The sequence below is a fragment of the Aristolochia californica genome, unplaced genomic scaffold (assembly GCF_029961685.1).
Source record: "Aristolochia californica isolate CCGP_79_NKW_82.1479 unplaced genomic scaffold, dmAriCali1.0.hap1 SCAF_3, whole genome shotgun sequence".
NCBI classification, from domain to species: Eukaryota; Viridiplantae; Streptophyta; class Magnoliopsida; order Piperales; family Aristolochiaceae; genus Aristolochia; species Aristolochia californica.
Window position 1 is genome coordinate 28,534,442 of NW_027181992.1, and position 72,089 is coordinate 28,606,530.

Sequence of the window (72,089 nt, forward strand, 5' to 3'; positions counted from 1 at the left end):
ACGTTAACCTAGAGTCATTCTCATGGGGTCATAACTTCTACAGGTACAAAGTCTGATTAAAAGTAGGATGGGTAATGGAGGGTGGGTTGAGTCCAATTCAAAGAAGGTTGAGTCGCCGCCTGCATGAGCATCCATTAGCCAACGAAACCCAACCCCCATCACCGACGAGGTATGGTTTGTAGTGACTGCAAAGTCACCAGGGGTGTTCGGTGAATTATGAGTTAGGTGTGTTTTTGCATTGTTAGGACTAATCATCTACTATGGAATTAGTTTGATTAATTTTTAAATATTGTAGAATATTGTTGAATAATTTTGAAGTGCAATGGAATGATTTTTCCATGTGGTGAGGAGATTCAAATATTATAAATAACCACCACATGGTATTTTTTATTGAGTTTCCATGTGTCCCTAGGGATGGTTAGAGAGTCTGATTAAGAGTAGGTTGGGTAATGGAGGGTGGGTTGAGTCCAATTCAATCTAGGCTAGGTCGCCTGCACGGGTGTTCATTAGACAACGAAACTTGACCCCCAAAATTGATGAGGTACGATTCGTAGTGACTGCGGAGTCATACGGGGCTCTCTACCAGGGATGTTCGATGAATTTGGACTTAAATGTGTTTTTGCATTGTTAGGACTAGTCATCTCCTATGGAATTGGTTTGATTAATTTTTAAATATTTTAGAATGTCGTTGAATAATTTTGATGTGCTATGGAATGATTTTGCCATGTAATGAGGAGATTCGGGTGTTATAAATAACCACCACATGGTATTTGTTTTTTTCTATGTTTTATTGTTTCCATGTGTCCCTGAGGATGGGTAGAGAGTTTGATTAATAGTAGGTTGGTTAATGAAGGGTGGGTTGAGTCCACTTCAAACTAGGCTGATTCGATTGCAACCCCCATCAGTGACAAGGTACGGTTCGTAGTGACTAAGAAGTCATATGGGGTGTTCGGTGAATTTAGATATAGATGTGTTGTTGTATTTTCAGGACTAGTCATCTTCTATGGAATTAGTTTGATTTATTTTTAAATATTTTAGAATGTTGTTGAATAATTTTTAAGTGCTATGGAATGATTTTTCCATGTGGTGAGGAGATTCAGGGGTTATAAATAACCACAACATTGTATTTTTTTGTTTATGTTTTATTGTGTTTCCATGTGTCCCCTGAGATGGGTAGAGAATCAAATTAAGGGTAGGTTGGTTAATGGAGAGTGGCTTGAGTCCACTTCAAACTAGGCTGAGTCCCTTGCACGGGCATCCATTAGCCAACAAAACTGGACCCCCATCACTAACAAGGTACGGTTCATAGTGACTAAGAAGTCATATGGGGTGTTCAGTGAATTTAGATTTAGATGTGTTTTGGCATTGTTAGAAACAATTAGTTTGATTAATTTTTAAATATTGTAGAATATTGTTGAATAATTTTGAAGTGCTATGGAATGATTTTGCCATGTGGTGAGGAGATTTGGGTGTTACAAATAACCATCTCATTGTACTTTTTTGTCTATGTTTTATTTTGTTTCCATGTGTCCCTAGGGATGGGTAGAGAGTCTAATTATGAGTAGGTTGGGTAATGGAAGGTGGGTTGAGTCTAATTCAAACTAGGCTGAATCACCTGACGGGCGTCCATTAGCCAACAAAACCCGACCCCCATCACTGACGAGGTACGGTTCGTAGTAATTGCAGAGTCATATGGGGCTGTACTAGTGGTGTTTGGTGGATTTGGACTAAGGTGTGTCTTTTCATTGTTAGGGCTAGTCATAAAAATTAGGACAAATAATTTTTTTCATAAATAGACTCTTACTAATGTATGTATATTTTGTAGATAATATGGGGGGGAAGGAGGTGTTGGAAGATGGGCTCAAGCTCAAGGCTGGAAGCCCACACGTCAAAGAAGTTGCATAGTGGTTATTTTTTGGTATGTTCCATAAGGATGGCATGAAGATGTAAATATATTATCTTAGTATGTCTTTTAATCTATTGAGTTGTAACCCTAAGGGCTTTGTAACACTATAAATAAGAGAATTGGCTAAGAGGTAAGGCATTCAAGCCTTCTCCTCTCTTTGAGAAAATGTCCAGCCACCCTCTCTTCTCCCTTGATGCATTCTCTCCTTCCCTTAATCCAAACTCTCCTCTCTAACATCCTTCTCCTTTCTCTCTCTTCTCTCTCTTCTCTCCTTCTTCTTCCACGTTAAACTAGAGTCATTCTCATGGGGTCATAATTTTTTCAGGTACAAAGTCTGATTAAAAGTAGGATGGGTAATGGAGGGTGGGTTGAGTCCAATTCAAACAAGGTTGAGTCGCCGCCTGCATGAGCATCCATTAGCCAATGAAACCCAACCCCCATCACCGATGAGGTATGGTTCGTAGTGACTGCAAAGTCACCAGGGGTGTTCGGTGAATTATGAGTTAGGTGTGTTTTTGCATTGTTAGGACTAGTCATCTACTATGGAATTAGTTTTATTAATTTTTAAATATTGTAGAATGTTGTTGAATAATTTTGAAGTGCTATGGAATGATTTTTCCATGTGGTGAGGAGATTCAGATATTATAGATAACCACCACATGGTATTTTTTTGTCTATTTTTTATTGAGTTTCCATGTGTCCCTAGGGATGGTTAGAGAGTCTGATTACGAGTAGGTTGGGTAATGGAGGGTGGGTTGAGTCCATTTCAATCTAGGCTAAGTCGCCTGCACAGGCGTTCATTAGACAATGAAACCTGACCCCCATCATTGATGAGGTATGGTTCGTAGTGATTGCGGAGTCATATGGGGCTCTACCAGGGATGTTCGATTAATTTGGACTTACGTGTGTTTTTGCATTGTTAGGACTAGTCATCTTCTATGGAATTGGTTTGATTAATTTTTAAATATTTTAGAATGTTGTTGAATAATTTTGAAGTGCTATGGAATAATTTTTCCATGTACTGAGGAGATTCGGGTGTTATAAATAACCACCACATGGTATTTTTTTTTTGTCTATGTTTTATTGTGTTTCCATGTGTCCCTGAGGATGGGTAAAGAGTCTGATTAACAGTAGGTTGGTTAATGAAGGGTGGGTTGAGTCCACTTCAAACTAGGCTGATTCGATTGCACGGGCATCCATTAGCCAACAAAACCCAACCCCCATCACTGACAAGGTACGGTTCGTAGTGACTAAGAAGTCATATCGGGTGTCCGGTGAATTTAGATATAGATGTGTTGTTGTATTTTCAGGACTAGTCATCTTCTATGGAATTAGTTCGATTTATTTTTAAATATTTTAGAATGTTGTTGAATAATTTTTAAGTGCTATGGAATGATTTTTCCATGTGGTGAGGAGATTCAGGGGTTATAAATAACCACCACATTGTATTTTTTTGTCTATGTTTTATTGTGGTTCCATGTGTCCCCAGGGATGGGTAGAGAATCAAATTAAGGGTAGGTTGGTTAATGGAGAGTGGCTTGAGTCCACTTCAAACTAGGCTGAGTCCCTTGCACGGGCATCCATTAGCCAACAAAACCAGACCCCCATCACTGACAAGGTATGGTTCGTAGTGACTAAGAAGTCATATGGGGTGTTCAGTGAATTTAGATTTAGATGTGTTTTGGCATTGTCAGAAAGAATTAGTTTGATTAATTTTTAAATATTTTAGAATGTTGTTGAATAATTTAGAAGTGCTATGGAATGATTTTGCCATGTGGTGAGGAGATTCGGGTGTTATCAATAACCACCTCATTGTATTTTTTTGTCTATGTTTTATTGTGTTTCCATGTGTCCCCAGGGATGGGTAGAGAGTCTAATTATGAGTAGGTTGGGTAATGGAGGGTGGATTGAGTCTAATTCAAACTAGGCTGAGTCACCTGACGGGCGTCCATTAGCCAACAAAACCCAACCCCCATCACTGACGAGGTATGGTTCCTAGTAATTGCAAAGTCATATGGGGCTGTACTAGTGGTGTTCGGTGGATTTGGACTAAGGTGTGTTTTTTCATTGTTAGGGCTAGTCATAAAAATTAGGACAAATAATTTTTTTCATAAATAGACTCTTACTAATGTAGTTAGATTTTGTAGATAATATGGTGTCAGTTTTTGGGTTCTTTTGTTGATGCAATGGAAAATTGATGGAGAAGTTAGGATATTTATATAGTTATGATGGAGGTCAATCGTGAATCAAAAGGATTGCAGTTTTGACTAAGCTTAGTGAGTTCTTAGTAATGATGTATGGAGTCACAAAGTGGGATGGTGATACTCATCCAATGATTATCAGGTCAAAGTTTCATTTTTTGAAGGGCTTAAATGTGGAAGATGATCATGCTTTGACTGAATTATTTGAGATGGCTTCAAGTAATCGATCTATGGTTGAGATTTACTTAGAAAAAAAGGTCTTAAGACAAAGAACCCCTGGAAAGGAAGGTACGATGAATCAAAAATTTATTGGTGAAACATCCTATCCCCAAGAATTACCACGTACATTTGATGATATAGAGGAGTAAAAATTTATGTTCGCATATTTATGATATGAATTGTTAAGATTAGATGACTTTTTTTTAAGTACAAACTATTATCTATATAGGTTTAATACACAAGGGCATGAAGTGGGATTTTTGAACCCCTTGCCTATTGCATCACTATCTAAGTGTGGAACATCTTCTCCCATGTAATTTCTTTACCCTTTCATTATTAAATGTGTGATATTTATGCTATCCCTATTCAGATTTTTATGTTTATACAGGGTTGTTAATGATGATGATAGTGATAGTTTTAGTGACAATGATATTGAATGGGAGGGGGATGAGATATTCGAAGCCGGGGTTCACAGTAATAGAGTTTAAAAAATAGATGGAATTGGGCACCCGGAGATATATATGAAGATGTCTGGGAGGTTAATACTAGATATATCAAAGATGATTCTAGAATAATTAATATTTCAGACTCAACATCAAATGATATAAGCGTGGGTAAAATATTTGAGGATAAGTCCCAAATGCAATTTTTTTTAGAAAAATACTCGATTGAAAGATATGTCTATGTATAAGACATTGATGTCTAGCAGTTATGATTATGAAATTAAATTAGGTGAAAATGGATGCCCTTGGAGTGTTTTTGCATCATGTGATCGAAAGGTTCATCAATTTAAGATAAGAAAATATGGTGGAGTTCACACATGTGTTAATACTTCTATTCGTCTTGATAATCATCAGTGTACATCATCTTTCATTTGTAAAGTCATTATGCCAACAATGAGGACAAAATTTACTTTGATTCCTAATGATATTCAGAAGATCATGAAAGATAAATATCATATCTATGTCACGTATGAGAAAGCATAGGGAGCAAAAGGCGAGGCAATGAAATCAATTTATGGTGATTAGGCTGAATCATATAATTTTTTTCCACGATTTTTAGATGCAATAAAAGAGTCAAATCCAGCTAATGAATATATATTGTGTTGTGCTGAATTTGGCCATGAAAGGATGTTTAAATGTGTATTTTGGGTATTTGGACCATCCATTGCAAGATTCCAATACTGTAGACCCCTTATTAGTATTGACGGAACACATTTATATGGGAAGTATCCTGCATGTCTATTGATTGCTATTACTCTTGATGGAGAACGATGGTCTTTTTCCTCTAGCTTTTGCTATTGTTGAATCAGAAAATCAAAAAAGTTAGTAATGGTTTTTAATTTGTCTAGAAAGGAAGAAGACCATTTACTCTAATTTCAGATCGTCAAAAGTGTTTGATAAGGGTGGTCCCAAGACAATTTCCACCTCTAGGATGTTTTCATCAATTTTGTGTGCTTCATATAGTTGGCAATTTCAAGAAGATGTTCAAAAATGAAACTTTGACTACTCTCATATGGTCTACAGCAAAGAAGACAAATACTATAGAATTTGATCATACAATGGAGTTGATTGGGCAAAAAAGTGAGTGACCGAAAGAATTATTGACAGAAAGAGAATTGAGTCATGAATTTTGGTCATTGGCTCATGATGGCAATGTTCTCTTTGGTGTGATGACCACCAATATGCCTGAGAGCTTTAATAGTGTTTTAAAAGGTACTAGAAATCTTCCAATTCAAACATTGGTGGCATCAACCTTTTATAGATTGAATAATTTTTTTTGTAAAAAGACATGAATTTGCGGGAAAGATCATTCTGTACTCCCTCTATTGATGCTTCTCAAAAATATAAGATGGATACAGCAAGAGCATGTTGCAAAACTGCGAGTTAGGGATTGGTAACTTACTTTTGACAAATACCAAAATTATATTAATCTCGAATTTATCTAGAGAAGTCACTAAGATTTTTTTAAATGCAATTTAAAATAAAATCAATTCAAAGAAAATACTCAAAGGAAAATAATGTTGTTGTTTGAAGATCAAATTAATGAGAAAGAAAACTTCTAGGAAATCAATTTCACCTAATCTCTCACTATGTTAGCTAATTCCAACTCATCCAAAAGCCTCCTTTGATAGTCAATTGGAAATATTCTTGTTCATACTTTTACACAAGAGTATGCAAATTAATAAAGCAAAAAAGCATTAAGACTAACAATTTTAATACTACATAAGTTCATACAAGTCTTTCGACGTCTATATTTACTTATGCCAAAATATCCAAGATCTATCCTATAATTCCCTCTTTCGATAGCAAATCACAAGATCAAAATCATCTAATTAATGGCCATTCAATTAGAAGCAATAAGCCTATAATAAATCAAACAAAAATAAAAGATAATTACTTCAACTTAGCATAGAAAAGCAAGCATAATTTGTTTACATCATTTTCCTAGAATAAAGAAAATTTAGTTCATGCTAAAAAATAAATTTAACATAAAAGAATTCACCATCTTTGTTTTTCTTAGGGGAATAGAATAAAAATGAATGTTGAAAATATTGTTGCTGTCCCTCCTCCTTCCTATGCTGTGAGCGTCTTCTGGTTCTGCCCAAAATCCTCTTTCATCTGCCATGAGCGTCTTTTGGTTCTGCCTAGAATCATTTTCTCTTCTGTTGTGAGCGTCTTCAAAACTCAGAATATTTTTTATCTTCAGTAGGTTAATGACGGATTGATGATTAGAGATGGCAGACGATTCAATGGACAAAGTGATTGAGCTTGGTCTCACAATCAGACTACTCCACCAACCAGAAATGCAAGCTTCTTCTCACTGTAAGTTCTTCTCTCTACCATAAATAATTTTCTCCTTCCGTAGCAGCTGCCCTCTCTGTTTAGAATATTTTTTCTCTTCTTCTTCCGTCCATCTTTCCTCTTTGTTGCAGTGTCGTCAAAACTCCCTAGTATTTTTTTTGTTGTCGCGTCTTCTTGTCCTCTCTAAATAATCTTCCTCTCTCCCTCTCTGCTTGCCATGTCTTCTTTTAACTGCCCATGTAATTCATCCAGGAGGTCCTCCACTACCGGTATAGGGAACTTATCCTTCATGGTTTGGGCCTTTAAGTCCCTATAATCGACACAAAATCTCCATGTGCCATCATGTTTCTTCACGAGTAAGATTGGTGAAGAGAAGGGGGAGCATCTGCTGCAAATAAGTCCCTGTTGTAGCATGGCCTGCCACAACCATTCGATTTCATCCTTCTAGAGGTGTGGATACTTGTACGGCCTAACCACCACCACATTTGAACCTGGTTTTAAATAGATCCTATGGTGATAGTGCCTCAAGGGAGGCAATCCAGAAGACTCATGGAAGAGGTTTGAGAACTCGTCGAGGAGTTTTTCCATAGTGCTGAATGAAATGGAGTCATACCAATTGAAAATTTTACTGCTTTACTGATCCCATAGTTAGGGACTTTCTCCCCATTGGCCATTGAAACTGGGATTTTTGGGTGCGGATGGATCTGCACCCGAAGATGCTGAGCAACTGTCAAGCTGAGAAAATTGTGCCATCCGCACCCGAAGATGCTGAGCAACTGTCAAGCTGAGAAAATTGTGTGTTCTTCCCGAATCCACGAGTCCCACGAGTTCTTGATCCATGACTCGAGCACTGACTTGCATAGTTTTGGCAGATTTATGTCTTGTAATGGCATTCAGAGAGATTTCTGGTGGGTCCTCCTCAGTAGGACCATCACTATTTTCTAGTTCCTCATCTTCATCCACTTCTAGCCAGAACAACTGTTGACATTCATCACAGTTTTAGCACAGGTTCTAGGACCTCCGGTTCGCCAGCTCCAAACTTGTTAATTTTCAGATATACTGAGCTGATGGATTACTAATGCGTGTATCGGCTGCCAGAGTAGTGATTATTTCTTGGTGGTGGTAATGCTGGATATGCCACCTGAGGGGAAGTATTTCACCTCCCTTGCCGATTCATGAAAGTGTTCCATTCCCCTTGCCAAACTGGCCTTCAATGTTGAAGCCATTGCCTTTATTCCATCGCTCGAGCTAAATTCATTGCCCAAGCCAAATTTGAAGGTGAGTGAAGTTCCACCTCTAACCTTAGAGATTCATTGAAGCCTACTACAAATAAGTTGACCTGCTGGTCGACTCACACCATCCGGCCAGATCTAGCCAATTTTTCTTGGAACTATTTTTGATACAGTTCCACATATGCGGTTTGCCTCAACAACACCAAATCTTCCAAGGGGTTGCTGTGGGTGGGAGGGCCAAATCTAATTGTGCATAACTCTTTAAATTCTCACCAATCCAGCACTAATCTTTCTAATTCCACTTGATGAAACCATAGTTGTGCTTCATCTAGCGTGTGGAAGGTGGCTAGCCCCACCTTGTCAAACTCAGCAGTCCCTTGATTTGTAAAAAAAAATTCACATTTATGCAACCAAATTAAGGGGTCGATTGACCCAGTAAATCAAGGAAAATCCAATTTTGTATACCTGGTTATTGTGCCTCCACCCTGTGTTGCATGAACAGCAGTCCACCCGACAACTGCTCCTCCATTCGCCTGTGCGAATTATTCTCCCCCCTTAGGTGTGGGGTAGTGTGTCTTTTTGCCCTGATCTCAGAAATCATGCTAGAGAGTCAGTTGAGTTGCAAGTTAATGCTAGGAATTTGTTCTAGTTGTGGACCATAACTGGAAAGTCTCTCCCGTTGTTCAGCTTATGCATCCTACACCTCTGATTCTGCTTATCAGCTCTTCATTGATGGATGTATCCCCCATGTTACCTTGCTCTGATACCAAGTTGTTATTGTCCCTTGCCATGGATCGAGTAACTCAGCGTGGGATTGGTGAATCTAGAGTTGTAAGAGAGCGGCTGCCCTCGGTACCCTCCTTTTTGCTGTTGCTCTCGGTAGAGACCTAGAGAGGCCTTGTGGCTGCTGGATTAGAGGTAAAAGATCCTCCTTTTTGCATCTATGCTGCTGTTCTCAGTAAGGGGCTGGGAAGCCACTTGCTGCTCACGGAAAGGAGGGGGATGGCCCCTTTCTGCTCACGACTGAGAGGGGTTAGGACCCTTCTAGCTGCTGTCCGGGTTAGGTTCTGAAAAGCCTCTAACTTGGGCAGTCCACGGATTATAGGTCAGGAGTCCCCAACCTTGCTTCTCTCTGGTTTAGATGTTGAAGAACCTCTGGCCTTGATACTCTCGGTATAGGGGCTGGAAAGCCTCTATCTTTGCTCGGAAGGGAGACGAGAAATTATCTTTTACTGCTGTGCACTGATCAGAGGCTAAAGGCCTTTTGTTCAGCTCGGAAAAGAGGAAGAATTCCCTCGTTGTTCTCGGTGAAGAGCAATGTAAAATAGAAAATCAAAGAGAGAAGAAATAAATTCAGATTCAAGAGGGAACTTGGACCTAGAGCTCGTCAAGGAGACCTCCAAACCCTAGAGCTCGTCAAGGAGAACTCTGAACCCTGTTTAACCAAATTCAAGACTTGCCTTTTCTAATTCTCCTTCCCCTCTAAGTAGGGTTGACGCCAACATAGTTTAGGGTTTAATTTTACAATTCTGCCCCCGCGGCAATTTAACTTAAATAATGCATAAAAACGAATTTAAAACAATATGGAAAGAAAGCAATTAACTCAGTGACTCAGTGCGCCTCCTTTGGATGACTCGGTTAGCTATGGAGTCCTCAACACATAGCGGGTTCATATCTTATGGGCTTGGGCCTATCTTCCACTACACTTGGATATGCGGGCCTTCCTTGGTCATGTGGGTTTGGGTCCATCTTACAACATTTATTTTTAGCTCCTTGAGTTAAACCTTGTCGCTTTTTATCCATCTATTGATCTTAATGCACCTCCTTATTACTTGGAAGTATGAAGAACTATAGTGTGTGCCTCTTTTGTTTCAAGTATGGGAGCTGCAATCTTTTTATTCACACCCTTAATTCCTCAAACTACTTTCTTCAATTTGTGTTTGTTGTTGAATTTATGGAAAAGATAAAAACTTCCCTAACTTCTTGTAATTTGAGTATATGAGCCTCTATTTATCATAGAGAAAACATCTGAAATCCAATTACAATTAGACTAACCTTGTCATAGTTACATCCAAAGTTTAAAACTAAAAGATGAGTCCTAGAACAATTGAACATAAATAGAGGACTAATATAACAAAAACACCTTTAATTAATACTCTTTTGTGAGACCTCCTTCCATGAGAATCTTCTTTGACTCCACATATTAATTCTAACTCCATTAGACTTCGTACTATGAGAGTCATGTAAGACTCTTCCATATTTGCTCGTCAATACTCCCCCTCAAGCTGAAGTTTATAGCTTTAGCTTGCAATGAAAAGGATTCTTGGTCTTCAATCTTGGATTTCAATTTCATTGGCTAAATTTTTTTCATAGATGTTAAATCTTCATAATTTGTTCTACCCCTTTCTCGAATATTTTGGTCACATAGAAGTTAGCACAACATGTGGAACAAAATACCTCTTTCTTGTTCTTCTTCTACTTCTCCCCCTCAAGTTGGGGATAAAAAGACATAGAGACCCGACTTAGATAAAACACAATATGGGAGAAGAAAATCACTCATAGTAGTATGAAAAAGCTCCATAGTCTAATCAAAATGGTCATAGTATGAAACACACTCCACTCAATTTTAAAGGCAGAAAAACAATCCAATTTTAGGGCTTAATAAAGAGACTATTCACTTTTTAAGGGTAGCTCAAACCTCTTGGGTGAAGAAAAAAATACTTAGACTCAAGCTGGATGTTGGGAACACTCTTATAATTTTTAGGTAGATCTAGGCATTGTTCTATAAGTGATGAAAACACATGAAGATAAATTGAAGAAATACTAGAGGAAAACAACTTTAACCAGAAGGAGGTGACTATGCGACACTCATACATCCAAACGAATGTAGAATCTGACCTTTTAAAAAAAATAAAATAGGGGAGACTATAATGGTAGAATGATGTATAATTTTAGTTACATCGGCTTTAATACCTCGCAAGCGTACGAATCGTTCATGTAATTTAGCGGTAAGCGAGGGTCATATCCACAGGAAGGATTGAATTTTGTGTATTCTTCAGTCAACTAGCCTAACCAAATATGATGAATTAATCTGAACTAAACACTAATTATGTCCTAAATTAATTAACTACTTCCTAAATTATCAAGCAATAATTTAATTAACTACTTGCACAACAGGAAACGTCAACTCTGGATTTTACCGTGATTCATGCCTCTCTCGAGCGCCACGTGACCACGAATCCGGATTCTCAATCCTTGCGTCTAGCCCCTCTCGGGCGCTTGGAGTTAATGACAAAGCTCAGATTACAATAGAATGCAGAGAATAAATTTCCTATTGTAATGATGCTAAAATTATCAACTTTGGATTTTATCGTGATTCGTGCCTCTCTCGAGCGCCACGTAACCACGAATCCGGATTCTCAATCCTTGCGTCTAGCCCCTCTCGGGCGCCTAGAGTTAAAGACAGAAATCGGATTAAAATACCAAAATCCAACCTCAATTATAATCTTACCCTAATTAGCTAATTTAATCAAATATCAAGAAAAAAAATCTTAAATAAACCTTAATTATCAAATCAGATTCAATTAAAATTCAAAACCTAAGTTCAAACTATATGAAAAAATAAATTCAATAATGACGAATTACTCCCCTTCTTCCTCCTCTCGCTCGGGCAGCAACTCGTTCTCACGGGTGCTGCAATTTCTGGAAATTGGTGGCGTCGGGTAGCAATAGTGAGTGGCCGGAGGTAGAGACGACGCCGGCGACGCCGGTTAGAAGCCGACGGACGGAGGTAACGTCCGGCGAAGAACGAAACAGAGCTGACGTTCTCCAACCAGCTCTCTCGAGTCTCGGTTGGAGTCGGAATAGCTCCGGGACTGGTCGAAAATACGTAACTGACGCCAGAGGATGGTCGAAAAGAAGAAGTGGCACCGGAGAAGCCTTCTCGGATCCCCTCCCAGCCTGGCGACCAAAAAATAGCACTGTCGAAATCACCTCGACGGAGACTCTCTCGAGCTCTCCTCGGGGTTGTTCTCGGTTTCTGGACGGCGGTGGACGACAGTGGCCCGGCGAACGGCGGTGGACGGCGGTGGACGACGGTGGCCCGGCGAACGGCGGTGGGGAACTCCTCTCGGATCCTCCCCTGTTTCGGTCGACGATGCTCCTCTGTTTTTCGATACTCTGTTTCTCCTTTCACGCTCCCCTCTCGGGTTTTCCCTCTCGGGTCCCCTTTCGACCTCCTCTCGCTCGACGCCCCCCCTTTCCTTTAAATACCATCTTGTTTATTTTAAAACAATTTGACCTAAAAATGATCTCCATTTCACTAAGGGTATTTTGGTAAATATCTCCTTCTCCACCATAATTCTCCTGAAATTCCATAATTAAATCTATAAAAAGCATTTCAGGAAGAAATAAACCTTAAAAACAATGAAATATAATTCAGGAGAGAAAAATATGCAATATCGACAGTGATTAATGCCAAATTCAATAAATGCTTATTTCATTTGAAAACCGATAAATAACCACCTATAACACAATTATAAAGGTTATTCTATTATAATTAACTTAGTTCTCATGTCAGAATATAACATCTATCACACCCCCAAACCTAAAGGTTATTCTATTATAATTAACTTAGTTCTCATGTCAGAATATAATATCTATCACACCCCCAAACCTAAATCTTTGCTAGTCCCTAGCAAAACAACAATCGAACCAAAATTAAGCCTAGGAAAACAAAATGCCACTTTCGTAGGTAGCACGATTGCATTTAGCGCATGCAACAAGCCGTTAAACCCCTACTCTGCAGTAGTGGACGAGTTATGTCTCGTGAGGGTTTGCATGGAATTTACCCACAAAATTCATCTAAATCAATAATATAAAAAAAAAACTGAAGAAAATTTACTCCTCATTAGCATATGATTAACACTTAGTATCGTAAAATATCTGAAAATCATATGAGATCTTGCAAAATTTGAAAACCTGTGTAAAATATAGTCTATTATTAATCCAAATACACTCATTGTAACTCCACCTGAACCAATGTGACCCATAAGCTATTACTTCAACAGAACGAAGAGGCAACAAATAACAATAAAATCCTGGTCACATCACAATTAAGAGAAAATAGTAGAGTACGCCTATTGTCTGACAATCTCACAAAAGAAATATACTAATTTCAATCTTGACCTGCAACTTCTTTCAAATTACAATTCGTCATCAAAGTTAAGGAAACTCATTGCTTCCAGATTTAAAACCATTTTACGCTATTACCAGCGCACTTTTTGCTATTACCAGCGTAATTTTTTTTTCTTCACTGAACTTTTGGTATTACCACCATTTTGTATTCGTCTTCACTACACATGCACTTATTTTTAAGTGACCGACTATTCCGGTGCATGTCCCTAGGTTTGCCCAGGCTGTTTCTGAAGTTATCTGTCTTTTGCAAGCAAGAGCATTTCCATTCGCATTCATACATTACAACAAGGAATTTCACTGAGGTATACAAAGGAATGAGTTCAAACAGGCATACAAGACTATTCAGACTAACATAGATCAACACTAGATTTACATGTTCTCTTTTGCAACTAAGTTCCAAGTCTAATGCAATAGTAATTTATCCCATTGAATTCTCATGAATCACAACAAATGATATCAGATTTCTAATAGGCATATTCTACACAGTTTTACGAAAATTTTTGAAACACATTTAAGCAACTTATTTTAACTCTACTAATGTTAACCACATACTAAGAGGAGTAGTTTGAAAACCACGAATAGAAATCAAAAGAAAATTAATGCTAAGGCATAAAAGAGTCGTTTCCCCCCCAAACCTAAAGCTGACATTGTCCTCAATGGGGAAAAGTTAAAACACTATAACGACTACAAAAAATAAAAAAAATAAAAAAATAAAAAATAAAAAATAAAAAAATAAAAAAATAACAGCTTAGCTAGTTATACTCCAACAGGGTGAGGGTTAAGCTCCCTCAGGGCTCCTAAATCCATAGGTGGGACTATATGTGTTTGGGCATCAACAATAATACCGAAGAGTCAATAAAGACCCCCAGGAATGATACATAGTCTCCCTCGAAGAAGGTTTACTCGTATCAGCCGTACCCGTAGGTAATCATCTGTAGATGAAACCGCTATCCCACATCACACTTTGAAGAAATCTCCGTGTGACTGGCCACTGAAGGCAGCAGGAATCACGCGCTGAACACAAGTCCTTAAGTTACTCACCATAAGGTTTTCATTCAATACTTCAAGATCGAACTGGTCAATCCCAGAACGGTTGTTTGAGTACAGACCTCTCAAACTAGGGACCAAAAGTCTGGTCATCGAATATCGGAACCATTTATGCTCTCAGTCGGCAAATAAGAATGAATAAACCAAAAAAATAAAAATAAAAATAAAAAATAAAAAAATAAAATAAAATAAAATAAAATAAAAAAATAAAATTGTAATATACAAAGGGATAGAAACGTGGGGATTGCCCACAATGTGCTAAGTTTATAGTCGTAAGCAAGACTCTGACGCATTCAAGATGAAATGACAGGTTCCTCCAAGAAAATCACCATCACCTCCTCCGGTGTGGGGATATTCTCAAGATACGGTTTGAGCCTCTGACCGTTAACTTTGAAGACCGACCCATCTCCGTGATTGCGGATCTCAATAGCGCCATGAGGAAACACCTGTGTGACCTCAAATGGATCGGACCACCTGGATCTTAGCTTCCCTATTGCAGGTAACTGTAATGGTTCACCCTGATTGGCCATGGTAGCTCCTACTTTGACTTCGGGTGTTTTCCTACAAATCTGTTCTACCTCTTCAACAAAGGGAGCTAATGGTCCCCCTAGGGAACGGCGCCCGTGCATAAAAACACAAAAAGAAACAAAATGAACTATCAAATTAAGCTAACAAACTCACTACTAAAAATATGAACTAACTAGAAGAAATAAAAATAATTCCATAAAAAATCACCAAGCTAAAAAAAAAAATATAAATAAATAAATAAATAAAATAAAAATAAAATAAAAATAAATCTAACCTAAGACTATGGAGAACAAAGAAATACACTTAATACGTGCCTCCCCGGCAACGGCGCCAAAAACTTGATGTATAATTTTAGTTACATCGGCTTTAATACCTTGCAAGCGTACGAATCGTTCATGTAATTGAGCGGTAAGCAAGGGTCATATCCACAGGGAGGATTGAATTTTGTGTATTCTTCAGTCAACTAGCCTAACCAAATATGATGAATTAATCTGAACTAAACACTAATTATATCCTAAATTAATTAACTACTTCCTAAATTATCAAGCAATAATTTAATTAACTACTTCCTAAATTATCAAGCAATAATTTAATTAACTACTTGCACAACAGGAAACGTCAACTCTGGATTTTACCGTGATTCGTGCCTCTCTCGAGTGCCACGTAACCACGAATCCGGATTCTCAATCCTTGCATCTAGCCCCTCTCGGGCGCTTAGAGTTAATGACAAAGCTCGGATTACAATAGAATGCAGAGAATCAATTTTCTATTGTGATGATGCTAAAATTATCAACTTTGGATTTTATCGTGATTCGTGCCTCTCTCGAGCGCCACGTAACCACGAATCCGGATTCTCAATCCTTGCGTCTAGCCCCTCTCGGGCGCCTAGAGTTAAAGATAGAAATCGGATTAAAATACCAAAATCCAACCTCAATTATAATCTTACCCTAATTAGCTAATTTAATCAAATATCAAGAAAACAAATCTTAAATAAATCTTAATTATCAAATCAGATTCAATTAACATTCAAAACCTAAGTTCAAACTATATGAAAAAATAAATTCAATAATGACGAATTACTCCCCTTCTTCCTCCTCTCGCTCGGGCAGCAACTCGTTCTCACGGGTGCTGCAATTTCCGGAAATTGGTGGCGTCGGGTAGCAATAGTGAGTGGCCGGAGGTAGAGACGACGCCGGCGACGCCGGTTAGAAGCCGACGGACGGAGGTAACGTCCGGCGAAGAACGAAACAGAGCTGACGTTCTCCAACCGGCTCTCTCGAGTCTCGGTTGGAGTCGGAATAGCTCCGAGACTGGTCGGAAATACGTAACCGACGTCGGAGGATGGTCGGAAAGAAGAAGTGGCACCGGAGAAGCCCTCTCAGATCCCCTCCCGGCCTGGCGAGCAAAAAATAGCACTGTCGAAATCACCTCGACGGAGACTCTCTCGAGCTCTCCTCGGGGTTGTTCTCGGTTTCTGGACGGCGGTGGACGGCGGTGGACGACGGTGGCCCGGCGAACGGCGGTGGGGAACTCCTCTCGGATCCTCCCCTGTTTCGGTCGACGGTGCTCCTCTGTTTTTCGATACTCTGTTTCTCCTTTCACGCTTCCCTCTCGAGTTTTCCCTCTCGGGTCCCCTTTCGACCTCCTCTCGCTCGACGCCCCCCCTTTCCTTTAAATACCATCTTGTTTATTTTAAAACAATTTGACCTAAAAATCATCTCCATTTCACTAAGGGCATTTTGGTAAATATCTCCTTCACCATAATTCTCCTGAAATTCCATAATTAAATCTATAAAAAGCATTTCAGGAAGAAATAAACCTTAAAAACAATGAAATATAATTCAGGAGAGAAAACCATAATTCTCCTGAAATTCCATAATTAAATCTATAAAAAGCATTTCTGGAAGAAATAAACCTTAAAAACAATGAAATATAATTAAGGAGAGAAAAATATGCAATATCGACAGTGATTAATGCCAAATTCAATAAATGCTCATTTCATTTGAAAACCGATAAATAACCACCTATAACACAATTATAAAGGTTATTCTATTATAATTAACTTAGTTCTCATGTCAGAATATAGCATCTATCATAGAACTTGTTGGAAGATATGATTTAATTAGGGTGGTACTAATGTCATTAGTTTAAATTTCTTGTCTCTTCTTCACTCTTATTAGGGTGAAGGATATACTTGTAATATTGGTAGTTTTGATACCTATAAATATACCTTATGGGGGAGGGTTTGGATTAAGTCCAAGACCCTAATTTTTGCCTTCTTTTTCCCTCACATATTCTTCTCTCTTTTCTCTGTTAGACATGTATCATACTCTATTCTCTCTTCTTCTTCTCTTTCTTCCTTCTCTCCATTGCTTAATCTCATTACCTATGGAAACCTAAAAAATCAACTTAGTATCAAAACATTTATTTTCAGGACTCGTAGCTATGTTTTTTAGGATTCCAAAAACCCAATTTTTTTCTTTTTCATATTGATGGTTCTTTTTTCATAGTTATTGGAAGTTTATTTTTTTATATTATTGCTTGTTTTCTTCTGCTGCCTGGCCATGTGGACAACAGTAACCAGTGGGTCATTCTGATGATTTGAGGAAGACGATTTTTCTGATGGCGCCTCATCTTTATCGCTGATTGTTGCAGCAACCAAACCATGCAACTCGAAGCCCTTTGAATGGCCCTGTGATGAATCACAATGTTCTGACTTGAAATTGTATTTCTCTAGCCCCGAGACTCCTCATCGGTGCAATTTCATCTCTTTCCTCACCTGAACCGACGATTCATCATCGACAACTCAAATCTACCATTGGAATCTAGTCCAGCTCAAGGGCTGGTGCACTGAACAAGGAAAAGTGCTCGTCGGCTTGATGAAGTCATTCAAAGAAAAAAAACCACAAGAAGAGTTTTGGATATTATCTATGGAAGTAAAATCCTTACTGCTGCAAACTTGCCATTCCTTGTTCAAGTTGTTATACTATTTCTTTCTCTTGAACCAGCACTTCACCATTTCTCTAGTGTCTTCTATAGAGAAGAGAACAATGGCGATAATACGAAGATAATCTACTTGAAGAATATTGATGGAAAACGTATCCAAGTAGGTTTCCAAAAACTTTTCGTTCCCATTTTTTGAAAAGCTCCACTCTAGCAATCAACCAGCATCCAGAAATTTTTTTCGCTACTGCTTATTATCTCCAATGAGCTAAGAAATCTTCCAGCCGTAGAAATAATCCAATTTTGGAAATTCTGTCACTTGCTCTTGTCCTCTTATTACAAAATATTGATTTATTTCAAAATAGGAGGAATAATTGTTCGTCGCTGAATTATATTTTCTGCTATAGAAACAGGTGTTCCATTGCCATTTATAATTTTTTTTTTTAAAACTCTTTTGCTGCTGCTTATCTGGGATTTTTTATTTAGAGGCTGCTGATTTCCCATAATTCAGAGACTTGATTGATTAATTTGCCAGCAAGATTATCTTTAGAGATTTATCTAGAGGTCCATGCAATCTTTAAACATTTCCAATATATTGGGTTGATATTAGTTTCCAAAAATATGTGATCTTCCTCTGTTTGGAAAGATCACGAATCTGTTCGGAAGCCAGATTAACACTAGAAGGTAATGACACTGTTTATGTTCATCGACAACTCTGTTGCTGTTGCTGAGGATGACAACCCCAGACTCCACCGAGTAATCTTGTCGTCACTGCTTCTCTACTGGTTAACAATAGATTTCGAAGAATTCTTTTTTCTGGATTAGAAAGTTGCCCATTAATATCCTTGTTTCAGACCATCGATTGGTTTATTTTGGGAAGTCTCTGACTAGTTGAAACTTGCACTTTATTCCATAATTCCAACCAGCACTAAATTTGTCGATGTCATCAAAATCTTACCTTCCACGTTGTTGGGTTATCGTGTTCTGCTTGATTTATGGTGATGTTTCTTTTTTCAAAATGTTCTCTTGCTCCCTAGATATATATTCCAATTTATCTACTTGGTTGCCACGGGAGGACGAAGATGTCATGATTGCCACCAAAGACGATGACATTGTTGTTGAATTAAATTTTCCTAAGTTGGGAAACTCAGTTTAATTAGGCGATGATTTGGCTCAACCTGGACTGGGCGAGTTAACCTAGCAACCCGAGGCTACTCACTGGTTCTGTTCATGACCGAGTCAACTTAGACAAATTTGGACTAGGTCAACTAGACTTGGACCACTTATTTTTTGCCTCGATTTACGGGTCTGAGTTCTTTGTCGATTCCTTCCATGACTTGGCTATATTGGTGATATTTGACTCGACTTGACCTAGTTTTTTTCTCTGACTAGATTTTTATTTTGAAGTATTGGTATCATATTCCTTGGTCAAATAATTTTTTTTGTGCAAGTACTCACATTGAACTATTTCATATGTCCTTATTACTTTTAAGGACTTCTATTATTTACGGGTTATCTGGTGCTATACAACTGCTCATGTGGTAAATGTTATTTGGGCATTGGCCCATTTCCGCTATTGCTATCATGTCTCTTTGATTAAGACGTTATTTATGAAGTAGAACTTAATTGCTTGCCTTGGGTTCATTATTTGCTGACTGTTGTCGGCATTGGTCCGTCTGATGCGGAATTTGAATTTCTTAGAAAAATAAACCACATGGTGGCCTTAGCATCCTATCTTCCTTTTTACCGATTACCCATTGGTTATTTGGTAGCCTTTCTCCTACCATTCTTTATTCGAGTCTCACATACCCCTTTGGGCCAACCTCTTGTGTGTTGCTTTGTGTCCATTGAGACTTTTTATATGTATCTGTGGGTCTTTTATTGCCGTCTTGAATGATAGGCATTACCCACTTATCACCCATTCCTACCTTTGAAAGTCGGTGACTGAGTTAGGACACCGTGATGGAGGAGCTTATTACTACATCTATGTTATTTGGTTCAAGCTGGGATTACTGCCATTACCTTCCAGCTTGAGGGGGAGTGTTGGAAGATATGAAGTAATTAGGGTGGCACTAATATAATTAGTTTAAATTTTTTGTCTCTTCTTTTCACTCTTATTGGTGTGAAGGGTATTGTTATTGTCCCGGATCTGACACATGGATTCATAGGGAGGAAGAAGAGAAAGATGAAAATCAAGCCAAAGGGAAGCTTGAAAACCCTAGGTTCGTTAAGGAGAATGCACACCCCTGAGCTCATTGAGGAGAACTCAAAACCCTCTTTAACCTAAATCAATGCTTGTCTTTCTCATTATTCTTATCCCTTAAATAGGGTTAACCCTTACAGGGTTTAAGATAAAATATTACAAAAATACCCCTATAAATGAAATATTCCAAAAATGCCCATGTGGCCTATTAATACTTTAATAGAAATAAAATAAAGTAAATTAAAGAAAACCAATTAAAATAATAATGTTATTGCGTGCATAACATTACACCCCTTGGGAGAAAGAGCTTGTCCTCAAGCTCGAAGGTAGGGTTTGTATGTCGACGTCGCCACTTGTTCCCAAGTAGCATCCGTGGTAGCTGTATCCGCCCTCTGGATGCCCAAAAACTAGAGCATACCACCCTAGTCGCAATTTTTTTTTCATTTTTTTCAAGGTCGAATGTAGGGAGGCGTGCCGAATGTCACCACATTGCAGTATTTTATGCCATTGATCTCTGTACTCCTTTGAGCATCTAACACTATGGATGCATTCATTTCAATGCCAACTACCATACCAACATGATGTGCAGAGCTAAGGCCAATGGTTCCAGTACAGCAGCACTATTCGGACCAAGATCAGCCCAATCACCAGCTAGAGAGTACAACTTCTCTACAGCCAGAGCGTTAACTTGAAAAAATGTTGTAGGCGATATAGAAAAGCATAAACAACTGATGTAATCATGAATTCCTGCTGCAACGGGGCCTTGTAGGACCTCATTGGTCAAACCTCTTTCCACCTGGGGTATAGGCAGAAGGTGCTGTGGGCAACCAGCTGCTGTTGTGATATGCTCAGTGCTATTAAGGGCAATGGGGGAGAACATGCAGATGCTCCTTGAGTAAGGGATTGAGCCAGTTTTCTAAAGTCACTTTCACCCACTTCAATGTCAAAAACAGCAATTACAACATTATTAGAGCCAGTTAGTGGCAGAAGTAATCGAGCACCATTACTTACCATGCAAGAGGTCAATGAGACCAATAAAGGAGTACAACCGAGATTGAAGGCCCTTTCATATTCATTTCTGTCCTGTTGCAATATATCTTCCATCTCAGTAATAGTACTAAGTAGGGGACTAACCTTTGACATTTCAAATCCAGACCATGAGCAGAAAAAATACACTATGCCAATCACAAATTGATCAACTTCAGCACCTGCTAATGTAAGAGTTCCTGCAAGTGGTTTAAGTGCCAACCCGATGCATAAGCACTAGATTCAGCACCACTGGAACCATACTTCCTTTTTCCAGCACTCTGGTTTAGTGCCTTGATTGAATGAAAGTAGCCATCTGCATCTTCAAGAAGCACCTTGGCTTGGCTGCCTAGCAGCAATGGGCAACATGGTATCAGAGCAACATGGTATCAGAGCTGATTAGGGGTTGCCCATTAAGTAGAAAGTTTAAGATAATGGGCAACATGGTATCAGAGCAAGGAGTTTAGGATCTCTTCATGGAGTTATTATGAAATCTGTTCAAGAAGTTGTAAAAGGAGTTCAGTCATAAAAAGATAAGTTCATTATCTTCTTATTTACGTTTTTTTTTGTTTCCTTTTCTTATTTATATACTCCTTTTTCCTGTTTTTCTTTACTTCTTGAATTTTGAGTCACATCAAGTCAAGATAAATTTTTATATGTTGTAAAGATTTATTTCTATGACTAAATTGATGTTATAATCTTGACTCCTTGTAAATCAATTACAAGAGTGATCAAGATCATTTGTTGTTTGCATCTTATTAAGATTGATGGGTGAAATTCAATTACCTTTATGTAATTTGGATCCATCTCATTTGAGGTAGAATTCCAGCACATGTTGCTGTTTCTTCTCCTATTTTAGGTTGCTCATGGGTTTGTGTTGTGTTGTTGGAAGCCCATTACATGTTTGATGAAATGCCAACAGCCATTTACCCTTTGTAGTTCCCTTTTTTTTTAACTTCAACAATTGAATTTTTTTCTTATGTTGAAGTCTCCCATGAGCTGAAGATAAATCTCTTCCAAGTGTCTTGGTTTGTCATTAAATCTTCTCTAAATTTTTTTCTATTGCTCGTTTGTGTTGGAGTTTGGATTAAGGCCTAATCGGTTGCATCTACTTTCTTCTCTTTGTTCTTATGAATACAAGAGAAGTTGAGTGATGGCTGGATGTTATTATCACTTTCTAAAGGCACAAATTTGTTGATAATTTGGTGCTTGCCCTTGTGAAAGAAATTGGTTCTTGTTCTCTTTTGTTGGTGATTGATTTGGTCTACGGGTTCTTCAAATTACATAGAGTAATTTTTCTTTGAAGAAGGCCTTTTCCCTTGACCTCCATATTTTACTTGCCTCATCATGGAGATTGGATACAATAGTAATAAGAGTGATATACTCCGTATTACTACAATTCCACTTAGAGGTCTCTCCAATTACATGAGCTGGTCACAATCAATTCGGAGGGTTCTTATTACTCGTGACCTCTTGAGCCACGTTGTTAACTTTCCTCCTCCGATTGATGATGAAGATGCATGCTACCACAAGTGGGTTAAGGATGATAACATGGTGATAAGTTGGCTCATTAATAGCATGGAAGAGCAGGTGGCCAACAATGTGGTCCACTTGGAAACCACCAAGAACATATGGGACACTTGTGCCAAGCTTTACTCAAGCACTGCTTCATTACAAAAAATATATGATGTCTTACAAAACATGCTGCATACGAAACATGGAGATAATATTCACGAATTTTTGGCACGGTTTCGCGGTCTTCTTCAAGAATGGAAACTAGCTCAGCCATATTCCACTGATATTGCCGTTCAAGAACGACAAAGAGAAGCTTTGGCAGCAGCCATTTGCTTATCAAATATTAAACCATACCTTGAGGTGGCCAAAACTCAACTTCTAAGTTCTTCTGCTCTTCCATCCTTTGATGATATTAGTGCTACATTACTTAGGATACCAGATCCATCCCCTCCTTCTCCTATTGATGCTCCATCGATGATGTTCTCTTGCAATCGGGGAACATCTTTCTCATCCCAAGGACGGGGCAGAAATATGAGAGGGGGTCGAACTATGAGAGGGGCTGAAAATAGAGGTGGTAGAATGGGTTAGAATTCTTTTCGTACTGAGCCTCAACTTTGCACTTATTGTGGCCGTCAGAACCACCTTGTGGCATCATGCTGGAAACTTCATGGCAAGCCTGATTGGGCCACAGCTAACCAAGTCTCAGTTAACGTTGAGAAAAATGAAGATAAGGCTGAATCATCATCCAGAAATGTGACTCTTACGGCTGAGGACTATGCTACATTTAAAGAGCGTTCCGAAATTCTTCCTTTGTTTAAAATTTTTCATGCTATGGTCTTGACACAATTTGGGAAGAAAATCCAAGCCCTTAGATCTGATAATGCTAAGGAATACATGTCTCATGACTTCAAATCATTTTGTGAGAGTAATGGGCTTATTCATCAAACATCATGTGCCTATACTCCTCAACAAAATGGTGTTGCTGAAAGGAAGAATCGTCATCTTCTTGAAGTTGCTCGGGGCCTCCTCTACTCCATGAAGGTACCCTATTTCTATTGGCCTCATGCTTACAGCATGCTTTCTCATTAATAGGTTACCTTCATCAGTCCTTCATCATAAAACTCCTTACTCTATGTTATTTAATGGTGAAGATCCTTTTTCTTTTCCTTTGAAAGTGTTTGGATGTACGTGTTTTGTTCATGTTACATCTCCACATAAAAATAAACTTGATCCTCGGTCTATGAAGTGTTTTTTTTTGGGATACTCTCGCACCCAGAAAGGTTATGTCTATTATAATCCTACCCTTTGGAGGATGTTTATCTCTAGGGATGTGACTTTCTTTGAGGACACTCCCTTCTACTCCTCCCATGATGCTCCTCCAAGATGGACTTGTCCTTCTACTACTCCTTGTCCGCTTGTGCCGTTCAATCTTGAAGTGGATCCATCCCCTGATGCACTAGCCGTACCTTCACCTGTGGAGTTGTCAGATCCACCTGAGGTAAGTCCTTCTCCTCCTTTGTATGGGCCTGAATTTGATACTCGGCCTATTGCTTTAAGAAAATAACGTAGCTCCTGTACCACTTCGCATCCTATCTCAAATTTTATGTCTCACCATCGCTTGTCTTCCGAGTGTTTTTAGTTTCTTGTGTCCCTTTCTTCTTCTTCCGTTCGACAGTCATATCAGGAGGTCCTGAGACATCCAAGATGGAAGGCGGCTATGGATGAAGAAATGCACGCCTTATATGAAAACCAAACCTGGTACTTAACATCACTCCCGAAAGGTAAAAGACCGGTTGGTTGTCGATGGGTTTTTTCAGTGAAACATAATCCGGATGGATCAGTTGCTCGTCTTAAAGCTCGACTGGTTGCTAAGGGCTATATGCAGTGCTATGGGATAGATTATGAGGAGACCTTCTCTCCTGTTGCAAAATTGAATTCGGTACGCATCATCTTATCTATTGCTGCTAACTCCTCATGGCCCGTCTATCAGTTGGATGTTAAAAATGCTTTTTTAAATGGTGATATCAGTGAGGAAATTTATATGGTTCAACCACCTGGTTATGTGGTTGAGGGGGAGTCAGTATGTCGATTAAACAAGTCTTTATATGGGCTTAAGCAGTCCCCTCGGGCTTGGTTTGATAAATTTAGTCAAACACTCCTACGGTTTGGTTTTCATCGGTGCTCAGTTGATCATTCCGTATATTATAAAGATACGGTCAAAGGGAAAATATTATTGGCCGTATACGTGGATGATATTATCTTAATCGGTGATGATGCTTTGAGCATACAAGAGGTGAAACAGATGATATGTCAGGAATTCAAGACTAAAGACCTTGGTATGCTTAAATATTTTTTGGGTATAGAAGTTCTTCAATCCAAACATGGGATAATATTGTCTCAAAGGAAATATGTCTTGGATCTCCTTGAAGAAACAGGAATCAAGGGTTGTAGACCAGTTGACACACCTATGGATACAAATGTCAAATTATGTGCCACAAATGAAGAAGATATTGATACTGGCAAATATCAAAGACTCGTGGGAAAACTAATTTATCTCACGGTAACTAGGCCAGACATATCATATGCTGTAAGTGTGGTGAGTCAATTCATGCACAAACCACAAATTACCCACTGGCAGGCTTTAGAGAGAATATTACGTTATCTAAAAGGAGCTCCAGGAAGAGGATTGTTGTATAAAAAACATGGGCACTTCAATATAGAAGGCTTCTCAGATGCAGATTGGGTTGGATCTCCTGATGATAGAAAATCTACATCAGGATATTGTACTCTGGTCGGGGTAAACTTGGTTATATGGAAAAGTAAGAAGCAAAATGTGGTTGCAAGATCTAGCACCGAAGCAGAATACAGAGCTATGGCCCATACTGTTAGTGAACTTTTATGGATTAGGACCCTTCTTACCGAACTAGGTTTTTATAAAAGGGGTCCATGAATCTGCATTGTGATAATCAAGCAGCTATTCATATCACTTCAAATCCAGTTTTTCATAAAAGAACTAAACATATTGAGGTGGATTGTCATTTTATATGGGAGAAGTTTCAAGCAGGAATAATTTCTCTCAAACATGTGTCATCTCAAGAGCAAGTAGCTGATATTCTCACTAAACCCGTTACATCTAAAATCCTATCATTTATATGTGGCAAGCTGGGTATTTATGATGTATTTTCTCCTCCAGCTTGAGGGGGAGTGTTGGAAGATGGGCTCAAGCCCACGAGCTCAAGACAAGAAGCCCACACGTCAAAGGAGTGGCATATGTGTAAAATATGATACTTTCCATAAAGATGACATAGAAGTGTAAATATGTGTTCCTTTTATGTCTTTTGTTTTATCAAGTTGTAGCCCTAAGGGTATTGTAAAACTATAAATAAAGGCATTGGCTAAGAGGTAGGGCATTGAAGCACTGTCCTCTATTTCCACAAATTCGTCCAGCCCTCATCTTTCTTTTTGATGCAACCCTCTTCTCCCTTAATCCAAACTCTCTTCTTCCACGTTCTTCTTCTTCTCTTCTCCTTCTCTCTTCTTCTTCTTCTTCTTCTTTCTTGTTGATCTAAAGTTCCTTTCATGAGATCCTAAATTCTACATGGTATCAGAGCAGGTTGGTCCCGAGTTTGAGTCCCGCTCCCACCGAATTTTGTCCCAGGTATTTCTGATGAATTTGTCCTGGGTTTTTCCAGGAGTTTGTCCCGGGTTTTTCCAGTGAATTTGTCCAGAGGTTTTCCCGTGCGGGGGAGTGTTGGAATTTGTGTTTATATCGACTGGGCCAGTCCTTGTATAAGATCCATGGGGTTGCTTTCCTAATAGGTTCGAGCCTTTTAGCCCAACGGTTTCAACATGTTCAACCCAGCCGCAAAAAAATCATACATCAAGTCATCCACTTTCATTGCCTTAGGAGAGTTTTTTATGAAGTATGAAATAAAATGACTAGTATTTGAATTTGCATCTTCCTCAATGGCATGTGAAGTGTCCTCGAATTTATCCAGTTTTCTATCCTATGTACTCAGTAACTGGTAAATAGTTTTCTTCCCCCCATCACAGCCCCAATGGTAATCAATATGGGAAGCATAATTAGGGTTTGAGGAACTCTTTGCACCATCAACTTCAGGCTGATTTATACCTCGATAAATGCACTCCACTACTACAGATAATTGCATCAAAATCTATTGTCTGGACTTTACCAGACTTTAGAAAAATAATCGTTTCTAAAATTGGCATTGCAGTAGAAAGAGCAAATCCTGTGAATCTTGCCATTTGAGAATCTAATATGACAGCTTAAAAAAACCCCACAGTTTCAATTGGACAATGAACATAAGCACAGGTACTGTGCTCATCAACAAACAAACAAAGCCCCCCAAAAAAAATTCTCAACAGTCCCCATAAATTTTTTTCTATCAATCCCGGCATCCCCAAAAAAATTCCATCACGGAATTCATACACACAAGCCGGAATTCCAGCAATTGGGCACTAGTTCTCTATTTCATGGAATAGAGAAGCTCCATCCCCAATTTTCGAGCAGCGTTGCTGCTGCTCTGGTCCTTGGAGCCCCATCAACCCCTGGGAACAACCGATTTGACCTAAAAATCGATAGTGTTTCAGAAGCTTACCCCAAAATGCGTTGAAGTTGGTTCCTCACTGGACTGATGAGAGCGAGATTGAGACTGAGAGTGAGAATCCGAAAGCCAAAGCCCATAGGATTTGTTTCTGTTGGTGCCTCCTCTTTTTCCAGTGATGAATAGCAGCCCTTTGTGACTTCTGTGCATATGTCTTGCTCGGAGATTTGAGGTTGTATGACCTTTTCTGCGGCAGTAGTGAGTTTCTCCCTTGAAGAAAGTTTAATGGAAGATGTGTACCTGCTTTCGTCAGATGCTCTACAACATGTGCGTATTTCTTCCAATTCCTCATGCATAGTGTTAGGTTTCATTGCCATGGATCGTGTCACCCGGTGTTCCCCTCTTGGTTCCAGTGTTGAAGATGAAGAAGGAGGTGCTGTAGTTTCTAAACGTCAACTAGTTGCTGGTGATTTCCGAGAGAGATGGTGAGTGAGGGCATGAGGAGAGTGGAGCTCCAAGGGAGGACGTGAATTCTAATTAGCCTGCTGGAATTAATCTACTGAACTTTGCTTGATTGATTTCAAGTTTCCGTCCTTCTTATAAACCAAGGAAGGGATGCATACAAGTGGGCCAAGATTTGGCCAATTAACTTGACGCAAAAATCCCATGACTTAACTTTAATTTAACAACAATTAAGCTATATGCCTAGACATGACTCTCAATGCTATGGAGTTCATAACATCATTCCCCTCTTGGAGAAAGAGCTTGTCCCCAAGCTCAAAGTCTGGAAAGAGTTCCCTGAATTCAGCCAATGGCTGCCAAGAGGCCTCCACCGGGTCTGTCTCTGCCCAATGGATGAGCAGTTCCAAACGATCATTAACTTTGCGAGCCTGGTAGACGTGAGCTGGAGTGGGTAGGATGCAGCCATCGTGAAGTGGAGGGAGAGGGGTGTGCAATAGTGGTGAATTTCCCTTGAACGGTTTCAGCAGAGACACATGGAATACATCATGAATATGGGCATAGGCCGGTAACTGGAGATGGTAGGTGACGCTACCAATACGCTCCAATATCTGAAAGGGCCCAAATTACTTGGGGGAGAGCTTGTGATGCTTGGATGCATGGAGGGGCAATTGGTGGTACTTGTGAAGATGGAGCCACACATAATTTCCTTGGGCATAAGAGTGGTCACAGTGGGCTTTGTCATAAGAGTTCTTCATGCGCGACTGAGCCCTCAATAAGTTGTCGCGGATATGTGCCAGCATGCTGTCCCGTTCCATCAAAGCCTGGTCGATGGCAGCTACCAATACGCTCCAATATCTGAAAGGGCCCAAATTACTTGGGGGAGAGCTTGTGATGCTTGGATGCATGGAGGGGCAATTGGTGGTACTTGTGAAGATGGAGCCACACATAATTTCCTTGGGCATAAGAGTGGTCACAGTGGGCTTTGTCATAAGAGTTCTTCATGCGCGACTGAGCCCTCAATAAGTTGTCGCGGATATGTGCCAGCATGCTGTCCCGTTCCATCAAAGCCTGGTCGATGGCAGCCACACGTGAAGAGCCAACAAGGTAGGAGATCAGGCGAGGGGGAGGTCTACCATAAACCACCTGAAAGGGGGCCATCTTGAGTGCGGAGTGGTAGGAAGCATTGTAGCAGAATTCAGCCCACGCAAGCCAGTGGACCCAAGTCTTCGGATTATCGCCCACAAAGCAACGCAAATACACCTCTAGTGTGCGGTTGAAAACCTCTATTGCCCATCAGTCTGGGGGTGGTAAGTAGAAGAGAAAGCCAGTTTGGTGCCCTGTATCCGAAAAGCTCCTTCCAAAAGGTGCTAGTAAAAAGAGCATCTCTGTCACTGGTGATGGTTTTCAGTAAGCCATGAAAGCACACAATGTTGTCCATGAAAATCTGAGCTAAATGCACTGCTATATATGGATGTGATAAAGCAATGAAGTGGCCATACTTTGAGAAATGGTCCACCATGACCAGGATGGTAGACTTACCGGATGACTTTGGAAGACCCTCAATGAAGTCCATAGAGATCTCTGCCCAAACTTTGGTAGGTAATTGAAGGGGCTACAACAAACCTGCTGGTTGGAGAGTGTCGGTTTTGTTGCGCTGACATACCTGGCACGCGGATACGAAGTCATCCACCATGCTCTTCATACCTTTCCAATAGAAGTCATGACTCAAGCGGAAGTAAGTGCGCTGCTAGCCTTCATGAGTACCATCGTGATAGGTGGACATAATGGTGGGCAGAAAGGGCGATGTGGCAGCCAGATAAATGTGCTGCTTGTATAGGAGGAGGCCTGTCCTAGATGGCCCAGCTGCTGTCCAACTACTGCTGTTCAATGCGTTGGCAGAGGGCGAGGAGGTCCGGGGTCTGCTGAATCTCATCCCGCATAGGGTCGAGCAGTAAGAAGCGGGGCTGACTGATGGCCAAGAGGTGGGGTTCTGGCGCCTCTCTGTGGGACAAAGCATCGGCTCCTTTGTTGAGGTGACCCGGTTTAAAATCTACCCGAAAGTCGAAGCCCATCAATTTACTGAGCCAATGTTGTTGAGGGGATGTGGTTAGGCGCTACTCCAGAAGGTACTTAAGGCTGCAGTGGTCGGTATGGATAAGGAAGTGGTGACCCCAGAGATATGTCCTCCAATGCTGAATGACCTTGGCTAAACCGATAAGTTCAGGCTCATAGGCAGCTAATTTGTGATGATGAAGGGCCAAGTGTCTGCTGAAATAAGCAATGGGATGTCCTTGCTGCTGTAAAACTACCCCGATGCCGCCCCCAAATGTGTCACATTCAATAACAAAAAGATCCTCAAAATTCTGAAGTTGAAGCACGGGAGCTGATGCTAACGCAAGCTTGAGTTGATCAAATGAGGATGCTGCTGCCTCGGACCATGCAAACTCATTGCATTTCAATAAGCACGTCAGGGGTACTGCTAGCTAACTGTAGTCGTGGATGAACTTGCGGTAGTACCCAAATAAACCTAAGAACCCTTTTAACGCCGTTGCTGAATGTGGAGTAGGCCAGTCCACAATGGCTTGGATCTTCGAACTATCCACCTTGACTCCGGCGAAAAAAATAACATGGCCCAAATAAGCTACCTCCGGAGCACCAAACGAGCATTTGAAGGGCTTGAGAAAGAGATGGTGTGCACGTAAGAGTAGAAACACCATGCGCAAGTGCTGCACGTGGCTCTCCCAAGTGGCGCTGTAGATCAAAATATCGTCAAAGAAAACAAGGACATATTTCCGTAAAAGGGGCTGAATTGCCACGTTCATGAGGGCTTGGAAGGTGGAGGGGCGTTGGAGAGCCCAAATGGCATGACCAGAAACTCAAAGTGGCCATGGTGAGTATGGAATGCCATCTTCTCCACGTCGGTCAGGTAGACTCGGATCTTATGGTACCCGGAACGCAAATCCAGTTTGGTAAATAAGTTGGCACCATGGAGCTCGTCCAAGAGCTCATCCACCACGGGGATCGGAAATTTGTCCTTGATAGTGTGTGCATTCAACTCTCTGTAGTGGACACAAAAGCACCAAGTCTGATCTTTCTTGTGCACTAACAGCACCGGAGAAGCAAAAGAGGACCTGCTGGATTGAATAAGGCCTTGTTTGAGCATTTGCTGGCATTGACTCTCAATTTCGTCCTTCTGTAAGTGCGGATAACAGTATGGCCGGACAACGACAGGCTCCGTACCCAATTTGAGACGTATACGATGGTCACAGGTCCGGATGGGATGAAGTGACTGAGGCTCCATAAATAAGTCCCCAAACTCGGTAATGAGGGACTGTAAGGCACTGCTGTCCGAAGTGGCTACCTGTAAGTGCTGGAGTGTGCAGTGGGAGGGGGCATGAGTGCCATGAAGAGTGATGTCTCACTGTCCAGAAATGAAGCTCATTGTTAAGGATGTGAAATCCCATAAAATCGAACCCAGTTGTTGAAGCCACTTGATACCCAAAACAAAGTCAAACCCGGCGAGAGGAATGACCAAGAAGTCGGCGACAAAGGGATGGCATTCAATATCAAACCGGACTGCTGAACATACTCCAATACTGGTAAGCTTCTCCGCATTTGCCACTGAAACTGAGAGGCCAGAGTTGTGTTGCACTGGTAAGCCCAATTGTTGTGCTGCGGTCTGGCTGAGAAAGTTATGGGTGCTGCCTGAATCAACCAAGGCAACTGCCATGAGATTTTGGATGGGGCATGGACCTGCATGGTGTTGGTGCTGTGCAAGCCGGTCATGGCGTGGAGGGAAAGGGCAAGTTCCTCCACTGCTGGCTCCTCTTCAGGTTCTAAAATGTCACCCTCTTCAGGATCGCCTCCGTCAAGATAAAATAGCCTTTTGCACTGATGGCCGACGCGATACTTCTCATCGCAATTGAAACAGAGGCCTTGAGCTCGCCGTTGTTCCTATTTAGCTTTAGAGAGGTGCTTTATGAATTGGGGAGGTGGAGACTGTGTAGGAGGAATGGAAGTGGGGGGTGGACACAGGGGAGTGGTTTCTTGGAAGGATTTCTGGTACTGTTCTATCAAGCCAGTTTGCTTGAGGTTGGCTAATTCTCCAAGACAGTTGTGGCGGGCTGGGGGTCCAAACCGCAACATACATGAAGCTTTGAAATACTCCCAATCAGACATAGGATTATTGTTTTTGAACTGATGATACCACAGAAGCGCTTCATCGAACATGTGGAAGGCAGCAAGTGGAAGCCCTTCCTCATGGTGCGTTGGTGCCAAAATAACTAGTCGCACCTATGCAACCAAATGAGAGGGTTCGAAGACCCATCATACTTGGGGAAGTCCAATTTGGCAAATCTAGGCACCGACGAATGGCCTGGTCCTTGGGCGCCCATTGCTGAAGGATGGGGATGACGGGGTGGGTGGTCTGGGATAGTGGTTGGGCAATGGGAGAGGAGGCATGTCCGTGTTAGGCAGTAGGGCGAGGGGAGGCTTCGTCCATCTTAACCACTAGGAGCTGGATAGTGTCGTTGAGGGAAAGAATTTTCTGTTGCATGGAGTCAAGCTGGGCCTGCATTCCCACACGATTTTCCTCCACCAAATTTTGGATTTCAGTAGGGGAAGAAAAATCGCCAATGGTGGTCCTGTCTGATACCACGTTGTTAGGTTCCCTTGCCATGGATCGTGTCACCCGGTATTCCCCTCTTGGTTCCAGTGTTGAAGATGAAGAAGGAGGTGTTGTAGTTTCTGAACGTCAACTGGTTGCTGGTGATTTCCGAGAGAGAAGTGAGTGAGGGCGTGAGGAGAGTGGAGCCCCAAGGGAGGACGTGAATTCTAATTAGCCTACTAGAATTAATCTACTGAATTTTTCTTGATTGATTTCAAATTTTCGTCCTCCTTATAAACCAAGGAAGGGACGCATACAAGTGGGCCAAGATTTGGCCAATTAACTTGACGCAAAAATTACAAAAGTACCCCATGACTTAACCTTAATTTAACAACAATTAATTCCTATTCCTAGCCGTGACTCTCGATGCTATGGAGTCCATATAACACATAGCAATCCATTTTTCTTGGGATATAGAATAGCCCATTGTGTTCCCACGTTGATACCAGTTGTTATGGTCCCAGATCTGACACATGGATTCGTAGGGAGGAAGAAGAGAAAGATGAAAATCAAGCCAAAGGGAATCTTGAAAATCCTAGGTTCGTTAAGGAGAATGCACACCCCTGAGCTCGTTGAGGAGAACTCAAAACCCTGTTTAACCTAAATTAATGTTTGTCTTTCTCATTATTCTTACTCCTTAAATAGGGTTCACCCTTACAAGGTTTAAGATAAAATATTACAAAAATACCCCTATAATAAAATATTCCAAAAATGCCCCTATGGCCTATTAATACTTTATCAGAAATAAAATAAAGTAAACTAAATAAAAATAATTAAAATAATAATTTTATTGCGTGCATAACAGGTATACTTGTAATATTGGTACTTTTGATACCTATAAATATGCCTTATGGGGGAGGGTTTGGATTAAGTCCAAGACCCTAATTTCTACCTCTTTTTCTCTCTTTTCTCTATCCTCTCTTCTTCTTATCCCTTCTTCCTTCTCTCCATTGCTTAATCTCATTTCCTATGGAATCTTAAAAATCAATAGAACTTAATAAATTTGATTAAGCATAACTTTTTTGGGTGACCACAACTTTTGGAGTCGACAATGTGTTAGATACACAACCAAGTAACAAAAATGCAATACTTGAAAACAACATCGAGGCAAAAAATATTTGCATGCCTTGAACGAGCACATCATGGAGTGATTAATTTTGACCAAAACTCTCTTATTAGAAGAGAAATTTGGCTAAAAATTAAGATTATAGGTGAAGAGGAAACTCAATTCATGCCAATGCACAACGAGATAATATGAGAGAAAATAGGAAAAAAGAGAGAATTTTGGTAGAACTAACCTTTGGTACTCCAAATATAGATATCTCAAAAAATATAGCTCATAATTAGAAATGGTTTATTTTTAAAGAAAGTAGACTCAATTTTTTTTGAATAAATAGCTAATTTCACATATAAAATATTCGTTATTAAATCATTTATGATCTCTTGATTTGCTTCATTCTGTACCTTGACCCTTGCCAATTACAATGTGAATATTTCCTTAAATATAGATCAGATTGACATAAAAATTTCTCCTCCTGAAATTAGACTTCAATATATTTCATAAATTAATAACTTTTATTCATAAAATTGTTGGAATATATGATGTAATTAGGGTGGCATTGATGTAATTAGTTTACATTTCCTGTCTTTTCTTCACTCTTATTAGGGTGAATGGTATACTTGTAATATTGTTAGTTTTGATACCTATAAATATACCTTATGAGGGAGGGTTTAGATCAAGTCCATAACCATTTATTCCTCTTGTTTTTATCCATGACCTAAATCATGGAGTCCTGAAAATCAACATGGTATCAGAACTTTGATTTTCAGGATTCCGAATATGGTTTTTTAGGTTTCATTCTCCTTCTTTTTTGTTAGTTGCTTGATATTAGTTTTTTATTTTATTTTGTTGCTCGTGGTTTACTGTCAGTGCTATCATTTTTTGCTTTATGATCTACCCTTTTATCTTTGTGTCTTTTCCTGTTTAATTTGGATGGTTCTCTTGTTTCTATTCTTGTTAATTTTGGGAGTTATTTGAGGGAAAATTTGCATTGACGAGATGGAAATTTGCTGCTGGTTATTATCTTCTCATGCTCATCTCTTCTCTGGTGGTGGATTGGAACGCCTCTGTTCATAAACTAGCATCCAGAAAAATTCTGGTCCATGATCCCTGGTTCATCGGATCTCTACTATCGTGATCGCATATTCCTAGACCATTGCTGTCATTGTTATTATTTTTTGTTGCTGTTGTATCTTGCTTGTTGGCATCTTCTTTTGGAAACCAATCCGGTGATTCTGTTGCTGATTATGAGTATCGTGTACCTTGATTAATTCCTAGAATTCAGGCTTCAACACGTTGCTTCTAATGCTGCTCATGGTATATTTGTCATTGTTGATCCAGCTTGCTACCCACGTCAGTTGTTGTTTCTTTTACAATTAATCATATATGCTAAAACTGTTATAGGATCTTGCCGATATTGACTTGCATTAGCGGAATCGTTTTTTTAGCAATTTTATTTCCGAGTTGCTGGTTCATCGCTGTTTCCCTCCTGGGAGCATCGGCGATGAACCTGCAAGTGCTCCACTTTGGAATACAAAGACTTGCTGAATTAACTGGATTTTCTGCTATTAGGAAGATTATATTGTTGGCACGTCTTTTCTAATCTAAAAATCTGATCATCTATTATCACAGGGAGATAATCTCGAACTACTAATTTCTCATCTTATCTCACATCTGCGTTTCATCACCGCTTTGTTCGGTGCCACGGGGAAGAAGAAGAACTGTAGAAAAATTAAATGTTTCCCTAAGTTAGGAAACATTTCATCGGCTCGCTGGGTCTGCCCAAGTCTCGGACCGGACCATTCTACCGATTTAATTCGGGTCAACCCGGACGGTATCATCGTCTCTCCCGACGCTGCTGCCCGTCACTGTAAAAAACCGCAGCCACAGTCGATGTTCTCTTTGCCGTCGCTGTCGTTCCCCTTGATGGCCACAATGCCAACCGTCCCAAGCCAGCTAGTGCCATAGCACTGAACCCCCTTATCAGAGCAGGGGCTCTACCTCTGCCGATTTTGCTCCCTCATTCGGCTAGGAGGTTGAGCAGGGGCTCTATTTTTGTTTGCGCAAAATAATCTCGTGGATTTGTGAGAATCTCAGTCCCGTTGCCGTTGTTGGAGAAGATGACCCCAGACTCCAACGAGTCATCTTGCCGCGATGCTGATTCTTTGCAATCCCCAACACCACGGGGTGGAAGACGAAGATATCTATCTGTCGATGATTTATTTCAGGCGCTATTGATTTTTCTTTCTATAAATATTTCCTTAGTCGGCATCGCGACGATCTTTCCCTCTGGTTTGCTGTCATTCCGCTCTGTTGGAGGAAGATCATGAAAAATCAGATTTCCTATGTTTTGAAACCTGATTTAAATCACCGGTTCAGTCAGCTACCGAGTCTTGGTCCCAGCAAACAGAGCTGTCCATCTAGATGCCGTCGAGCAACACCAGTTTATCGAGCCGCACTAGATTTTGCTGGGTTAACTCGAGCCAACTCTATCTGGGTCAACTCGGTCGAGGTCAACCCAACTCTGACCCACTTTTTTTATTGATTCAGTTATACGGGTCCAGGTCCTGAGTTTCATACATCTTTCTTCCGCGACTCGGCTATATTAGTCTGATATTTATCTTGGCGTGAATAGGTTTTTTTTCTTCGGCTGAAATATTATATTGAGGTATTGGCAACTTATCCCTTGGTCAACATATTGTTTGGTGCATAGACTTGCATCAGATTGTTTTATGGGTCATTTTAATAGATTACTTGGTATGTGTTATTGAGCCCAAGCTCATTTTAAGGCCCATTTTAACTACTGCTATTGTGTATCTTTGATTGAGACATTATTTCTGAAGAAGAACTCCTCGATTTCTTGCCTTGGGTTCATTATTTGCTAACTATTGTTATCAGTGGTTTGTTTTTTGAAAAATCTGAATTTCTTAGAAAAATAAATCACATGGTGGGCTTAGCGTCGTATCTTCCTCATTACCCATTACCCATTACCCATTACCCATTGGTTATTTGACAACCTTCCTCCTACCATCATTTTCTTTGACTCTCACTTACCCCTATTGGACAATCATGTTGGAGCATTGCTTTGGTTGGTCCTTTTTATTTATATGGGTGTTTTATGTCCATTGAAATTTTTTATTCGTACCCGTGGGTCTTTTATCGCCGTCTTGTGAATGAGATGGATTACCCACTTTAGTGATTATTTTCACTATATTCATTTGAAATCCTTGAGTTTGGTTTCGAACTATGTTTTATCACCTATTTTTTCCTTATGAGAGTTTGTGTCCAGTTTCGTATTTATCCTTGGGACACTGTGATGGAGGAGATTATTATTACATTTATGTTATTTAGTTCAACTTGGGATCACTGCCATTACCTCCCAGCTTGAGGGGTATTGGAATATATGATGTAATTAGGGTGGCACTGATGTAATTAGTTTAAGTTTCCAATCTCTTCTTCACTCTTATTAGGGTGAAGGGTATACTTGTAATATTGGTAGGTTTGATACCTATAAATATACCTTATGGGGGAGGGTTTGGATCTAGTCCATAACCTTATTACTCTTGTTTTCTCTCAATTTATTTTTCTCCATGACCTAAATCATGAATTCTTTAAAGAGAGAATCTGATAATTTTGGATTATTTAATGTGGCCTAATTGAGTACTTTTTCTTCATTGGCTGACATGACCATTAAATTTTTTGAGATCGATACCTCCCTTTACAAAAATAAGATTGAAAATTGGTTGGATAAGTAAAAAATATACTTACAGATCTTTATTTTTATATATAAATCATTATATAAAGTCTCATTCTTGATGGTATACAATGGGTTGAAAGTTGAAGCTTTTTGTTGTTGCTCGAACCTCTTTTGCAATCTAACCTTTTATGATTCAAATATTGATTTCTCTTTGTAGAAAAATCATATTGCCAAAATTATTTTTGAGTTGGAAATTAGACTCGAAGATATTCTTTTCAATATATAATTTATAATATTAAAAAAGTATGGAAGTGCGAATGCTAAGAAAACAATGGGTATTGAAACAGGAAAGAAAGAAAAAAGACAGAATATGAACCTTAACTACTAGAGATGATAGATAAAAAAACAGATCACATTCACAAAACTTTTGGGTAGTGGGTTGACCGAGTCAATTCATAGAACCCACTCTGTTACAATGTTGAATTTCTAGAAAAGAGAAATAATTCACTAAGTTGTTTTAATTTGAGCACATGAGAGTATATTTATAATAGAGGAGACAAGTAGAATCCAATTACAATTAAGTGAAACACCTTTAATTGAGACTCTTCTATGAGACCTCCTTCCATGAGACTCTTCCTAGACTCGACCATATTAATTTTGGCTTTGTCATACTTCTTATTGTGAGAATCATGTAAGACTCTTCCATATATGCTGTTCAACATTTGTTAAAACCACTTTAGAGCAATGCATGTAGACCCACTACCTAAAAGTATAGGATTGAGCCCAACATCCAACTTAAGTCATTTCGTATTCTTTTTCACCCAATAAGTGTTTTTTGTTTGAACTTTCAACATTTTTTAAAATCACTTTAGAGCAATGCATGTAGACCCACTACCTAAAATTATAGGACTAAGCCCAACATCCAGCTTAAGTCAATTTTTTTTCTTTTTCACCCAATAAGTGTTTTTTGTTTGAACTACCTCTTAAAAGTGAGTAGTCTCTTTGTTGTAACCTAAAGTTGGGCCGCTTTTCTTCCTTTGAAATTGAATAGAGTGTGTTTCAAACTATGACTGTTTTGATTGGTGCTTGGAGCTTTATTGTATGGCTAGAAATGATTTTTCTTCTCTCACCATTATTTTGTGCGAGTTGGGTCTCTTGTTAAAGAACAATCAAATGTCCAATGTGAGGGGAAGAAGTAGAAGAAGAAGTATAAGAAAGAAGTAACTGACAATGAAGAATTTCATGTATTGTGCTTGTTGAAGAGCAAATATGGAAGAGTCTCACATGACTCTCACAATAAGAAGTATTACTGTTGATTTTTAGGACTACATGGATTTGGCTCATGTAGAAAAAGAGGGAGACACTAATTGGGAGAAAATAGGAGGAAGAAGAGGTTATGGACTTATTGTCCTAACCCTTCCCCTCAAGCTCAATTTATAGATTAATGATCCTAAAATATTATAATAATGCCCCTGAAACTTTAACCTTATTACATCAATGCCATCTCTATGAGATGACTCTTTATTTACCATCCTACCATCATTGTATGGGCATGTGGGTCTTCTCCTTGGTCTATGGGCCTTGAGCCCATCTTCCACATCTCTTTGATGTGTGGGCCTTCCTTGGTTTTATGGGTTTGAGCCCATTTTTCAACACACTTGGATATGTGGGCCTTCCTTGGTCTTGGGGGCTTGGGCCCATCTCCAACACTTACTAAGCTAGAATTATTATTGTGGAGTCTTACAGGAGTCTCACAAGAGGAGGTCTCATAGAAGAGTCTCACTTAAAGGTGTTTTAGTTATGTTAGTCTTCTATTTATGTTCAGTTATTCAATTGTGTTAAAGAGCAAATACGGAAGAGTCTTACATAGCCAAAATTATTATGGAAGGAGGTGTCACAAAAAAGTTTCAGTTAAACAGGTGTTTAGTTATGTTAGTCTTCTTTATATATTCAGTTGTTTAATTATACTAGGACTTATCTTTAAGTGTTAGACTTTGGGTGTAATCGGGACAAAGGTAGTTTAATTTTAATTGGACTTTACTACTTTACTCTATTATAAATAGGGGCTCATGTACTAAGATTACATCAAGTTAGTGAAGTTTTTCTCTTTTCTAGAAATTCAACACGGTATCTGAGCAGGTTCTATGAGTTGACTTGGTCAACCCATAGAGATAATGTGATCCTTTTCTGATCTATCGTCTCTAGTATTTTAGGTTTATATTATATATTTTTTTTTCTCTTTCTAGTCTCAATACTCATTTTTTTTCTTGGCGTTCAAACCTCTATTTTGAGTTTTTAATATTTAAAATTTTATATTGATGGAAATATATTGGATTCTACTTTCCAACTAAAAAATAATTTTCCAATAAGAGTTTTATACATAGAGAATCGATATTTAAACCCTCAAAGGTCAGACTACAAGAGAGGTTCGAGTTGCAACAGAAAGCTTCAACTTTTGAGCCATTTGATGCCAACAAGGGCAAGCTACAAAATGAAGAGAATCAAGAAGTCATAAAAGATTCAAGAACTAATATTTTTGTGTAAAATTAGGTAACAAATAAAATCACTTCGAGTCTAGTTTCTTGAGCAATAAACTTTTTGTGATCATGACATACATTTTTGGAGATATTGATATCAGAAGTACCAAAGGTCAGTTCTACTAAAAATCTCTCTTTTTATATGAATTGAGTTTCCTTTTCTGATAAAATCTGAGATTTTAGCCAAATTTGTCTTCTAATCAAAGAGGCTTGGTCTAACTTCAACACTATCTTCTTTTTTGAATCCTCTTTGTTACCATAAATCTTTATCTTTTGAAAGTGTAATTTAGGAAAGTGTTGCTAATTCGAGAAAGTTTATCATTGGAAAGTTTCTATTTTGATTATGCTGAATTTGGAAAGTATTCCAGATATGAATTCATTGAGTACTTGATTATCAAATTTCCTCATATGGACTGATCAATTTGGAAACAAAAGCTTGTATGTTTATTTTTACAATTATCAGAGTTTCCATAGCTAGTGTTGTTTTCAAGTTTTGTGTTTTTTTTACTTGGTTGTATTTCTTCTGCATCGTCAACTCTGAAATTTTTTGCTCACCCTCATAAAATTATCTTGAGGTTATACTTCATAAAAAAATTTATGTTATTTTTCTATCATTATAGTCTCCTTATTATCGAGGTGGTTATTTCCTTCGTTAGTTCTCCACGTACCCTTTTTTATCAGGTACCTTTCTCCTACCATCCTTTTTTAATTCTTGCATACCCCTTTGAACCAACCTTTTGTGCATTGCTTCGGTTAGTTTATCGTTTTATTTACATATGGATGTTTTAAGTCCATTGAGAATTTTTATGAGTACCCTTAAGTGGGTTTTTATCACCGTCCTTTGAGTGATAGGCGTTATCCTTTTTAGTGATTGTTATCACTATCCTATGAGGTTGGTTTCAAACTTTTTCTATACAAACATCACCCAGTGTTTGATTGAATTCTTATCCTTGGAACACCTTGATGGAGAAGATGATAAATATCATTATTTTTTTTTCAAGCTAGGATTACTCCGATACCTTCCAACTTGAGGGGGAGAAGCAGAAGAAGAAGTACAAGCACATGTTGTGGTAATTTTTATGTGACCAAAATATTCAAGAAATGGAAGCACAAAATCAAGTTTTTGCATCTGTGAAGAGTTTTTTTCAGAAAAAAACATTGAATACCGAGAATCCTTTTCATTGCAAGTTGAAGTTATAAACTCCAACTTGAAGGGGAGTATTGAAGAGCAGATATGGAAGAGTCTTAGATGACTTTCACAATAAGAAATATTTCAGAGTCAAAATTATTAAGGATGGAGGACTCATCAAAGAGTTTTAGTTAAATGATGTTCTAGTTATGTTAGTATTCTATTTATGTTGAGTTGTTTAATTATGCTAAAACTTATCTTTAAGTGTTAGACTTTGGGTCTCATCGGGACAAAGGTAGTTTAACTGTAATTGAATGCTACTACTTTTCTCTATTATAAAATAGGGGCTTATGTACTCAGATTACTGTTATGGACTCCATAGCATCTAGAGTCACTGCTAGCCGTAGGAGTTAAATTGTGTCACTTTCAGGTTAAGTTAGTGGCTGGGTTGAATGTAATTTGCGTTTAAGTTGTGGGCCAATTCATGGCTTTATTTTGTATGTGTCATCCCTAACCCTTTGTTATATGGATGACGGAATTCAGAAAGAAGGTTAAGCATGAATCAAAAATAGTTTTAGTGAGATCAGATTCTCTCTCCCTAATGAGGTCCAGGGTTGAGCTCCCTTCATAAGCTCATTCTATCCAGCAATAGGTCGATCGAAGAACTCCAAATCTCCTTCAACGTCGCAAGTCAATCTGGAAGCTAGGAGTGATCGTCGGGTGACTCCATCCATGGCGAGGGAACCTAACATTTTTTCAGGAAACGTTTTGAAAGTATTTATATTAAAAATACATTTCCATGGACCATTAGTGCCTAATGTTTCTTGGAAAACACTTTTCAGGCAAAAAATTCTTACTTGGAAAACTTTGCTGAAACAAATTACTTTCTATAACCATAAGGTTTTTTTTTCATGAATTTTTTTTCAGGAAACGTTGGAAAAGTATTTATAGTAGAAATATGTCTCCAAGGACCATTAGTGCCTCCTACCTAAAAATTCTTACCAATAATCTTTTTCGGAATAGCAATTTTTGCCGAAAAAACTGCTTTCTACAAATATAAGGCCTTGTTAGTGTATTTTTTAAAAGAAATGTTGGAAAAATATTTCTACTAAAAATACAAATTCAATGACCATCAATGCCTCATATTTCCATGAAACACTTTTCAAGCTGAAAATTCTTACGAGGAAAATTTTGTTACAAGGCATTTTTTGCTGAAAAAAAATCATATTTTACTGCTATAAAGCCTTGTTAATGCCTTTTTTTAGGAAACATAAAAAAATATTTCTAGTAAAAATACGTGTCAGGGGACCATTAGTACCTCATGTTTCTAGGAATCACTTTTATTATTGAACATTTCTACATAGAAAATTTGGGTGTAAGGAAATCTTTTCTTAAACAAATAACTTTTTACATTATTAAGGCCTTGTTAATACCTTTTTTTGGAAACTTTGAAAATGTATTTCTAGTAAAAATACGTCTCCAGGGTCCATTAGTGCCTCATGTTTCCTTGAAACACTATTCAAGTTGAAAATTCTTACTAGGAAATTTTTTATGTAAAGCAATTTTTTATGAAACAAATTACTTTTAACAACTACAAGGCCTTATTAGTACATTTTTTTTCAAGAAATATAGGAAAATTATTTCTAATAAAATTACATCTCTAGTGACTATTAGTGCTTCATATTTCCTAGAAACACATTTCTTACTGAAAATTCTTTTTAGGAAAATTTTGAGGCAAGGCAATTTTTGCGAAAACAAATTGTTATAATGTGTGACCCACCATGGGCACACAAGTTGGTGGGACCCACCACGAGCTTGAGAGGTGTCATCAAGAGTCATCATACAAATTGGCTTGAGCTAAGAGACAAGGAACATGTGTTGAAATAGAATATTAGATTAGAAGTGGGACCCACGAAGATACCACGAGCTGGTACCTCTATCTACATGAGCTGGAAGGTCATATGGGACCCACAAGATAAGACACTGAGCTGGCTCTCTAACTTGATTCACGTGCTTAAATAAGGTGTTAGTCACTTAAATAGATAATGTAATCTTATAATAATAGGCTTATCTAAGAAAGTTCTAGTTGGAATGTAATTAGGAGTCCTAAGGTTAGTTGTACATGGACTCTATCACCTCCTCAGCTATAAATAGGGGTGATTGTAACTCGAAAATATCAAGAAAGTTTTTTTTCTCCTCTCTCGTGTAAAGTACTCTCTCTCTCTCTAATCTCCCTTATTTTCCTTCTCTTCTCTCTTTACCCGAGACCTTTTCTCTTTTTCCATTTTTCTTTCTCTCTCCCCTTGCTTGAGGTATTATTCATGGGGTCCTATATTCAACATGGTATCAGAGCTACCAATTTAGGATCCCCATTATGCTCTATGAAGATATGATTAAAAGCTGCTCATAGAAGGCTCCTTATGAAGCAAGATTGAAGCTCATGAGATAAGTATTTATTTTTTATATTATTAATTTTATGATAATATTTTTTCGTATTAAGAGGTGATTTAGAGATCCCCTTATGCATGATTTCATCTTATGAATTTATGGGAAAATATGCATCTCTGATTATCTTCGACTAGAAAAGATTATCAAGGCAGTTTTTGTCGGTTTGCATAATACTTTGACCGAGACCAGTTCATATAGGATTTTTTTAATAAACCTATGGGAAAAAGATTCCTGGATAAGAAGGATTATTCTGAGCCTTTTATGAGTAATTATCCATTCAAATTAATTACTTAGCTTTTTTCTAAGCATCTCCATTAACGGAGTTGGTTACAGCCTTCCACTTGGTCATATTTTGATTACTTAATTGGAAAACTATTGTACTTGATTTTCCTACTTTGGCTGAAGATAATATGAGTCACAAGAATGACATACTCATAATCACCACTGTACCCTTATGGGGGGTATCAAATTTTATGAACTGGTCCACATCTGTTCATCTGTTTCTTATCACCAAAAGGACCTAGTTGGTCATCTCACCAACAGTGGACCACATATTGATGAAGATTATTGAATTTATTGCAAAGAGAAATACTTCATTGACTTCATTAACTTTTTGTAATCGGAGTACATGAACTTCTATTTATAATAGAGGATGGTAGTAGATTCCAATTAAAATAAAACTACCCTTGTCCCAATTACACCCAAACTCTAACACTTAAAGATAAGTCCTAGCATAATTAAAGACAAACCTAACTAAAACTAAAACTCTTCTAGGACGTGACCATTAGATAAAGATAATTTCTTGAGTCCTTCTTGATCTTCCAACTGATGTGATAAGTATGCCAGCTCATGGTAATCAATGTGGGTCCTACTTATTATGGGATTGGGCCCATCTTGTGAGCCTTCTTTGGTCGTTTGACCCATCTTATAATACTCTTAGATATGTGGGTCTTCCTTGGTCCTATGGGTTTGAGCCCTATCTTCCAACACTCTCCCTCAAGATGGGGGTGAGAGAACATCAAGAACTCCCAACTTGCAGTAAATGATGTATAAGATCTTTTTGTATAAAATGACAGTCCTCCAATCTTCCAACACTCCCCCTCATGCTGGTGCTCTCTTCCTTGAGGCCCAGCTGGCCAATTCAAGGGGGTATAACATAGATGCAATAATAAGTTCCTCCATCATGGACTTCCTACCACAAATAATTTTGATATTTGTGACGGGGATGAAGTTCCTTCATCATGGACTTCCAACCACAAATAATTTTGATTTTTTTACTGGGATGAAGTTCCTCCATAATAGACTCCCAACCACAAATAATTTTGATATTTTTTATGGGGATGAAGTTCCTTCGTCATGGAATCCTAACCACAAATAATTTTGATCTTTTTGATGGGGATGAAATAAATGATGATATGAGGTCACCTCTTCTTCAATAATAATGTCCCCAAAGAGACATAATAGCGGCAACTGAATATAACACGACCATCTTCCGACACATATAACATGAACCAAAATAATAAACCTTGTAGAAGGACCCATGAAATAATCATAATCCAATATAAATATTTTTTCTTAGATGCAGAAGTTTCATCTTTTTTGCTCCCCTTTTCTTAAATATTTTGGTCTCATAAACTCATCCACAACATAAGGGATAAAATACCTCTTTCTTGTACTTCTTTTACTTCTCCCCCTCAAGTTGGGAGGTAATGGCAGTGATCCCAACTTGAACCAAATATCATAGATGTAGCAATAAGCCAAAATAATAGAGATGTATAAATAAGCCCTCAAACCAGGGAGAAGTGAGATATTTTCCTGATATATCAACTTAAAAAAGTGACGCAAAACAATGGGCATAAATTTGGATTTTTCAATACAACAGAATACCAACATGGCTTTTGATTCTTCCAATCCGAATATTTCTTTAAATATTGATCAGATTGACATGAAATTTTCTCCTTATGAAACTAGACTTAAATACCTTTAATCCAAGTATAACTTCTCTTCTTAAAATATAATTACTAGCAGATAAATAATCTGATAGATTTCGGTCTCTGTCATCTGGTCGAACTAAGTACTATTTCTCCTTTTTTTACAGAATAAGCATTGACTATTCCAAGATCAATATCTCCTTATAAAAAAACTCATGACAAGAATTGGTTGAATAGTTAAGAAAATAGACTTACGTATCTTTCTTTTGATATATAATTCTCCAATAAAGTCTCTTTCTTGATATCAAAAAGTACCTTGGAAGTTGAAGCTTCCTGCTGCTGCTCGAACCTCTTTTCCAATCAGACATTTGCTGCTTCAAATATCAATTTATCTTTGTAGATAACTCAGATAAAAAATTGGTTGAATAGGTAAAATAATATAATATATTTATTTTGATATATATTTATCCAAATCTATTTCTTGATAGCATAAAATACCTCGGAAGCAGAAGCTTGCTGTTGTTGCTCAAACCTTTTTTCAATCTGACCTTCGCTCATTCAAATATTGATATCTCTCTGTAGATAACTCCGATTGGAAAGAATAGTTTTTATTTGGAAAGTAGACTCAAATATCTTTCTGCCAATATATATTTTGCATGTTTAAATCTCGGTAAAGAGGTGGAAAACACAAAGAAAAATTTGGGTATACGGACTGAAAGAAGTATAACTACAAACCTAGACTTAGGGTTTAGGGTTTAGAGAAAATGATCACATTACGTCTGTGGATTGACCACGTCAACTCATAGAACCTGCTCTGATACCATGTTGAACTTATGGAAAAGAGAAATACTTAATTGACTTCATTAACTTGTTGTAATCAGAGTACATGAACCTCTATTTATAATAGAGGCAGGTAGTAGAGTCCAATTACAATAAAACTACCTTTGTCCCAATTACACCCAAACTCTAAAACTTAAAGATAAGTCCTAGCATAATTAAATAACTCAATATAGATAAAATACAAACCTAACTCAAACTAAAACTCTTCTAGAACGTGACCATTAGATAAAGATACTTTCTTGAGTCCTTCTTGTTCTTCCAACTGATGTTGTAAGGATGCCAGCTCATGGTAATCATTGAGGGTCCTACTTCTTATGGGCTTGGGACCATCTTGTGGGCCTTCTTTGGTCATTTGGCCCATATTATAATATTCTTAGGTATGTGGGGCTTCCTTGGTCGTGTGGGCTTGAGCCCTATCTTCTAACAAAGATGATATATTCTATACCAAATGGTTAAATGAGGATACATTGGTTATTAGTTGGCTTATCAACAGTATGGAAGAACTTACAAAGGCCATATGATATTTTACAACATATGCTTACCACCAAACAAGGGGACACTATTCATGAATATTTGGCTCGATTTAGAGGATTTCTTCAAGAATGGAAATTTGCCCAGCCAATTTCTAACCAAAATAAATAGAAGAGGCCTTGATAACTGCCATATGCCTTGCTAACATTAAATTGCATCTTGAAGTTGCTAACATTAAATTGCATCTTGAAGTTGTTAAGACTCACCTTAGCTCTTCCGCATTTCCCACTTTTGATGATGTATGTACTACACTTTTCCATATTCCAGATGCTTCTCCCTCTACTACTGAAATACCATCCGCTATGTACTCTGGACATAGGGGAACACCATTTGACCAAGGCCAAGGCAGAGATAAATTTTATAGAGGTGGAAGAGGTAGCGGTAGAAGGACGAGTTTTGACCGAATAGATGGGAAGGAATGCACCCATTGTCAGGGATATGGCCACACTAGAGAAACATGCTTTCACCTGAAGGAATGCTCTATATGTGGTAGATTGGGCCACTCTCACGAAAGATGTTATAAAGCTAATGATAATAAGGCTAACTAAGCATTAGTGAGTGATACAAAAGTAGAGCGGTCTACCACAACAACTGCAACGAATACACTTACTTATGAAGACTATGAACTGTTCTAGAACATTAAGACTATGATGGGGTCCTCCCCAAGCACTTCTTCACCAACCACTGCCACCACCACTTCAGGTATGTTTTTTGCCTCCTCTTCATCCTGAATAATTGACTCAGGAGCCTTCGAGCATCTTACGGGTAGCAGAAATAAAGTTCAAAGGAAAGGATCCACTTAGTTTCTCCATGTCTTTCACACAAATTTGTTGCCATTGCTGATGGTTCACAAAATAAAGTTCAAAGGAAAGGATCCACTTCTGTTACACCATCACTTTCTCTCACTGATATCCTTTTCGTTCCTACTTTCCCTTTGAATTTTTTATAAGTTAGTCAGCTCACGAAACATTGTAATTGCTCCATCACTTTCTCATCCACTTCATGTGTGTTTTAGGATCTTACAATGAAGTGGGTGATTGGTGGAGGCCGTGAACAAGTGGGGATCTACTACCTAGATGTGCCACAAATAAATATTGCATCCACCCATGACACTGAGACCAGGTTATGGCAAAACTGGTTGGGACATCCGTCCGCCCAATCTCTTCATCATATTTTTCCTAAAGCGTGGTCGGACCTTCATTGTGAAGCATGTCAAATGAGTAAACATCAGAGGTCTACATACTCACCTCGTCCAAAAATTAAAAGTGTCTCTTCTTTTTCGTTATTTCATACTGATGTATGGGGACCCTTGAGTGTCTCCAACATTTCTCAAGTGAAATATTTTATTACATTCATTGATGACTTCACTCGTACCACTTGGTTATTTTTGTTTAAAGAACATTCTGAAATACCATTGATATTTTAATCTTTTGATGCAATGGTACTCACTTAGTTTGGGTAGAAAATTAAAATCCTTCGGTCAGATAATGCCAAAGAATACACATCCAAAGATCTTGACTCGTTTTATCAAGAAAATGGCATTATTCATCAGACATCATATGCCTACACCCCTCAAAAAAATGGTGTAGCCGAACAGAAGAACCGTCATATTCTTGAGGTAGCTCGCGGTTTACTACATGCCATGCAAGTTCCATACTTTTATTGGCCGCATGCAGTTCTTACTGCATGTTTTCTTATAAACCGGTTACCCTCTTCCATTCTTGGTAAAAAATCTCCCTACTCTCTATTATTACCTGATGATGATCCTTTTTCACCGCCCTTGAGAGTCTTTGGCTGTCAATGTTATGTCCATATTTTCTCCCCAAAACATAGTAAAATTGATCCCAAATCTGTGAAGTATATCTTCTTAGGATACTCTCGCACACAAAAGGGTTATGTTTGCTATAATCCCTCTCTTCAGCGTTTACTTGTGTCTAGGGATGTCATTTTTTTTAAGAATCTCTATATTATTCTGATAATGCTTCTCTAGGTTTATCTTCAATAACAGGTTCTCCTCGACTGGTTGTGCCCTGTGTTACAGAAACTACTCAGCCCCTAGAAACACTGGCTGACACCACACCTGTTGAGTTGTTGGATCCTACCGAGGTAAGTCCATTTTCTTCGATTATTTTTGGCCCAGAATGTGATACTTGTCCTATTACAGTTAGGAAAGAGTTGCACCATGCCTTCTACTTCTCATCCTATAACAAACTTTGTGTCACATCATCGTCTATCCCCTATTTGTTGTCAATTTCTATTGGCTATTTCCTCCGTACCTGTACCACAATCCTATCAGGAGGCTCTCTAACATCCACGGTGGAAGGTGGCTATGGATGAAGAAATGCAGGCCCTTTATCAAATTCAGACATGGGCTTTAGTCTCCCTTCCTTCAAATAAGAAACTCGTCGGTTGCAAATGGGTATTTACTGTGAAACTCAATCTGGATAGGTCTATGGCTCGGTTAAAAGCTTGCCTTGTTGGTAAAGGCTATACATGATGTAATGGCATTGATTATGAAGAAACCTTCTCTCCAGTGGCTAAATTAAACTAGGTATGTTTGTTATTATCTCTCGCGGCTAACTCTTCCTGGCAAGTCTATCAACTTGATGCAAAAAATGGTTTTCTGATTGGGATATAGAGGACATATATATGAAGCAACCACCTGGGTATGTGGTTGACAGGGAGTCTGTATGTCGACTACAAAAATATCTTTATGGTCTCAAACAGTCACCTCGTGCATGGTTTGAGACCATAAAGAGATTTTTGTAGTCGACATACGGACTCCCCCTCAACCACTTACCCAGGTGGTTGATGCATATAAATGTCATCCTATATCCCCCTCAACAACAAGGCCTTGTTAGTGCATTATTTCAGAAATTGTTCGAAAATTATTTTTAGTAAAAATATGTCTCGAGGGACCTCATGTTTCCTTGAAAAACTTTTCTAGCTGAAAATTCTTACCAGAAAACTATTGTGGTAAAAATTTGTTTTTTGAAAATTCTTACCAGAAAACTCTTGTGGAAAAATTTGTTTTTTGAAAAAAATTGCTTTCTACAACTATATGGCCTTGTTAGTGCATTTATTTAGGAACGTTGGAAAAGTATATCAAGTAAAAATATGACCTTTGGGACCATTACTGCATTATGTTTCCTAGAAACGTTTTTCAAGTTGAAAATTCATACCTGGGAAATTTTTTGGTGAGGATATTTTTTATGAAACAAATTACTTTCTACAACTATAAGGCCATGGTAGTGCATTTTTTTTTGGAAAAGCTTGTGGAAATGTTCTTCTAGTAAAAATACATCTCCAGGGGCCATTCATGCCTCATGTTTCCTAGAAACATTTTTCAAGCTGAAAATTTTTGTTGAAATAAATTACTTTCTACAATTATATGACCTTTTTAGTGCATTTTTTCAGGAAACTTTGGGAAAGTATTTCTTTTAAGACTACGTCTCCATCTACCATTAGTGCCTCATGTTTTCTGGAAAACATTTTTCAGGCAGAAAAATTCCTACGTGGAAAACTTTGCTCAAACAAATCATTTTCTATAACTATAAGGATTTGTTAGTTTTTTTTTTAAAGAAATGTTGGAAAAGTATTTCTAGAAAAAATATGTCTTCAAGGTTCATTAGTGCCTCATGTTTTCTGGAAAAACTTTTCTACCTGAAATTTTTTTCCAAGAATCCTTTTTGGTAAATCAAGTTTTGTCAAAAAAATTGCTTCCCGCAAAATAAGGCCTCGTTAGTGTATTTTTTAGGAGCCGTTAGAAAAGTATTTCAACAAAAAAATATGTCTCCATGAACCTTCAGTGCCTCATATTTCTGTGAAACACTTTTCAAGTTGAAAATTCTTACTAGGAAAATTTTGTACAAAGGCAATTTTTGCAGAAAAAATTACATTTTACTACTATAAAGCCTTGTTAATGCCTTTTTTTAGTAAAAATTGGAAAAATATTTCTAGTAAAAATACATGTCCAGGGACCATTAGTACCTCATGATTCCAAGAATCACTTTTCTTGTAGAAAATTATTACAACCAAAATTTTGGTGTAAGGAAATGTTTTCAAAAACAAATAACTTTTTACATCATTAAGGCCTTGTTATTGCCTTTTTCTAGGAAAATTTGGAAATGTATTTCTAGTAAAAATATGGCTCCATGGTCCATTAGTGCGTCATCTTTCCAGGAAAATCTATTCAAGACTAAAATTCTTACCTGGAAAATTATGTTGTAAGGCAATTTTTGCCGAAACAAATAACTTTCTACAACTCTAAGGTCTTGTTTGTGCCTTTATTGAGGAGACATTAGAAAATTATTTCTAGTAAAAATACATCTCCAAGCACAATTAGTGCCTTATGTTTCCAGGAAACACTTTTGAAATGGAAAATTGTTACCAGGAAAATTTTGAGGAAAGTCAATTTTTTTCTAAAACAAATTACTTTCTACAACGAATATGGCCTTATTAGTGCGTTTTTTTGAAGAAATATTTGAAAAGTATTTTTAGTATAAATATGTTGTGAGGGACCATTAGTGCCTCATGTTTCCTGGAAAAAAAACTTTTCTTGCTTAAAATTCGTACCAGGAAACTATTGTGGTAAAGCATTTTTTTTCTAAAACAATTTACTTTCTACAATTATAAGGCCATGTTAGTGCATTTTTTTAGGAAATGCTGGAAAGGTATGTCAAGTAAAAATATGATCATTGGGACCATTACCACCTCATGTTTCCTAGAAAAAAATTTCATGTTGAAAATTCTTACCAGGGAAATTTCGTGGTAAGGATATTTTTTTATAAAAAAAATTACTTTCTACAACTATAAGGCTTTATTAGGAAATTTTTTTGGACATGCTGGAAATGTATTTTTAGTAAAAATACGTCTCCAGAGACCATTAGTGCCTCATGTTTCCTGGAAACATTTTTCAAGCCAAAATTCTTACAAGAAAAACTTTGTTGAAACAAATTATTTTCTAAAACTAAATGACCTATTAGTGCATTTTTTTCAGGAAACCCTGGCAAACTATTTTTAGTGAAAATACGTCTCCATGGACCATTAGTTCCTCATGTTTCCCAAAAAATACTTTTCTGGTAGAAAATTATTTCTAGGAAAACTTTGTTAAAACAAATTACTTTCTATAACTATATGGTTTTGTTAGTTATTTTTTTCTTAGGAAACGTTGGAAAAGTATTTGTCGTAGAAATACATCTGCAAGGACCATTAGTGCCTGATATTTTTTGGAAACACTTTTCAACCTGAAAATTATCTCCAGAGATCATATTTGGTTAAGCTTTTTTTTGTTGAAACAAATTAATTTATGCAACTATAAGGAATTGTTAGTGCATTTTTAAAATAAACGTTCGAAATGTATTTCTACTAAAAATACATCTCCATGGACCGTGAGTGCCTCATATTTCCATGAAACACTTTTCAAGCTGAAAAATTCTTACCAGGAAAATTTTGTGATAAGGCATTTTTTGTTGAAAAAAATTACATTTTACTACTATAAGGCCATGTAAATGCCATTTTTCAATAAACATTGGAAAATTATTTCTAGTAAAAATACATGTCCAGGGACCATTAGTGTCTCATGTTTCCCGAAATCACTTTTAAAATTCTTACCTGGAAAATTTTGGTGTAAGGCAATTTTTTCAGAAAAAAATAACTTTTTACATCATTAAGGCCTTGTTATTGCCTTTTTAGGAAAATTTGAAAATGTATTTCTAGTAAAAATGCATCTCCAAGGGCCATTATTGCCTCATATTTCCTGGAAACACTTGTCAAGTTGAAAATTCTTACCAGGAAAATTTTGTTGTAAGGCAATATTGAATTTATGGAAAAGAGAAAAACTTCATTAACTTATTATAATAAGAGTACATGAACCTCTATTTATAATAGAGGAAGGTAGTAGAGTCCAATTAAAATAAAACTACCTTTGTCCCAATTATACCCAAACTCTAACACTTAAAGATAAGTCCTAGCACAATTAAATAACTCAATATAGATAAAAGACAAACCTAACTCAAACTAAAACTCTTGTAGGACGTGACAATTAGATAAAGATACTTTCCTGAGTCCTTCCTAATCTTCCAACTAATGTTAAAAGGATGCCAGCTCATTGTAATCATTGTGGGTCCTACTTCTTATTGGCTTGGGACCATCTTGTTGGCCTTCTTTGGTCGTTTGGCCCATCTTATAATACTCTTAGATATGTGGGCCTTTCTTGGTCGTGTGGTCTTGAGCCCTATCTTCTAACACTCCCCCTCAAGCTGAGGGTGAGAGAACATTAAGAACTCCCAGTTTGCTGCAAATGATGGATACGATCTTTTTGTATACAATGGCAGTCCTCCAATCTTCCAACACTCCCGCTCACGCTGGTGCTCTCTTCCTTGAGACTCAGCTAGCCAATTCAGGGGGGGGGGGGGGGGGGGGGGGGGGGGGGGGGGGGCATATAAGATAGATGCAATAATAAGTTCCTCCGTCATGGACTTCCAACCAAAAATAATTTTGATATTTTTGACGGGGATGAAGTTCCTACGTCTTGGACTTTCAACCACAAATAATTTTGATATTTTTGACGGAGATGAAGTTCCTCCGTCATGGACTCCCAACCACAAATAATTTTGATATTTTTGATGGGGTAAAATAAATGATGATATGAGGCCACCTCTTCTTCAATAATAATGTCCCCAAAGAGACATAATAGTTGCAGGTGAATATAACACGACCATCTTCCAACACATATAACATGAACCAAAATAATAAACCTTGTAGAAGGACCCATGAAATAATCATAATCAGATATAAATATTTTTTCTCAGATGCAGATGCTTCATCTTTTGTGCTCCCCTTTTCTTGAATATATTGGTCACATAAACTCATCCACAATATATGGAATAAAATACCTCTTTCTTGTACTTCTTCTACTTCTCCCCCTCAAGCTGGGAGGTAATGGCAGTGATTCCAGCTTGAACCAAATATCATAGATGTAGAAATAAGCCCAAATAACAGAGATGTATATATATAAGCCCTCAAACCAGGCAGAAGTGAGATATTTTTCTGATATATCAACTCAAAAAGTGTCGCAAAACACTTGGCATAAATTCTGATTTTTCATTAGAACAGAATACCAGCATGACCTTTGATTCTTCCAATGTGAATATTTCTTTAAATATAAATCAGATTGACATGAGATTTTCTCCTTCTAAATGTAGACTTAAATACCTTCCATCCAATTACAACTTAAATTCATAAAATATAATTATCAAACAATAAATAATCTGATATATTTCGGTCTATGTCAACTGGCCGAACTAAGTTTTGTTTCTCCTGCTTTTCTTGAATGACCATTGACTCTTCCAAGATCAATATCTCCTTATGCAAAACTCATACCGAGAATTGGTTGAATAGGTAAGAAAATATAATTATGTATATTCCTTTTCATATATAATTCTCTATATAAAGTCTTTTTCTTGATAGCATAAAATACCTCGAAAGTTGAGCCTTTCTATTGCCGCTCGAACCTCTTTTTCAATCTGACCTTTGCTTCTTCAAATATCAATTTCTCTTTTTAGCTCAGATAAAAAAATTGGTTGAATAGGTAAATGAATAGACTTACAGATATTTCTTTTGATATATATTTTTCCATATAAAGTCTAGTTCTTGATAGCAAAAAATACCTCGGAATCTAAAGATCGTTGCTACTCCTCAAAACTTTTTGCAATCTGACCTTCGCTCATTCAAATATCGATATCTGTCTGTAGATAACTTCGATCGGAACAAATCATTTTTCTTTAGAAAGTAGACTCAAATTTCATTAAATATATAATTTCCAATATTCAAAATTCCGTATAGATTTAAAAAATGTAAAGCAAACTATGGGTGTAGGCACTAAAAAAAATTACTATGAACCTAGACATAGGGTTTAGGGTTTAGAGTTTAGAGAAAAGGATCTCATTATCTCAGTGGGTTGACCAAGTCAACTCATAGTACCTGCTCTGATACCATGTTGAATTTATGGAAAAAAAAAACTTCATTGACTTATTATAATCAGAGTACATGAACCTCTATTTGTAATAGAGGAAGGTAGTAGAGTCCAATTACAATAATACTACATTTGTCCCAATTACACCCAAACTCTAACACTTAAAGATAAGTCCTAGCATAATTAAATAATTCAATATAGATAAAAGACAAACCTAACTAAAACTAAAACTATTGTAGGACGTGACCATTAGATAAGGATACTTTTTTGAGTCCTTGATCTTCCAACTGATGTGATAAGGATGCCAGCTCATGGTAATCATTGTGGGTCCTACTTCTAATGGGCTTGGGCCCCTCTTGTGGGCTTTCTTTGGTCGTTTGGACCATCTTATAATACTCTTAGATATGTGGGCCTTCCTTGGTCATGTGGTCTTGAGCCCTATCTTCCAACATGCAATTTTTGCTAAAACAAATTACTTTTAACAACTATAAGGCTGTGTTAGTATTTCTAGTAAAATTACGACCCTAGGGACCATTAGTGCCTCATATTCCCTAGAAAAACTTTCCTAGCTGAAAATTCTTGCTAGGAAAATTCGAGGTAAGGCAATGTTTGCGAAAAAAATAGTTTCTACAACAACAAGGCCTCTTTTTTGCATTTTTTAAGAAAATGTTCAAAAATTATTTTTAGTAAAAATATGTCTAGAGGGACCATTAGTGCCCCATGTTTTCTGGAAAAACTTTTCTACTTGATAATTCTTACCAGGAAACTATTTTGGTAAAACAATTTTTTTCTGAAACAAATTACTTTCTACAACTATAAGGCCTTGTTAGTGCATTTTTTTAGGAATGTTGGAAAAATATTTCTAGTAAAAATATGACCCTTGAGACCATTACTGCCTCATGTTTCCTAGAAACATTTTTCAAGTTGCAAATTCATATTAGGGAAATTTTGGTAAAACAATTTTTTTATGAAACAAATTACCTTCTACAACAGTAAGGCCTTGTTAGTGCATTTTTTTTGGAAATGCTGGAAATGTATTTCTAGGAAAAATATGTCTATAGGGACCATTAGTGCCTCATATTTTCTAGAAACACTTTTCAAGATGAAAATTCTTACTAGAAATTTTTTGCTTAAAGAAATTACTTTCTACAACTATATGACCTTGTTAGTGCATTTATTTTAGGAAACGTTGGGAAAATATTTCGTGTAAAAGTACGTCTCCATGGTCCATTAGTGCCTCATCTTTCATGGAAAAAACTTTTCGTGTAGAAAATTCTTACTTGGAAAACATTGTTGAAACACATTATTTTTCTATAACTAGAAGGTTTTGTGAGTGATTTTTTTTAGGAAACATTGGAAAATTATTTCCAATAAAAATATATCTCCAAGGACCATTAATGCCTCATTTTTTTTAAAACACTTTTCTACTTGAAAATTCTTACCAAGAATCTTTTTTGGTAATACAATTTTTGCGGAAACAAATTTCTTTCTACAACTATGAGGCCTTGTGATGTATTTTTTAGGAAACTTTGGAAAAGTATTTCTACTGAAAATACATCTCCATGGACTGTCAGTGCCTCATATTTCCATGAAAAACTTTTCAAATTGAAAAATTTCATGAGGAAAATTTTGTAATAAGGCAAATTTTTGCTGGAAAAATTATATTTTACTACTATAAAGCCTTGTTAATGCCTTTTTTCTAGAAACATTGGAAAAATATTTTTAATTAAAATATGTGTCCTGGGACCATTAGTGCCTCATGTTTCCAAGAATCACTTTTCTTGTGTATAATTCTTACCTGGAAAATTTTGGTGTATCAAAAGTTTTTCTAAAAGAAATTACTTTTTACATCATTTAGGCCTTGTTAATGCCTTTTTGAGGAAACTTTGGAAATGTATTTCTAGTGAAAATACTTCTCCAGGATCCATTAGTGCCTCATGTTGCCTAGGCACTCTATTCAAATTGAAAATTTTTACTATTAAAATTTTGTTGTAAGGCAATTTTTGTAGAAATAAATTACTTTTAACAACTATAAGGCCTTGTTAGTTCATTTTTTCAGGAAACGTTGAAAAATTATTTCTAGTAAAATTAAATTTCTAGGGACCATTAGTGCCACATTCCTAAAAACACTTTTCTAGCTTAAAATTCTTACGTGGGAAATTTTGAAAGGATTTTTTCGAAAACAAATTACTTTCTACAACCACAATGCCTTGTTAGATCATTTTTTTAGAAAATGTTTGAAAATTATTTTTAGTAAAAATAAGTCTCAAAGGATCATTAGTGCCTCATGTTTCCTTGAAAAACTTTTTTAGCTGAAAATTAATACCGGGAAACTGTTATGGTAAAGCAGTTTTTGTAGAAACAAATTACTTTCTACAACTATAAGGCCTTGTTACTGGATGGTAAGGATTTTTTTTATGAAACAAATTACTTTCTTAAAATATAAGGCCTTATTTGTGTATTTTTTGGAAACCTAAGAAATGTATTTATAGTGAAAATACATCCCCAGGGACCATTAGTGACTCATGTTTCCTGGAAGCACTTTTCAAGCTAAAAATTCAAACAAGAAAATTTTGGCTGAAACTAATTTCTTTCAACAACTATACGACCATGTTAGTGCATTTTCTTAGGAAACCTTGGGAAAATATTTTTAGTAAAAATACGTATGCATGGACCATTAGTGCCTCTTGTTTGCTGGAAAACACATTTCAGGCAGAAAATTCTCATTTGGAAAACTTTGCTAAAACAAATTATTTTCTATATCTATACGGCTTTGTTAGTGATTTTTTTTAGGAAACGTTGGAAAGTATTTCTAGTAAAAATACATCTGCAAGGACCACTAGTGCCTCATGTTTTTTTGGAAACACTTTTCAACCTGAAAATTCTTACCAAAATTCTTTTTTTGGTAAAGTTTTTTTGCTGAAAAAATTGCTTTTTGCAATTATAAGGCCTTGTTAGTGTATTTTTTTAGCAAACGCTGGAAGAAGTATTTCTACTAAAAATCATCTCCATGGACCGATAGTGCCTCATATTTCCATCACATTTCCAGCTGAAAATTCATACTACGAAAATGTTGTAAAAGGCTAATTTTGTTGAAAAAAAATTAATTTTTACTGCTATAAAGCCTTCTGAATGTCTTTTTTAGAAAACGTTGGAAAAGTATTTCTAGAAAAAAAAGCATGTCCAAGGACCATTAAAGCCTCATGTTTCCATGAATAACTTTTCTTGTCGAAAATATTTACCCGAAAATTTTTGGGATAAGTAAAATTTATCTGAAACAAATAACTTTTTTTTTTTATCATTTAAGACTTATTACTGCCTTTTTTTAGGAAACTTTGGAAATGTATTTCTAGTAAAAAGTGCCCCATGTTTCCTGGAAGCTCTATTAAAGCTGAAAATTCTTACCATAAAATTTTTTTTAAGGATTTTTTTGGTTAAACAAATTACTTTCAACAACTACAAGGTCTTGTTAGTACATGTTTTTTTCCGGAAATGATGGAAAAGTATTTCTTGTAAAATTTCATCTCTATGGATCATTAGTGCCTCATATTTCCTAGAAACACTTTTCTAGCTGAAAATTCATACCAGGAAAATATTGAGGTGAGGCAATTTTGGCGAAAACAAATTACTTTCTACAACAACAATGCTAGTTAATGCAATTTTTTAGAAAATAGTCGGAAAGTATTTTTAGTAAAAATACGTCTTGAGGGACCATTAGTGCCTCATGTTTCCTGGCAATAAAATTTTAGCTAAAAATTCTTACCAGGAAACTATTGTGGGAAAGCAATTTTTTGCTAAAACAAATTACTTTTTACAACTATAAGGCCTTGTTAGTGTATTTTCTTAGAAAGATTGGAAAAATATTTCTAGTAAAAATATGACCCTTGGGACCATTATTACCTCATGTTTCCTAGAAATATTTTTCAAGTTGAAAATTCTTACCTGGGAAATTTTGTGGTAAAGATATTTTTTTTATGAAACAAATTACTTCAACTATAAGGTCTTGTCAGTGGATTTTTTTGGAAGAAAAATTTTGCTGAAACAAAATACTTTCTACAACTATATGACCTCGTTAGTGCACTTTTTCATGAAACATTGGGAAAGTATTTCTTGTAAAAATACATCTCCATGAGCCAATAGTGTGTCATGTTTCCTAGAAAACACTTTTGAGGCAAAAAATTCTTACTTGGATAACTTTCCTGAAACAAATTATTTTCTACAACTATAAGGTTTTGTTAGTGATTTTTTTTTTCAAGAAATGTTGGAAAATTATTTCTACTAAAAGTACATCTCCAAGGACCATTAGTGCCTCATGTTTTCTGGAAACACTTTTCTACCTGAAAATTCTTACCAAGAATCTTTTTTAGTAAAGCAATTTTTGCCAAAAAAAAAATGGCTTTATGCAACTATAAGACCTTGTTAGTGTATTTTTTAGGAAACGTTGGAAAAGTATTTCTAATAAAAATAAGTCTCCAATGACCATCAGTGCCTCATATTTCCATGAAACTTCCATGAAACACTTTTCATGCTGAAAATTCTTACTAGGAAAATTTTGTGATAAGGCTTTTTTTCTAGAAAAAAATGACATTTTACTACTATAAAGCCTTGTTAATGCCTTTTTTTTTCAAGAAACTTTGGAAAGGTATTTATAGTAAAAATGCATGTCCATGGACTATTAGTGCCTCATTTTTCTAGAAATCACTTTTATTGTTGCAAATCTTATCAGGAAAATTTTGGTGTAAGGAAATTTTTTTCTGAAACAAATAACTTTTAACATCATTAACGCCTTGTTACTGCCTTTTTTAGGAAACTTTGGGAATGTATTTCTAGTAAAAATATGTGTCCAGGGTCCATTAATGTCTCATGTTTCTTGGAAACACTATTCAAGCTAAAAATTCTTACCTAGAAAATTTTGTTGTAAGACAATTTTTGCGAAACAAATTACTTTCTACAAATCTAAGGTCTTGTTAGTTCCTTTATGTATGAGACATCAGAAAAGTATTTCTAGTAAAAATACATCTCCAGGTACCATTATTGCCTTATGTTTCCAGGAAACACTTTTTAAGTTGAAAAATTGTAACCAGGAAAATTTTGAGGTAAGGCAATTGATGCTAAAACAAATTACTTTCTAAAACCAAAAGGCCATGTTAGTGAATTTTTTCAGGAAATATTTGTTTAATTTAGGACCCCATGAATAATACCTTGAGCAAGGGGAGAGAGAAAGATAAAAGAGAAAAATAAGAAAGATTCTTGGGTTGAGAGAGAAGAAGGAAAAAATAAAAGAGGTTTGGAGAGAGAGAGCTTCACACGAGAGAAGAGAACCAAGAGACTTGCTTGCTTGATTTCTGAGTTACAATCACCTCTTTTTATAGTTGAGGAGGTGATAAAGTTCATGAACAAGTAATCTTAGGACTCCTAATTACATTCCAACAAGAACTCTCTAAGTTAAGCCTGTCATGATAAAATTACATTATTTATTTAAGAGACTAATTTAACTCAACTTCTAACTATTTCTTAAGCATGTGAAACACGATAGATAGCCAGCTCGTGGTCTTATCTTTGTGGGTCCCACATGATCTTCCAGCTCATGTTGGTAGAGATACTAGCTCGTGGTATCTTTGTGGGTCCCACTTGATCCTCAAATCTTCTATTTAATTCCAGCTCATGTTCCTTATCTCTTAGCTCGAGCTAATGTTAAGCACCTAGCCAAAACTACCCAAAAGACTGGCATGTTAGGAGCGGAAGACATAGGTACTTAACCCTAGGACAATAATAGTACACCCCGCCCGCCCGAGCCGACGATCACGACGGCAATAACACAACAATGAGAGCCGGGTCAGGATCCCATAATCCCTTACTGCCCAACACCAGAGGATTGCGGTCGGCCTGGGCACGCAGGGACTCGAACGCGGGACATAGCACCTGCTCTAATACCAAATATTAAGCACCTAGCCAATACTACCCAAAAGAGCGGCCTGTTAGGAGTGGAAGGCATAGGTACTTAACCCCAGGACCATAACAACCAACTTGTATGAGGGCCCTTGTTGACATCTCCTGATCTCATGGTGGATCCCACCAGCTAGTGTAGCCATGGTGGGTCCCACATTGTAACACCCCCCTCAAGCTGGGGTGACAAAACATTGTAGATGCCTAACTTGTTGTACATGGTGGACAAAGTTTTATGAGTGACTGGTTTGGTGAGAATGTTTGCAACCAAATTCTGTGAAGATACATGCTTAAGAGATAAGATGCCTGCAGTGAATTTTTCTCGTATGAAGTGGCTGTCTATTTCTATATGATTTATTCTCTCATGGAAGACTGGATTAGATGTTATGTGTATTGTAGCTTGATTATCGCAATATAGGGTCATAGGAGCTTCTTTGTAAAATCCCAGTTCAGTAAGGAGAAATTTGATCCATAGGAGTTCATTGACTGTGTGTGCCATGGCTCTGTACTCTACTTCTGCACTAGATCATGCAACTACATTATAATCAGAGTACATGAACCTCTATTTATAATAGAGGAAGGTAGTAGAGTCCAATTACAATAAAACTTCCATTGTCCCAATTATACCCAAACACTAACACTTAAAGATAAGTCCTAGCATAATTAAATAACTCATTATAGAAAAAAGACAAATATAAATCAAACTAGAACTCTTCTATAAAGATGTCTTTGTGAGTCCTTTTTGATCTTTCAACTTATGTGATAAGGATGCCAGCTCGTCGTAATCATGGTGGGTCCTACTTCTTATGTGCTTGAGCCTATCTTGTGGGCCTTCCTTGGTTGTGTGACCCATCTTATAATACTTTTAGATATGTGAGTCTTCCTTGGTCATGTGGGATTGGGCCTATCTTCCAACAGTTATGGGATGAGAAGTAGAGGGCATGGTGCACGATCTGGGCTCTTTCCAAATTTCAATAGGACGAGTATCATATTGTGGGACAAAAATAACTGGAGAAGATGGACTAACCTCAGTAGGATCCAAAAACTCAGCAGGTGTGGAGTCAGCCAGTGTTCTGGAGGCTGAGTAGTTTCCGTAGCCTGGAGCACAACCGGTTGAGGATGTTGTGGACTCGATAGCAGAACGAGTAATCCCGAGATGACGCAGATGAGTCAGTGACTCAGTGGAGTAGTGAAGTACCTTAGCCATTTTATGTTCTTTTAAATTCATGAATGTCAAGTAGGGAGCCCATGAGGGCAGTATTGTAATAATCTTAAACACCATGCTCGAGCATTTGCCTTAAGAGGTCATCGAGAAGAAAGGAAAGGGAAGACAAAAGTTACAAGGGATCTGCGTTCTCCTTCAACGAACCAGGGTCAGTGTTCCCTTGGAATCCAAGGTACAAACTCCTTTTGACGAGCCTGGTTATCCTCATTCTCGCCAATCCATCTCTCCTCTTCTCTCACGTTAGCCATTCCATTTCGTGTTCCTCACAAACCCATCACCATAGGTAGACCAGAAAGGGCTCGTCGTCCTAGTTCTACCCTCGATTTACAAGAAGACCTCTCCCATCATCGAATCACTCAATCCATGGTCAGAGACCATAAAAGAGGAGAACCTGGTACAAAAGATAAACCTGGAGGAGCATTACTAGAATAATATGGAGAGTCTTCAAAGAATGTGACATCCCTAGACACAAGTAAATGCTGAAGAGTGAGATTATAGCAAACATAACCCTTTTGTGTATGAGAGTGTCCTAAGAAGATACATTTCATAGATTTTGGATCAAGTATACTGTGTCTTGGGAAGGAAATATGGATAAAACATTGATAGCCGAAGACTCTCAAGGGCAGTGAAAAATGATCATCTTTAGGTAATAAGTGAGAGTAGGGATTTTTTTTCCAAGAACGGAAGAGGGTAACCGATTTGTAAGAAAACATGTGGTAAGGACTGCATGCAACCAATAAAAGTATGGAACTTTCATGGCATATATTATTCCATGAGCTACCTCAAGAATATGATGATTCTTCTTTTCGGCTACACCATTTTTTTTAGGGGTGAAGGCACATGATGTCTAATGAATAATGCCATTTTCTTAACAAAACAAGTGAAGATCTTTGGATGTGTATTCTTTGGCATTATCCGATCGAAGGACTTTAATTTTCTGCCCAAATTGAGTGAGTACCATTGGATGAAAAGATTTAAATATCAATGGTATTTTAGAGCGCCCTTTAAACAAAAATAACCATGTGGTACGAGTGAGGTCATCAATAAATGTAATAAAATAGTTCACTTGTGAAATGTTGGAGACACTCAAGGGTCCCCATATAGTATGAATTAATAAAAAAGAGAGACACTTTTAATTTCCGGATGAGGTGAGTATGTAGACCTCTAATTTTTACTCATTTTACATGCTTCACAATGAAGGTCCGACCTTGCTTTATGAAAACTATGATGAAGATATTGGGTTGACAAATGTCCCAATCGGTTGTGCCATAACTTGGTTTTGGTGTCACAGGTGGATGCAGTATTTATTTGTGGTAGATCTAGGTAGTAGAGCCCCTCTTGTTCACGAACTCCACCAATCACCCACTTCGTTGTAAGATCCTGAAACACACATGAAGTGGGTGAGAAAGTGATAGAGCAATTAATATGTTTGGTAAGCTGACTAACTGATAAAATATTCAAAGGGAAAGTGGGAACAAAAAGGATATCACTGAGTAGAAATGATGGTGTAATAGAAGTGGATCCTTTCCCTTTAACTTTAATCTATGAACCGTTAGCAATGGCAACAAATTTATGTTAAAGACATGGAGAAACTGAGTGTAGTAGATGTCTGTTACATGTAAGATGCTTGGAGGCTTCTGAGTCAATTATCCAGGATGAAGAGGAGGCAGAAAGCATACCTGAAGCAGTGGTGGCAGTGGCCGATGAAGAAGTACTTAGGGAGGACCCCATCATGGTCTTCATTTTTTGGAACAATTCATAGTTTTCATCAGTAAGTGTATTCTTTACAGTTGTTGTGGTAGACTATTCCACTTTTGTATCACTTACTTGTTGGAAGATAAGCTCAAGCCCACATGACCAAGGAAGGCCCACATATCTAAGATTATATTATAAGATGGGTCACACGAACAAGGAAGGCTCACAATATTGGCCCAAGCCCTTAAGAAGTAGGACCCAAATGATTACCATGAGTTGGCATCCTTATCACATCAGTTGGAAGATCAAGAAGGACTCACAAAAGTATTTTATCTTATGGTCACATCAAAGAAGAGTTTTAGTTTGAGTTATTTTTGTCTTTTATCTATATTGAGTTATTTAATTATGTTAGGACTTACCTTTAAGTGTTAGAGTTTGGGTGTAATTGGGACAAGGGTAGTTTTATTATAATTGGACTCTACTACCTTCGTCTATTATAAATAGAGGTTCATGTACTCTAATTACAACAAGTTATTGATGTCAATGAAGTATTTCACTTTTCCATAAATTTAACATGGTATCAGAGCAGGTTCTGTGAGTTGACTTGGTCTACTCATTGAGTTAATGTGATCCTTTTCTTTAAACCCTAAACCCTAAGTCTAGGTTCATAGTTATTTTTTTAAGTACCTATTCCTGTAGATTTATTTACGTTTTTTACCTTGATACAGAGTTTTTAATACTAAAAAATATATATTTATGGAAATATAATTTATTCTAATTTCCAAAGAAAAATTAGTTGTTCTAATCGGAGTTATCTACAGAGAGATGTCAACATTTGAATGAGCGAAGGTCAGATTCAAAAAAGGTTCGAGCAGCAGCAGCAATCTTCAGATTCCGAGGTATTTTTTGCTATCAAGAACTAGAATTTATATGGAGAAATATATGTCAAAAGAAATATCTGTAATTCTATTCTTTTACCTATTTAACCAATTTTTTATCTGAGTTATCTACAAAGAGAAATCGAGATTTGAAGCAGCAAAGGTCAGATTAAAAAAGTGTTTAGATAGGCAGCAGAAAGCCTCAATTTCTGAGATATTTTATGCTATCAAGAAAGAGACTTTATATGGAAAATTATATATAAACAAAAAGATATGAAAGTCTATTTTCTTAACTATTCAACCAATTCTTGGTATGAATTTTTTATAAGGAGATATTGTACTTGGAAGAGTCGATGGTCATTCTGGAAAAAAAGGAGAAACATTACTTTGTTCAGCCAGATGACAAAGACTGAAATCTATTAGATTATTTATTTTCTGATAATTATATTTTATGAAGTGAAGTTACACTTGGATGAAAGGTATTTAAGTCTAATTTTATACTGATAAAATTTCATGTTAATGTGATCTATATTTAAATAAATATTCCCATTGGAAGAATCAAAGGTCATGTTGGTATTCTGTTACATTGAAAAATCTGAATTTAAGCCGATTGTTTTGTGCCACTTTTTGAGTTGATATATCAGAAAATATCTCAATTCTCCCCGGTTTGAGGGCTTATTTATACATCTTTGTTATTTGGGCCTATTGCTACATCTACGATATTTGGTTCAAGCTGGGATCACTGCCATTACCTCCCAGCTTGAGGGGGAGAAGTACAAGAAGTACAAGAAAGAGGTATTTTATTCCATATATTGTGGATGAGTTTATGTGACCAAAATATTCAAGAAAAGGGGAGCAAAAAATTTGAAGCTTCTGCACCTAAGAAAAAATATTTATATCGGATTATGTTTATTTCATGGGTCCTTCTATAAGGTTTATTATTTTGGTTCATGTTATATGTGTTGGAAGATGGTCTTGTTATGTTCACCTGCAACTATTATGTCTCTTTGGGGACATTATTATTGAAGAAGAGGTGGCCTCATATCATCATTTATTTTACCCCATCAAAAATATCAAAATTATTTGTGGTTGGGAGTCCATGATAGAGGAACTTCATCCCCGTCAAAAATATCAAAATTATTTGTGGTTGGGAGTCCATGACGGAGGAACTTCATCCCCGTCAAAAATATCAAAATTATTTGTGGTAGGGAGTCCATGACGGAGGAACTTATTATTACATCTACGTTATCATCCCCCCCCCCCCCCCCCCCCCCCCTCCCCCTGTAATGGATTTTATTACTCCTACCACTTGAGAGTCGTTGTCCTGTGGAGGGACACGGAGGTAGACACTTCAAAGCAATGCCGATAGACACACTACTGATAGAAGACGGAGTGTGCCTTATATCCAGCATTAGGACTAGAGTATGAAGCAATGGTTTACTGTCTAGGAGTGATTTGTACTCTCACTTATATTATGCCAGTAGGGCGTCATGGAAGGACGCAACAGCGTGAGGGGGAATGTTGGAAGATGAAGGCATATTGGAAGATGTGCCATTTTATACCAAAATATTCCATAAATCAATTGCAGCAAGTTTGGAGTTCATGTTGTTCTCTCACCCCCATCTTGAGGGGGAGTGTTGGAAGATAAGCTGAAGCCCACACGACCAAGGAAGGCCCACAAGATGGGTCCAAGCTCATAAGTAGGACCCACAACGATTACCTTGAGCTAGCATCCTTATCACATCAGTTGGAAGATCAAGAAGGACTCACAAAAGTATCTTATCTTATGGTCACGACAAAGAAGAGTTTTAGTTTGAGTTATGTTTGTCTTTTATATATATTGAGTTATTTAATTATGTTAGGACTTATCTTTAAGTGATAGAGTTTGGGTGTAATTGGGACAAGGGTAGTTTTATTGTAATTGGACTCTACTACCTTCCTCTATTATAAATAGAGGTTCATGTACTCTAATTACAACAAGTTATTGATGTCAATGAAGTATTTCACTTTTAAATAAATTCAACATTACTAAGGCTTGGTTAACCTTATTCTAATTAGCCTTATAACATATTTCTCGAGGGTGGCCCAATCTACCAATAGAGCATTCCTTCAGGTGAAAGCATGTGTCTCTAGTGTGGCCATATTCCTTACAATGGGTGCATTCCTTTCCATCTATTCGGTCAAAACCAGTCATTCCACCTCTTCCTCTTCCTCCTCTATAAAATCTACCTCGGCCTCGGCCTTGGTCAAATGGTGTTCCCCTATGTCCAGAGTACATAGTGGATGGTATTTTAGTAGTAGAGGGAGAAGCGTCTGGAATACGGAGAAGTGTAGCACATACATCATCAAAAGTGGGAACCACGGAAGAGCTAAGAAGGTGAGTCTTAAGAACTTCAAGATTTATTTTAATGTTAGCAATGCATATGGAAATTATTAATGCCTCTTTCTGTTTATCTTGGGCAAAGATATTTTTAGAGGTTGGTTGGGCCAACTTCCATTCTTGAAGAAAGCCTCGAAAGCGGGCCAAATATTCATGTATATTGTCTCCTTGTTTGGTGTCCTTCTTTATGGTATATCCAGCATTTACACTTGCTCGGGGGTTTCCCCTTCTGACAATATGCATTTGACCCTTTACTGGATGTGGTTAGGCTAGAGTTTGTTCTTTTCCTAAAGTATCTCTTTTTTGGAGTATACCTAGATTTTGAACTTCTTTGTATCCTAAATTTTTTCTTATGATTTTTTTTAGGATACTTTCTTTGCTTTTGGTTATTGGTTTTAAAACCATAAGCTCCTACATTTTTGTTCTGGTTGGAACAACATAATGTTTTCTTATAATCTTTACTACTTTTCTTTTGTAGTTTTTGAGTTTCACAGAGGTTTGCCAACATGTCTTGTACAAACCTGTGTCTTCTTCCAAAAGTATAAAAACCTAGAAAGTGTCCATGGTTAAAGCAGGAAACTCTGGGTTGTTTTGCCAATATTTTGCAATGTAGTCTTTTTCGAAAATAGTTGCAAAAGGTTCTAGCAATTTTGAATAAAAGATGGGCAGATAGGGTTTTTTTATCATCTTTTTGTAGTTTATAGAAGTAACTTGCAAATTCATAGTAATGCTTCTCATAAAAATAGATGTTACAAATTTGTAACTCGTTTAGTTTTTTAAGAGTTTCTAAACGTTTTCTTTGTTTAGTATACGCATTGCGAGCTTCTAGGGTTGGATGTATTCCTAAAAATTATTTTGATATCTTAGCCACTAATCCTTTTAATATTGAGGCTATAGATGTTGATGTAGCTATTTTTTGGTCTTCGAGAAGATTGTCCCACCAATGAGCTACATTACCCTGTAAGGCATGGGTAAAGAAGTTAAATACAAAATCTTTGTCCCATGATTCATGCATATTAGCAGCATTGCTCATACTTCTTTCCCATTCTTTGAGGACTTTTTCTCCATCATTGGAACAATCCAAGTTGAGATAAAATCCAAATGAGTTTATGCTATCTATGGATTGATGTCCTTTAGTAGCATGGGAAGGATCGACATTTGTGTATTTTATCGACTACCTTTGTCCTCCCAACAAGATTTTAGAGTGGGAAAAACTTTCTCTTTCTCAAGAATAATCCGTTGTTCTGTGGTGGAAATTTTATGTCATATAGGTATCTTGTACCCTTGGCGTTTCTGCTTCATGTTGGCTGGTGTTGCCTCCTCAAAGCATCCTGAATCTTTTACAAAGATAATTTGCCTTTTTGTCTTTAGCAGAGTAGTCTTTTTTCTTGGTATTTTCTATTGCAACTTTTTCAGAGTCCCATGCCTCTGGTTCACTATCTTATTGCTCTTTTTGTTTACTAGAGTTTCCTCTTGAACATAATAAATCGGTTGGCGACCGAAAATATTATATCTGCGTAAACTTCATCATCAGTAGAGGATGAAGCTTTTGAAGAAATCTTAAAGGCAGAAGGTTCTAGATCTTTTCTTCTAGGTGCTATGCAAGGTGCAATGTACACTACGTTTTTAAGCCATCGGTAATGTCAGGAAGGCCTAAAGGTAATGGAGTTTCAATATCAGTTACATAGAAAAAATCATTCATTTTTAAAGAGAAATGTCTTGAAGCTCTCTTTGTATTCTCCAGATTATGCATTGTAGTGTGCGTGCTCTATTGTTGAATCTTATCCATTCAGAATGAAACTCGATGTGAGCAATCATTGTATCTTCTGTTGGTAGAAAATTATCTCTGTTTTGCAGAGCGTGAATTCTTTCTGCTCATGCTTTTTTTAAACGATCTAATAGTCTTTCTCTATAGATCATTTTTATAAAGCTTTTGTTTAATTATTTTGATCTTGAGTCTTAATTTGTAGACGCGATCATTATATCTCATCCACCAATAATGATACATCACTTGGGATGGGATTGTGTCATCTTCAGGTTGAAGAGTATCTCTTTGTTGTAGGCTTTCTCTAAAAAATTCTAGGCCATCTAATAGCTTCCACCTATAGATCATTCTGGTGTCCAAGGTGTAAAAGGGGTTGTATACCTTGATGGACTAGAAGAAGAACCTAAATGTTCTTTTAATGCTAAGACTTCGCTTAGGAGTTCTTGCATTTTATCTTTGTTTAGATTATCTAAACTTTTTATAGTTTTGTTAATTCTTTAAAGAAAATAGGACTATTTCCATTGTCATTTTTTTCTAGAATATTTTCTAGGATAGTTTGACATTATATTATTTCTCTATGTCTATGTTCATCATAAAGGAAATTAACTTTTTGTTGTAGATTGTCAATAGCATTTTCTAACCTGGTAATGGTCTTTCCATAAGACTCTAACGTTTGGTTGGGCCTTGGGTTGCCTATTCCTTTGAATTGGGAACTGGTGGAGGCTCTACTGGAAGAGGTAGAGGGCCTATCCGGTTCGAGGGAAAAGTTGGGCCTAGTGTTGGTAATCACTAGCTTTCCTTCTATCTCCCTTATGGTTTTCTAGGAGAGGGGAAGGTGTCTAGGAGCGATAGGTTGGACTACCCATTCTGTTGGCCATTTTAACTCTCTAGGGTCGAGTTCTTTTATGGTCATATTTTTTTTTTTTTGAATATCCAATATTTTTGGGTAGTTCCGTGATTTTCTTTTAATCCTTGACTGGAACCTTTCCAGTATTGATTCCTCTTGCAACTACGCATATGAATTAGTCTTCTTCCTGGTTGAATGCCATTTTCTACTAGTTATCTGTGTAGATTTTTAGGGACAAGGTATCTTGGATATGCTTGTCATACTATTTGTAGATTGGGCCAAGTTGTAAAGGAGACTGGGCCTAATCCTAAGTTGGCTCTAACTCCTTCTAGTAGGGCCTTTTCAAAATTATTCCTCATGAAGTTATCTACAATAGCTACTATGGAAGGTAAAGTTTGGTTGATTCGTATCAAGGGGTCTAATCTTATACGAACTAATCCATAATTGGGACTACATTGATTCATGGTTCAATATGTTCTATTATCAAAACCCTAATCATAGGCATTCCAAGTTTTTCCAATGGGCCAAGGATTTTCTGAGAAGGTATTTAATTGGTGGACAAAATTTGGGCCACCCATTGAGGTTCTCCCAAAGCCCATTCAGGCTCAATTTAAATTTTGGACCAAATCCAGTCCTGAGCATAAAGATTTGGGGAAAATCCCAATAGATGCAGATTTGTTCATATTATTTATGACTTTCACCATCCCCTGGATTTGGCGATGGTACTGTGTTACGGTCCCGGGTCATGGATCGAGTAACACGGCGTGCGATTTGTGAATCCAGCACTGATACTGAGTCGTTGGACTCGGTAAGGAGGGTTAAAGATTCCTTCTTTGACTGATCTTCCACACCTGATCAGTCTCCCTTTTTTATGAATCCACTCTAGTGCTAAAGTTATAGATAGAATGGAAATAATTCACGTGGAGAAAGACTGAAAGAGATACCTTTTGGTTGCTCACGGAAATCAAGGTTTCAACCCTGATTTTGATTGTTGCTCATGCTGGAATGCTCAGCCTGGCTTGTAGTAAGCCTTGGCCCACGTGAATGAATTAATTCTTCTCTCTTTCCTTGCTGGCGCCAAGCTAGGAGCAGCAGCACCACTTCTTCATGTGAAGAAGCAGAAAGCTCTCTACTTTTCTGCTCGTCAAGAGGGTTAGAATCCCTTGATTTTTGTTGACGTTGATGAGGAGGGAAGATCCTCTCTTTGGGCTCAGAAAAGGGGCAAGAAGCTCCTTTTCCAACTATGGATGATGAAGGATGAAAATGGACGAATATGGATGAAGATGGATGGTGAAGTTTAGGTTGAATTTTTGGAGTAAACCCTAAACTCAAGATCAAGTGGTGATCTCAGCCTGTTTACACTAGGTTATTCTAAAATCTCAAAGTTTTCCTCTTTCATTCATTCTTTCCCTTTAATAGATCACGTCATGGAGTTTTAGGATTAGGGTTACAATATTTCCCATAATACCCCTACATATAAAAGTGATTAGAAATAAGTCCTACTTAAAACAATATAAGAAATAAATCCTACTCAAAGTAATGTAAGAAATAAATCCTATTGAGTGAGTTGTTGTTGCCTCCTTCGTTGTGTGACTCGGTGTGCTATTGAGTCCACAACATTTGCATCCCCCTGGAGAAAGAGCTTGTCCTCAAGCTCAAAAAGCTGGGTAGACTTGTTTGAAGATATCAACACATTCCCATGTTGCAGCGTCGGGGTCAATGTCCGTCCACTGAACGAGAATCTCCCAATGGTCATTGGTCAGCTGAGCACATAACACCACAGTAGGGGTAAAATAACCTCGCCATTATCAACCAGTGGAAGGAATGGAGTGGATGTAGGGGGGGAATGTGTCTTCAAAAGAGAGATATGAAACACATCATGAAGTTTGGCCGTGTCTGGTAATTTGAGCTGATGGGCAACTAGTCCCACGCGCTGAAGAATGGGGAACGACCCAAAAAATCTGGGAGAGAGCTTATGTCATGGAGGTACCGCAAGAGACTGTTGGCTGTAGGACTGGAGCCGTAACCACACATAATGCCCAATCTCAAAAGAGACCTCACGGTGGCTTTTGTCGTAGACATCCTTCATTCGAACTTGGGCGCGTCGTAGCCATTCTGTGATATTCTAGAGCAGCATATCACGGTCCATGAGTGCCTGATCAATCACATCCACGCGGGTGGACCCTGGGGTGTATGAGAGAAGACGAGGTGGATCCCGACCATATAGAACCCAGAAAGGAGTGGATTGCAAGGCAGAGTGGAACGAAGTGTTGTAACAGTAGTTGGCCCACGGAAGCCATTGAACCCATTGCCGTGGACGATCACCCACCAAGCACCATAGATATATCTCGATGGTGCGGTTCACCACCTCTGTCTGCCCGTCTGTCTGCGGATGACAGGCGGTGGAGAACTTCAATTTAATCCCACTCAAGCGAAAGAGTTCCCGCCAAAAGGTGCTCGTGAAAATTGCATCTCGGTCACTTACAATGGATTCTGGAATGCCATGTAAGCGGACTATCTGCTCCAGGAAAGTCTAAAATTGCCATACCTCAAAATTTTCCTGGAAAGAATTTTCAGCTAGATAAGTGTTTGCAGAAAACATTAGGCTCTAATTGTCCCTAGAGACGTATTTATACTAGAAATACTTTTCCAATGTTTCCTAAAAAAGGTGCTAACAAGTTGTTACATTTAT

The 72,089-nt window shown here is 37.6% G+C and overlaps 1 protein-coding gene across 1 annotated transcript; it reads right to left on the reverse strand.

Annotated features, from left to right (window-relative positions):
* Positions 1-28,077: 28,077 nt before the first annotated feature.
* On the reverse strand, positions 28,078-29,005 carry LOC137959506 (uncharacterized). The gene is made up of 3 exons (XM_068806866.1): positions 28,773-29,005; positions 28,546-28,702; positions 28,078-28,455 (listed from the first exon to the last, which is right to left on the reverse strand). The coding sequence occupies exons 1-3, from the start codon at positions 29,003-29,005 to the stop codon at positions 28,078-28,080; spliced, it is 768 nt and encodes a 255-aa protein (XP_068662967.1).
* Positions 29,006-72,089: the final 43,084 nt, after the last annotated feature.

Bases quoted from the DNA above. Each gene is read 5' to 3' on its own strand.
- LOC137959506 (XM_068806866.1), bottom strand. From the start codon at position 29,005: ATGGCCCCCTTTCAGGTGGTTTATGGTAGACCTCCCCCTCGCCTGATC. The intron at 28,703-28,772 runs GTACCACCAATT...GGGCCCTTTCAG, and splicing joins GTGTGGCTCCATCTTCACAA to ATATTGGAGCGTATTGGTAG. The intron at 28,456-28,545 runs GTGTGGCTCCAT...GGGCCCTTTCAG, and splicing joins CTTATGCCCAAGGAAATTAT to ATATTGGAGCGTATTGGTAG.